The sequence below is a fragment of the Natrix helvetica genome (assembly GCF_964273705.1).
Source record: "Natrix helvetica genome assembly, chromosome: 1".
NCBI classification, from domain to species: domain Eukaryota; kingdom Metazoa; phylum Chordata; class Lepidosauria; order Squamata; family Natricidae; genus Natrix; species Natrix helvetica.
The window spans coordinates 7,178,734-7,249,661 of NC_138548.1; the positions used below are offsets into that span (position 1 = coordinate 7,178,734).

Genomic DNA, 70,928 nt, shown 5'->3' on the forward strand with positions numbered 1-70,928 from the left:
GAAATAGGTCAGAATTGGGTTTTAGTTGGTTTAATTTCTGGCCAGGGATGCTACCTACTTAATGAGCAGGTGAGAAGGATTATACATCTGAAGGAATGTCTTTTGTTTCCAACAGATAGAAGCCAAAACTCTAGAAATGTCCCGGAGCCTGACCAGCAACTTGAAGAACACCTATGAGAGCCTCTTGACCAACTTGAAAGATCTTCCCTCCAATCTCCAAAACAAGCTGTACCAAACCTGCCATGATATGAGCGAGCTCCACTCCACCTTTGCCTCTGCCCACTGTTTCAGCGACCTGTCCAGCGGCCTCTTGAACAAGAGCTTTGCCATCATGGCTGAAGCCCAAGGCTCGATGGACGAACTCATGGAATTCGCCTTGCAAAGCCCCAAGGCCCTGCTTTGGTTGAAGGACTACCTCCCTCCCATCCTGACCAAGAAGCAGGAGACCAAAGAAGATGCGGCAGAGAGTAAGGACGAAGCCGAAGAAGGGCTCCCCCCATTCGACATGAGGGATACCGAGAGTAACATCTTGAAAATCCAGAAAGCGTACGACCCAGGAGAGTGCTACAATGACACCCTTTTCGTGAAGAAGAAAGAGGAGTCTGAGGAGGTCCCATCTTCTAGTTTAAGAGAATCGGAGGACATCCTCAAAGTCCAAGAGGCGTACGACCCTCAAGGTTGTAAGGAGGACGTAACTCCTAGCAGGGATGAAAAGGAAATGACATCTCCTAGCAAGGAAGAATCAAAAAATTGGGGCATCATGAAAATGCTGGAGCCCTACGTGCCAAACATCTCCACCATCCAAGCACTGAAGAAGCACATCTCAGCTTCTTTCCAGCAGCAAGAGGAAGAAGTTCCTGCCCAGGAAGAGGAAGAGGTCATGCCCAGCAGGGATGACATCTTGAAGCTTCTCCGGGACTACGAACCCAAAGGTTGTGAAGACACGTTCGACAAAACAGAAGTCCCCGATTCTGACCAAAGAGAATTCCTTCCATCGAGCAGGGAGAACATCTTGAAACTCCTGCAGGATTATGAACCTCAAGAGTGTTTTGAAGACAGACTACCCAGTAAGGAGGAGAAAGAGGAAATGGAGGTGCCCCAAGTTTCTATGATGAAAACACCTTCCATTAAGAAGGTAGCGTTTCCACCCGCTGTGTGGAAGGAAGAAGTCATCCCACCCGCTGTCCAAGTGGGAGTAGTCCCACCAGCTGTTCAAGTGGAAGTAGTTCCATCAGCTGCCCAATTGGAAGAAGTTCCATCACGTGTCCAGGATGAAATGTCATCCCTAGAATCACTTTCGACGCTGGAAGTCCCATCTGCTATTGCGAGCGGGTTGCTTACAAGCATGGACAACATTCTAAAAGTCAAGGCCAACGAGAACAACAACAACAACGAGGTCCCCGAGGGACCTTTGACCACAGAAGAAGAGAAACAGCCACCTCCTGAGAAACCCAGGAACCTCCTGGACATCCAGAAAGCCTATGAACCCAAAGAATGTGAGGACGGGTCCACTATCAGGGGGCAGGCAGAAGAGGCTTCTTCTTCTGCTGCACGGGACCAGGTGGACATCCTCAAAATTCAGCGGGCCTATGACCTCAAAGAGTGCGAGGAGATGATTCCCAGCAGGGAGGCAGAGGAAGAAGACTCAACAGCAGCATCCCCGACCTCTGGAGGTCTAGGGTGGAGCATCTTCAAACTCGTGCAGTCCTATCTCCCGAAGAGTCTCAAGGACGATGCTTCTAGCAAGGAGGAGGAAGACAAGTAGAAAGAGGGAAGGAAGCGGGAAGGGGGGGAATGCTTCGGAAACAGGGGTGCTTAGCGGGGGCTGCAAATGACGATGGACTCACCCTGGAGAAGGTCGCAGGCGATCGGTCTCCATAAAGCCAGGCGCGCAGCATGATTCACTAAAGAACGAGATGTTGAGTCAGAAGCTCACTTGAACGGTGCTTGTGTGTTTCTGCTCCTGACTATTGCAGCCTACTTGTCACTCCCTGTCCTGACCCAGCCTTAGCAGAACCAGGAAACAGAACCCCTTGTCCAGAAAACAAAAACCCTATTGGGAATTCATGGCTTTCCCACACAGGAAAAGCCGGGCAATAATCCTTCCAAGGGTTAAGATCTTATGTCAGGTTTCCTAAAAATGGCCTAATTGATTCATGAGTATCGAGATAAGTTTCAATACATTTATTAGGAGCATCATAGGCAAGGCCTTTTTGCAGTCACATCAAAGCTTTATTTGAGTTATAGCTGAACCCTGTTCCTTCCTTCCCCTCAGTCTGTGTCATAAATCACATTCCCCAATGAGGTTCAACCATCCCAAGCCTGCTGAAGTAATCTGAGATCTGACTTTAGCTGAAAAGTATGTGTGGAATGCGCTCCCTCCCCTTCTCTCACTATGGCAACGTTAGGAGTTGACATTCGGCTCCCCTCACTTTCCAAAAGCAAAATTAAGTACTGGAGTTGTCTCCTGTGCCACCTCGAATCAAAGATTCGTTGCACCTCATAATTGGTTTGGCCCCCTATGACCACAGGGTCTGGGGGCTCCTGGGGTAGTGGTCTCAGAGTGGATACAACCATGGGTTTTAAGAGGCTACTGTGGAATACTGGGTGTATCTTCCCTAGCAGTCGGGGCAGTTTCAATTGCACTGTGACTGGGTTGATTATCTTTACTATGGGGAATGGTCCCATAAACTTTGGCCCCAGTTTCTTGCTTTTTTCTATTTTGTGGAGAGGTAAACCTTCTCTCCCATCAAGAATGGTCATTGTGGAGCTCGGTGTTTATCTGCCTGTTTCTTATAGGTTTGTACCGCTTTAGCCAGTGCTTTTTTGACATTCTCCCAGGTTGCTTTTAGCATCGACATCCAATCAGTCAAGCTGACTGAGGAGGGGAGATCCCTTGGATACTCAGGCATTGGGACGAAGTCCATGCCGCTCACTACTTTGAATGGTGTTAATCCTGTGCTACTGTGAACAGCATTATTGTACGCGACCTCAGCAAAAGACAGGTGGTCTGCCCAATTGGACTGCTCATAGTTTACTTGGCACCTCAGGTACTGCTCTACCATGGTGTTCAGTCTCTCTGCCCCTCCATTGGTGCTCAGGTGAAAAGCTGAGCTAAGGCCCTGGGATGACTCAATGGAATTCCTTCCAGAACTTAGCCGTAAACTGGACCCCTCTGTCTGAGATAATTCTTCGAGCTACTCCATGCAGGCAGTAGATGTGCTTCAGGAACAGTTGGCCAGCTGGTGAGCTGAGGGTAGTCCGCTGCAGGGTATGAAGTGTGCCTGTTTGGAGAATAGGTCTATTACAGTCCAAATCACTGTATTTTCCCTCCTCCCTTTTCGGCAACTCTACTATAAAATCCATTGAGATCTCCTCCCACGGCCTCATTGGCTCTGCTACTAGTTGCAGCAGTCTGGGGATTTTTCATGGTCTTCTCTTCATGAGGGGGAGGGGGTATAGGTTGTGTATGCACGCAGCATTGATTCCTCTAAAGTCCACACACAATCTTGTAGTTCCATCTATTTTTTTCTTTGAAGAGGACTGGCGCGGCGACCTGTGGCTTGGCTGGCTCCATGAACCACCGTGCTAGGCTTTTGTCTATGCATTTGCACATTTCTTGCATTTCCCGGGCGTCATGGCATACAGTTTGGATTTAGGTAGTTTTGCCCCGGGGATGATTTTGATGGTGCAATCTGCCTGATGGTGGTGGTGGGGGCAGAATGTTGCACTTGGTCTCACTGAATACTTCTGTGAGGTCCTAATATTCCCCTGGGATCTGTCCAGTCTCTGGGGTTTCGTCGGATGTGGCTGCCAGTTGTTCTAGTGGGCTCTTTGTGGGGGGGGGAGGTTCCCTGCTTGGGTGATGTTTCTGCTTGCTGGTGTGGAAGGGGTTGGGTCACTTTGCTATCCTAAGTCTCAGGATACCCCCTTACCACCAAATTGTCAGTCCCCACTTGTCTAGCCAGGAGACTCCCAGTATGACTGCATCTGTCATTTTGGGGGCTATTATGAATCGAATTACTTCCCAATGATCTGCTAGTTCGAGCCTCACTGGTTCAGTCAGGTGGGTGGCAGAGGCTTCCCCCATTAGGGACCAATTTTGCTGCCATAACACTCCCAGATTCCGTAGGTCAGGAACTCCAAGGTTTTCTGCTCAAACAGCTGCAATTCAGAATACAGGATAATAGAGCTGAAAGGACCTTGGAGGTTTTCTAGTCGGGCGGTCCTTTCTGGCTTTGCGGATTAGCAAAGGAGGGAGGGGATGGTTCCGTGCAAGTGAAAGGCACCAGTGGTGAAATTCATTTTTTTAAACTACCAGTTCTATGGGTGTGGCTTGGTGGGCATGGCAGGGGAAGGATACTGCAAAATCTCATTCTCTCCCCACTCCTGGGGGAAGAATACTGTAAAATCTCCATTCCCTCCCCACTCCTGGGGGAAGGATACTGCAAAATCCCTATTCCCTCCCCACTCCAGGGGGAAGGATACTGCAAAATCCCCGTTCCCTCCCCACTCCTGGGGGAAGGATACTGTAAAATCCCTATTCCCTCCCCACTCCAGGGGGAAGGATACTATAAAATCTCCATTCCCTCCCCACTCCAGGGGAAGGATACTGCAAAATCCCCATTCCCACCCCACTCCTGGGGGAAGGATACTGTAAAATCCCTATTCCCTCCCCACTCCAGGGAAAGGATACTATAAAATCTCCATTCCCTCCCCACTCCAGGGGAAGGATACTGTAAAATCCCCATTCCCTCCCCACTCCTGGGGGAAGGATACTGTAAAATCCCTATTCCCTCCCCACTCCAGGGGGAAGGATACTGCAAAATCTCCATTCCCTCCCCACTCCTGGGGGAAGGATACTGCAAAATCTCCATTCCCTCCCCACTCCTGGGGGAAGGATACTGCAAAATCCCTATTCCCTCCCCACTCCAGGGGGAAGGATACTGCAAAATCTCCATTCCCTCCCCACTCCTGGGGGAAGGATACTGCAAAATCTCCATTCCCTCCCCACTCCTGGGGGAAGAATACTGTAAAATCCCCATTCCCTCCCCACTCCTGGGGGAAGGATACTGCAAAATCCCCACTCCCTCCCCACTCAAGGGAGAAGGATACTGCAAAATCCCCATTCCCTCCTCACTCCTGGGGGAAGGATACTGCAAAATCCCTATTCCCTCCCCATCCCGCCAACCTACTTTCCAGCTCCATTCTCCTGTGCAGGGCAACAAAAGAAGACCCAGCTGATCAGCTGGTACTCGGGAGGCAGAGAATAGATGCGGGCGGGGCCAGCCAGAGGTGGTATTTGCCAGTTCTCCAAACTACTCAAAATTTCCGCTACCAGTTCTCCAGAACCTGTCAGAACCTGCTGAATTTCACCCCTGGCACGCACGGATGGAGCTTGGTGTGTCCACGCAGTTGTCTGCTCACTTCCACCAGCCGGTTTGGAATGGGCCACTGCCCGGTAGCGGGCCGCAGCTCCAGGGCTGGGGACCCCTGTTCTAGTCCAACCTCCTGCTCAAGGAGGAGAACCTTCACCATTTGAGATAAATGGCTGTCCAATGTCTTCTTGAAAGCCTCGTGATGGAGCACCCACAACGTCTGGAGGCAAGCAGTTCCACTGGTTAATTGTCTTCACCGCTGGAAGTTTGTCCTTAATTCCAGGTTGATTCTCTCCTTGATTATAGATTTCCCCCGCGGCTTCTTGTCCTGCCTTCAGGCGTTTTGAAGAATAAATTGAACCTCAAAATATTGGAAGATGCTATCATGGACACAAGGTAGTGTCCTTCCATCCAGTAATTAGGCAAACCCAATTTCTGCAACCAAACTTCATATGAACAGAACAGATGAACAGAGTTGGAAGGGACCTTGTAGGTCATCTAGTCCAACCCTCAAGCAGGAAGACCCTACGCCATTTCTGACAGATGGCAGTCCAGTCTCTTCTTGAAAGCCTCCAGGGATGAAGCTCCCACAACTTCTGAAGGCAACTTCCGTGGGTTGATTGTTCTCCCTGTCAGAAAATTTCTCCTTATTTCTAGCTTGAATCTCTCCTTGATCAGTTTCCATCCATTATTCCTTGTGTGGCCTTCGGGTGCTTTGGAAAATAGCTTGACCCCCTCCTCTCCGTGGCAGCCTCTCAAATATTGGAACACTGCTATCATGTCTCCCTTGGTCCTTCTCTCAACCTTTCATCGTATGTTTGAGCCTACGGTCCCCTCATTATCTTGGTTGCTCGTCTGAAATCGGAAGAGAATTTCTCAGCACCGGACAGCCATTTGTCTGAAATGGTACAGGGTCTCCTGCTTGAACAGGGGGCTGGACTAGAAGGCCTCCAAGGTCCCATCCAACTCTGCTATTCTGGGGACAAAGGTGGATTTTGACTTCGTGGGTGACAGGGTGGGACTGTAACTTCCAGGAGTCCCACCATTGGCCGTGGAGGCTGGGAGTTGTAGTTTGACACGTCTAAAAATGGGGTAAAGATGGAAACAGGGCAGACGGCATTCGTAAATTGTGCCAACGGGATTCCCATCCACTACTCACCGAATGTTCTTTTTCAAATACAGGGTAGTCCTCGGCTTACAACCACAATTCAGCCTAAAATTTCTATTACTAAGCGAAACAGTTACGTGAACTTTGCCCCATTTTATCAGCTTTCTTGCCACAGCCGTTAAGTGAATCACTCTGGTTGTTAAGTTAGTAGCGTGGTTGTTAAGCGAACCCGACTTCCCCGTTGACTTTGCTTGTCGGGAGGTCACAAAAGGGGATCACGTGACCGCGGGGTACTGCGACCGTCATAAGTACGAGCCACTTGCCAAGCATCTGAATTACGATAATGCAACCATGGGAATATTGCAACGGTTGTGTGAAAAACATTTGTCTGTTTTTTTCTGTGCTGTGGTTAACTTTGAATGGTCAATAAATGAAAATGGTCGTAAGTAGAGGGTTAGCTATAACTTTTCCAGACTTTTGTTCCTTCGCTGAGTGGGAGGGTATATTAGATTTTTGATACGGGGGCTTTCTACTTCTACTTCCTCCCTTTGTGTGCTCTGCACAACACTCCACAGCTTCGAAAGGAAACAAGTGTGAAGATATCCTAGAGATAGTCCTCAAGTTACAACATTTCTCTTCTAACCGAGGCTTCCCAAGAGCATGAAGCAAACTCCTCGTCCCAACAAAAACTCCTTTTATTAATTGACTCTAAATTCTTCTCATTCCCATCCAGCCAAGTCTTTCGAGGGGGGATTTACGGTCACAGACCTTCTCTGGCTTGGAGAGCTGCCAGGCCGAGAGCTGCAAAACTTGGCCAGGAGTCTCGGAGAGTCACGAACCAATTAAGTGAACTACTTGTCTCTCCTGCAAACTCCACTCCCCTTTCGCTCCTCTTTTATTTCCTCTGGCCATTCATCGTCCACCTGTGGCCTTCCTCGCAAGTCGACCCCTGTCCTATAGCTGTTCCCTTCATCTGACAACTCTGCGCATGCGCACACTGGAAACAGGCTCCAGCTGTTCTTCTGACCCATTGACTTCTGATTCTGAAGGCAGCTGATAACTGTCAGACAGCCTTGGCCCCCTCTCTGCTTCCGACAGAGCCCTCATCTGAGCCTTCCCCAGACTCCAGGACTGGCCCATCTTCCTCCCCAACCTCCTCACTGTCCGAATCTGTTGCTAGCTCCACTGGCTGCCGGCAGGCCACAACAATTTCCTTTAATGACCGTTCAAAGTTGCAATGGCACTGAAAAAAGTGACTTATGACTATTTTTCACACTTACGACCATTGCAGCATCCCCATGGACACATGAACAAAATTCAAACACTTGGCAACTGACTCACATTTGAGGGCTCTACTGTCCCAGGGTCACTGTGATCTCCTTTTGCGACCTTCTGACAAGCAACAGGGCAGCAAGATTCACTTAACAACCGGGTTACTGAATGATCAACGGTAACGATTCACTTATCACAACTGTATAGCAAGGAAGAATGTGAAACGGGGTAAAATTCACTTAACTAATGTCTCACTTAGCAACAGAAATGTTGGGCTGTATTGCCATCGCAAGTTGAGGACTACTTGTACAAATAGTCCTCGTTTGAACGACCACAATTGAGTGTAAAATCTCTGTTGCTAAGTGGGACAAGCCAAGCCAATGGAGAAGCCAGTTTCACTTGAGAACCATGTCACTCATTTAACCACTTGTTTCACTTAACAACTGTAGCCAGAAAGGTCGTAAAATGGGGCAATTTTTTAACTTAAATATCTCCCTTGGCAACAAAAGCTCCATCATTCGTCCGTTGTGGGAAGCTCGCATTAGAAAGAGAGGGATCGCTGGGTGGGGCTCTTCCCATCTCCCCAGAATTTCCAATCCAGGTAAATCCTCGAATTACGACCGTTCATAGTTAAGATGGCACTGAAGACAGCAACTGACAATGAGTCCTCACACTTACGTCCTTGCAGTCCCGCGAAACAAAATTTGGGTGTGTTCATGATAGCTGCTGCGTCTTTGTGTGATTGTCACTTATAACGTTTCCATTGGGGGGGAGGGGGTGTTTATGATAAGCCAATGGGGGAAAAGCTGGGTTCGTTTAACAACGGTGTGATTTGTGAACCAAGCTGGATTCGCTGAACAACCGAACCGTTTGTGACCAACCAGAAAAAAGGTTGTAAAATTGGACATGACTCACTTAATGATGGTATTCATGACGGAAGTGTGGTCGTAAGTCGAGGACTACCTGTACTAAGTGACAGAATGGTCTGCTCTATCAGTGGGGAGGGAGAAGGGCTGAAGTCAGAGAGGGCCATCCTCCCCTCGCTTGGGGGGTTGGGGAGAGAGAGAGGAAGGTGCAGGTCCTCGGCTGAACGTCCATCCCCAAGCTTCTTCATGTCTTCTACGCGTAGAGGAAGTTTTTGAAAAAGGAAAATAAACAAGAGATTGGGGGAAAAAAACCAAAAAAACAAAAAGCTCCTGCCCCACACGAGAGCTTGTGGGCCCAACCAGGCCTCAGGGTGGATTAGTCAGGCCTGACCCACGGCAAGACGAGCTGGATATGGTTTGGGGTTTGGTCCAAGCGTTCTTAGCAAAAAAAATAATCTTCTTTCTTCTGCCAGAGTCCAAACATTAGCAAAGAAGGTTACCTGTGCAGGTGTTCCCTGCAACCTCTTGACCTCCTGTTCTGACCTTCACATCCAGCAAAGTCTTTCAAGGGAGGATTTACAGTCACAGACCTTATCTGGCTTGGAGAGCCGCCAGCCGAGGTCTGCAGAACTTGGCCAGGAGTCTCGGAGAGTCACGAACCAATGAAGCGAACTAATTGTCTCCTGCAAACTCCACTCCCCTTTCGCTCCTCTTTTATTTCCTCTGGGAGGGGCCATTCATCGTCCACCTGTGGCCTTATTCCCAAGTCAACCCTTCTTCCTTAGCTGTTCCCTTCTCCTGGCAACTCTGCGCATGCACACACTGGGAACAGGCTCCAGCTGTTCTTCTGCCCCACTGATGTCTGACTCTGAAGGCAGCTGATAACTGTCAGACGGCCCTGGCCCCCTCTCTGCCTCTGACACAGAGCCCTCATCAGAGCCTTCCCCAGACTCCAGGACCGGCCCATCTTCCTCCCCAACCTCCTCACTGTCCGAATCTGCTACCAGTTCTGCTGGCCATTGGCGGCCCACAATACCTCTAACCTAGCCTGTTTTTAGCCATCTTGCAGGCTTCGGACACCTGCAGGGGTTCGAAAGCGTTGCGGGGAGACGTCAAAGAAAAACTGCATCATCCATAAACCAAGTGAGGGGGGTAAACTCTGCTAACGAACAAAACATCGGGGTCCAGGAGAAGCCCCCCCCCAAAAAAGGCTGGGCCCAACTCAGCCAGGAAGTTAAAACGACAGAGCATTTCTCCCCTCTGACGTTGTTTTCTAGAAGTTTTGATACCCAACTGGGTATCACCATCAGCACTAGGAGGAGGAGGGGGCGCTGGGAAGTACTTGTTCTTTATAGCCGTGATGGCGAACCTGTGGCACGCATGCCCCTGGTGGCACGTGGAGCCGTTATTTGCCGGCACAGCAGCCCTCAGCTCCAATTTTCGGCCTTCCCGAGGGCCGGGGGAGACCATTTTCGCTCTCCCCAGGCTTCAGGAAAGTCTCCGGAGCCCAGGGAGGGCAAAAAACAGGCCCAACAAGCCACAACACCAAGGACTGCTTTACCTCCTCCTCCTCCTCTTCCTCCACTATGCAAATGTCACACCCTTCTAGCACTGATGATGTTTCCTAGTTGGGTTTTGAAATGTCCGCAAAAAACCCCCACCAAGTTCAGAGAGTACCAAAGACCTCGCTGTCATTTGTCTCCTCCTCCTCCACTTCCTCCAACCCTATTTCCTTCTAGCACGGGATGATGTTACCTAGTATGGTAATGAAACATCTGCAAGAAAACAGTTCAAAACCTCAAGGACCCCACTGTCATTTTCCTCCTCCTTCTCTTCCTCCTCCAACCCCTCTCTCTTCTGCCACTGATGACGTTCCCTAGTTGGGTCATGAAATGTCCGCAAGAAAAACAAGGAAGCTCAGGGAATACCAGGCACCCCGCGGTTCAACCCCGACCTGTCACTATTCTCTTCTATGGGAAGCCCTTCGGCTTGCCCCACTGAGAATCCCCCGTCCCGGGGCGTCAGGATACGGCGGGATGCCGAAGTTTTAAGATCGGTCGCGACCCCTGCTCTTCTCGTTCCTCAACCCAGCGAGGCGGAGAAAGGGAAAAAGAAAAAAGAAAAAAAGAAGGATGGACAAAGATCGGCGGCCTTTTCTTTGCTTTTTTTCATTAAAAAACAACCCTTTATATACTCATTTCGTGTCTGTGGAAATCACAAGATTAAAGGCGGGAGAGGGCAGGAAAGGGACGCGCGGAGGAAGGGCAACGTGGGGCCAATACAAACGTACCGGGGGTGGGGGAGGGTGGGGCTGCCCCCTCCCCCCCGAAGTTCATCATTCTTGAGGGAGCGGAGGGGGGGAGAGGAGAGGAGAGAGGGGGAAGAGTTCTCGGGAAGGACATGACCTAGAACGCCGTCTACTGCGTGGCTTTTGAGAAGCATCGCGGAAACGCCGGGCGGAAGGTGCCAGCATCGCAACAATCCGGGGCCGCCACTTCCTCGCACGGGGTGGGGGGCATGGGGGGGTGCCCTGTTGTCCGCCCTCAACTCTCGTCGTCTTCGTCCGCCGAGTCTGACTCTGGCTGGACTGTGCTTCGGTCTGTCCCTGCCCGGTCCGTCTCGGGATAGTCTTGCGCTCTGAGGAGACCCCAGGAAAGAGAGAGAGAGGGAGAGAGAGAGATCAGGGCGGGAGGAAAGGCAGGGAAACGGGGATCGGAGGCCAGCTTCCTAAATTGGGAATGATCTTCTTGGAGGCCGGGGAAGGGAAGGGCGGTTTGCAAGATATTCCCTCCCTCCCTTCTTTCTCCTTCCCCCCTTCCTTCATTCCTCCCTTTCATCCCTCTGTTTTCCTTCCTTCCATTTCTTGCATTTCTCCTTCCTTTCTTCCCTCTCCTTCCTTCCTTTCCTTCCTCCCTCTCTCTCCATCTGTCCTCTCCTTCTCCTTCCACTCCTTTCCTTCTCTCTTCCATGACTCCTTCCTTTCCTCCTTTTACCTGTCCTCTCTCCTTCCTTCCCGTCCTCTATTTCCTTCCTTTTCCTCTTCCCTCCCAACCCTTCCTTCCTTCTTCCTTGCTCCCTCCCTCCCTCGTTTTCTCCTTCCTTTCTCTCCATCTGTCCTCTTTTTCTCCTTCTACTCTTCCTTCTCCCCTCCATGTCTCCTTCCTTTCCTCCTTTTACCTGTCCTCTCTCCTTCTTTCCCCCATTTTTCCTTCCTGTCCTCTATTTCTTTCCTCTCCTTCCTTCCCTCCCTCCTCCACTCCTTTTCCCCTTCCCTCCCAACCCTTCCTTCTTCCTCCTTCGTTTCCTCTTTTTCTCCTTCCTTTCTTCCTTCCTTCCTCTCTATCTGTCCTCTCCTCCTCCTTCCACTCTTCCTTCTCCCCATGTCTCCTTCCTTTCCTCCTTTTACATGTCCTCTCTCCTTCCTTCCATTTTTCCTTCCCGTCCTCTATTTCCTTCCTCTCCTTCCTTCCTTCCTTCCCCGCTTTATCTGTCCTCTCCTTTCCCCCTTCCCTCCCAACCCTTCCTTCCTTCTTCCTCTCTCCCTCCCTTCCCTTCCTATTTTTCTCCTTCCTCTCTTCCTCCCTCCCTCTCTTCCCTCCCCATTTTTCTCCTTCCTTTCTTCCTCCCTCCCTCCCCACCCCATTTTTCTCCTTCCTTTCTTCCTCCCTCCCTCCCTTTCCTTCCTATTTTTCTCCTTCCTTTCTTCCTCCCTCCCTCCCCACCCCATTTTTCTCCTTCCTTTCTTCCTCCCTCCCTCCCTTTCCTTCCTATTTTTCTCCTTCCTTTCTTCTTCCCTCCCTCCCTTTCCTTCCTATTTTTCTCCTTCCTTTCTTCCTCCCTCCCTTTCCTTCCTATTTTTCTCCTTCCTTTCTTCCTCCCTCACTTCCTATTTTTCTCCTTCCTTTCTTCCTGCCTCCCTCCCTCGGTCCCTCCCTCATGTGCCTGCCGGCCACCCAGACAGACTTACTCGTTGTGGGGGTCTTCAGGTGACGTTCCCCTCTTGCCACCTTCCGAAGTCCAGTCCTCCCCTGGGCCTTTGTCCTCTGTTCCCCCTTCGTCTTTCTGGCCGGCTGATTCCCCATTCACAGGCACTGGGAGATCTGGAAGAGGAAGAGGCCTTCTCACTCCAGGAGGAAAGGAGAAGAGCAGCAAAGGGCACAAGCAAATGGACGGATTTCTCCCCCCCCCTCGCAATCTTGGGCTGCTTGTCAGGAATGGGGTCCTCTTTGGGGGCAAGGGTAGTTGTGGGTTCCCAGCGGCTGGGATCGGCAGCGACTGAGGCCTGCCTGAACCGGTTCTCTTGGTTTTTGGCTTCTGCGCATGCACAGAATAATAGCACCCATAAGTGAACCCACCCCTGGGGGGGTGTCAAGATGAGAAGCCAGCAGCTCCAGAGAGTCTCCTCTCCCAAGGAACCGTGCAAATTCCTATCAGGGGTTTTCAAAATCTGTGGGACTGCTTAAAATTTCCTGAATATCTTGAAATCTTTGGATTTAGGAGGCCTGGTAGAATGCAGCACTGCAGGCTACTTCTGCTGGCTGCCAGCTGTTCAATCCTGATGGGCTCAAGGCTGACTCAGTCTTCCGTTGTTCTGGGGTCGGTAAAAGGAGGAACCAGATTGTTTGGGGACAAGAGGCTGACTCTCCTAGAGAGGACTGTGAAGCAGCCTATAAGTGTAAGTGCTATTTCTCTCTCTCCCTCCCTCTCTCATCTATCTATCATCTATCTATCTATCTATCTATCTATCTATCTATCTATCTATCTATCTATCTATCTATCTATCTATCTATCTATCTATCTATCTATCTACCTACCTACCTACCTACCTACCTACCTACCTACCTACCTATCTATCATCTATCTATGGAATGCGGTGACTAGAGTGGCTAAGACGCTGAGCTTGTCGATCCGAAAGGCCAGCAGTTCAGCAGTTTGAATCCCTAGTGCCGCGTAACGCAGCGAGCTCCCATTACTTGTCCCAGCTTCTGCCAACGTAACCGTTTGAAAGCATGTAAAAAATGCAAGTAGAAAAATAGGAACCACCTTTGGTGGGAAGGAAACAGTGTTCTGTTATCCTTCGATGTTTAGTCATGCCGGCCACATGACCACGGAGATGTCTTCGGACAGTGCTAGCTCTTCGGCTTTGAAACAGAGATGAGCACTGCCCCCTAGAGTCGGGAACGACTAGCACATATGTGCGAGGGGAACCTTTACCTTTATCTATCTATTTATCTACCTACCTACCAACCAACCATCCATCTCCCTCCCTCCCTATTTTTCTACTGTCTGTTTATCTACAATCTCTCCTTCTCTCTCTCTCTCTTGCTCTCAAGGCACAGTGGTTGGAATGCAGGATTGCAGGCTAATTCTGCCCACTGCCAGCAGTTCGATTCTGATCGGCTCAAGGTGGACTCAGCCTTCCACCCTTCCGAGGTGGGTAAAATGAGGACCCAGATTGTTAGGGGCAAAAGTCTGACTCTGTAAACCACTTAAGAGAGGGCTGTGAAAGTGCTGTGAAGCGGTATAGAAGTCTATTGCTAGTTTGATTCCTTCCTGGAAAGGGCCTTACCAGCGTTCTCCTCCTCTCTCCGTTCGTTCTCCGTTTCGCCTGCCGGCAACTTCTCCTTCTCTTTGTCCTCTTCCTCTTTCTCCTTCTCCACCTCAGCCCTGTGCACCTTCTGGTTGGCCCCGGTTTTGGGGCCCAGGACACGAGATTTCAGGCACGTGTAGACTTCGGCAGCTTTCCCCATCACATCCTTGTTCGCTTTGTAACGTCGAATCTGATGGTGACCCGAAAGAAAAGAAGAAAAGTTCAACCCGGGACGGTCTGGAAGGGCAGCTCCAAAGGGCTCCCATGAGGGCAGCTATCCAAACCCTTCAGGCTCCATCAACTAGGACGGTTTCTTAAGTCTGCACACCCTGGGTCAGATTGATTGTAGCTGATCTGGGCTTTGCTGGACCTAAGCCAGCGTCGCTCACCAATTACCGTATTTTTCGGAGTATAAGACGCACCAAGGTTTTGAGGAGGCAAAGTTTTTAAAAAAAGTTTTTGCACTCTGCGGACCTCCCAAAAACGGCCCATTTTTCGCAAAAACAGGCCTGTTCCCCCCCCCCCCCAAAAAGGCATGGATAGCCTTTAAGCTTATAGAGTGCTCCCGGGGGTTGGGGGCAAAATTGAGCAAAAAATGACCCGTTTTCGCTCATTTCTGCCCTCCCCAGTCCCCAGGAGCACTCTGCAAGACTCCTAAACGCTCTACATGGCCATTTTTGTGAAGTTGGCAGGGTTTCGGGAGGCAAAAAATGCTGTATTGCGTGTATAAGACGCACCCAGATTTTCAGCCTCTTTTTTAGGGAAAAAGGTGCGTCTTATACTCCAAAAAATCCGGTAACTTGACTTTCTAAGAAAAAAAAAAATCAAACCCTGAGAATCTCCACTTGATCTTTTGGAAAAAGTACCTTTGGGATGAGTCAGTCAATAAACCATGCTTATGTTATGGCCTGCCAGCATCCAGCAGAGCAGGAAGCAGATTTGGACAGTGAGGAGGTTGGGGAGGAAGATGGGCCAGTCCTGGAGTCTGGGAAGGCTCTGACAAGGGCTCTGTGTCGGAGGCAGAGAGGGGGCCAGGGCCCTCTGACAGCTATCAGCTGCCTTCAGACATCAGTGGGGCAGAAGAACAGCTGGAGCCTGTTCCCAGTGGGCGCATGCGCAGAGTTGCCAGACGAAGGGAAGAGCTAAACAACAGGGGTCGACTTGAGAGTAAGGCCACAGGTGGACGATGAATGGCCCCTCCCAGAGGAAATAAAAGAGGAGCGAAAGGGGAGTGGAGTTTGCAGGAGAGACAAGTAGTTCGCTTCATTGGTTCATGACTCTCCAAGACTCCTTGCCAAATTTTGCAGATATCAACCTGGCAGCTCTCCAAGCCAGATAAGGTCTGTGACTGTAAATCCTCCCTTGAAAGACTTTGCTGGATGTGAATGAGCAGAATTCACAGTCAATGAATAAAAGGGTTTTTTGTCAGGACCAGGAGTTGGCTTCATGCTCTCGGGAAGCCTCGGTCAGAACAGCTTAGAAAAATGTGTGTGATGTCCAAAGCCAGCCAGATTCAATTAATTACCATGTTATCAATTTAACAACTCTGTAGCGAATCGGTTAACAACTGTGGCCTTAACGAATGTTTAATGATGAACAGATGAATAAGACGCATTATCTTATTCAGCAAGCTGAAATTGTGTACGCTTAGCCTGAAGATAAATTGTACGTAGCTATGTACGATGCTCACCCACAAAGGATTTTGAACTGTGTAGTTTTCCAAAATCCACAATGGGAAGCAGGAACATAGTCCTGCACTTACGACCCACAATGGAACCCAAAATCTCTCTTGCTAAGTGAAACATGTGTTAAGCGAGTTGTCTTCCATTTTATGACCTTTCTCGCAATAGTTAAGCTATTAACACAACCGTTAAAGTGAAATCTGACTTCTCCATGGACTTTGCTTGTCAGAAGGTGACAAGGTCTCTCTCTCTCTCTGTTTCTCTCTTTCTGTTTGCCTCTGTGTCTCTCTGTTTCTGCCTTTCTCTCTCCGTTTCTCTTTGTTTGCCTCTGTCTGTTTCTCTGCCTCTCTGTTTCTCTCTTTCTGTTTGTCTGTGTCTGTCTCTGTCTGTCTCTGTTTCTCTCTCTATCTTTCTGTTTGTCTGTCTCTCTGTTTCTCTTTCTCTGTTTGCCTCTGTGTCTCTGTCTCTGTTTCTCTCTCTCTGTCTCTGTGTCTGTCTCTGTTTCTCTCTCTCTTTCTGTTTGTCTCTGTCTCTCTGTTTCTCTGCCTTTCTCTCTGTTTCTCTCTGTCTCTGTGTGTGTGTGTGTCTCTCTCTCTTTCTGTTTCTCTCGCAACTTAACCCACCTTACATGGCTGTTGTAGGGAAAGTTGGAGGAGGAGGCAAGAGTACAGGTTGTCCCCGTCTTATGAACCACAACTGAGACCAAAATTTCTGTTGCTAAGGGAGACCTTTCCTTTTGCCTCCATTTTAACGACCTTTCTTGCCACAGTTGTTCAGTGAATCGTTGCAGTTGTTAACTTAAGCCACACGGTTGTTAAGTGAATCGGATTTCCCCACTGACTTTGCTCCGCCAAAGGTTGCAAAAGGGGGTCACATGGCCCGAGGATACTGCAACTGTCGTATATACGAGTCAGTCGCCAAGCATTCAAATTTTGAACACGTGGCCATGGAGATGCTGCAATGGTCGTTACTGCGAAAAACGGTCATAAGTCCCCTTTTTCAGCGCCGTTGAAACTTTGGTCACTAAATGCGCTGTTGGAAGTTGAGGATTATCTGTACAAATGGGGGGGGGGGAGGCGAAGGGGGGAGGGAGATAAAATAGCCGCCACCAGTCGTCCTCCGTGGCACCTCATACCTTTTTCAGAGTAGCCACGACGTCGGTGTGCTTCTGCAGGATCTGTGAAGTGACTTGCAAGCTGCCCAGCTCTTCTAACGCGCTCAGACACCTCTTGATGTCCTAAAGGGAAAGGAGAGGATCAGGTGAGCTTTCGGCCCTGGTGGGTGGGGCCTGAGCTGGTTTGACAGTCCCAGGAAGAGCATTTCTGGCAGCGAATGAAGATTGCGGGGAAGGAGGTTGTGTGCAGTACTAGCTACCCTTCAGCCCTTGATTCAGAAACTCTGGCCTTCGATCAAGAGAGGGGCCGGAAGCGGAAAGATATACCTGGATGCTCAGGTGTCCTTCAAGAAGGAAGGCAATGCTTCTCAGTCCCAGCTCTTTGGAGAGGTGTGGACTTCAACTACCAGAATTCTGGGAGTTGAGGTCCACCCATCTTAAAACATTCAGGCTGGGGAATTCTGGGAGTGGAAGTCCACCCATCTTAAAGGATGCTGGCTGAGGAATTCTGGGAGTTGAAGTCCACCCATCTTAAAGGATGCTGGCTGAGGAATTCTGGGAGTTGAAGTCCCCCCATCTTAAAGGATGCTGGCTGGGGAATTCTGGGAGTGGAAGCCCACCCATCTTAAAGGATGCTGGCTGGGGAATTCTGGGAGTTGAAGTCCACCCATCTTAAAGGATGCTGGCTGGGGAATTCTGGGAGTGGAAGCCCACCCATCTTAAAGGATGCTGGCTGGGGAATTCTGGGAGTGGAAGCCCACCCATCTTAAAGGATGCTGGCTGGGGAATTCTGGGAGTGGAAGTCCACCCATCTTAAAGCATGCTGGCTGGGGAATTCTGGGAAAGGATGCTGGCTGGGGAATTCATGGAGTGGAAGTCCACCCATCTTAAAGGATGCTGGCTGGGGAATTCTAGGAGTTGAAGTCCACTCATCTTAAAGGATGCTGGCTGAGGAATTCTGGGAGTTGAAGTCCCCCCATCTTAAAGGATGCTGGCTGAGGAATTCTGGGAGTTGAAGTCCCCCCATCTTAAAGGATGCTGGCTGGGGAATTCTGGGAGTGGAAGCCCACCCATCTTAAAGCATGCTGACTGGGGAATTCTGGGAGTTGAAGTCCGCCCATCTTAAAGGATGCTGGCTGGGGAATTCTGGGAGTGGAAGCCCACCCATCTTAAAGCATGCTGACTGGGGAATTCTGGGAGTGGAAGCCCACCCATCTTAAAGCAATGCCGGCTGGGGAATTCTGGGAGTGGAAGTCTACCCATCTTAAAGCAATGCCGGCTGGGGAATTCTGGGAGTTGAAGTCCACCCATCTTAAAGGATGCTGGCTGGGGAATTCTGGGAGTGGAAGCCCACCCATCTTAAAGCATGCTGGCTGGGGAATTCTGGGAGTGGAAGCCCACCCATCTTAAAGGATGCTGGCTGGGGAATTCATGGAGTGGAAGTCCACCCATCTTAAAGGATGCTGGCTGGGGAATTCTAGGAGTTGAAGTCCACTCATCTTAAAGGATGCTGGCTGAGGAATTCTGGGAGTTGAAGTCCCCCCATCTTAAAGGATGCTGGCTGAGGAATTCTGGGAGTTGAAGTCCCCCCATCTTAAAGGATGCTGGCTGGGGAATTCTGGGAGTGGAAGCCCACCCATCTTAAAGCATGCTGACTGGGGAATTCTGGGAGTGGAAGTCCGCCCATCTTAAAGGATGCTGACTGGGGAATTCTGGGGGTTGAAGTCCACCCATTTTAATGCATGCTTTCTGTGGAATTCTGGGAGTGGAATTCCACCCATGTTAAAGCCACCACCATTGAGAAACGCTAAGTTAAAGGAACCCCGAATATCAGCTGCCCCATTTCTAACGGGAGGAAATGGGTTTGAAGCTTATGTGATTGAGCTGACTGGCTAGCCAAGTCAGATAGGAAAGGTATTTGAAGTCTGATCCAGGGAAGTGATGCTCATCCCGTGTTCCCTCTGCTGGATTGAGCGGAGCAAGAAATAATAGACCACAGAAGATGCCTTTGAAGTGGTCAGCCTCAATCCTCCTGCCCCTGGAACTGGAAGCAAAGCAAGGAAAGAGAGCTCCCAACGGTTAGGCTGAGTGTCTTTGAATTTATTAGAATTTTCTTTTTATTTCCTAACTCAAGGCAGCCAACATGTGCTGTGTTTCCCCGAAAATAAGACAGGGTCTTATGTTCTTTTGACACCCCCTCTCCGAAATAAGTGCTTGGCCTTATTTTCAGGCAGGTCTTATTATTTTGGGGGTGCAAATATTGCAATCTGTGTTGCAATATTTTCGGGGGAGGGGTTATTTGAGTGCATGAGCTCAAAAGCCCGATTGGGCTTATTTTCTGGGGAGATCTTATTTTCAGGGAAAGAGGGTATAATACTCCTTCGTCTTCTTTTCCCTGCAAACAACAACCCTGTGAGGTGGGTTGCGCTGAGAGGGAGGGACTGGGCCAAAGTCACCCAGTCGGCTTTCGACTCAAAGGTGGGACCAGAACTCCCCTCTCCTAGCAATTGTCCGAGAACTAGCTAGCTGGCTTTTCTGCCCAAGGTGGGAACCGTCTCCTCTGGTGATTTGTCCAAAATCATCCAGCATAAGGCGGGACGAGAATACTCCATCTCCTGCTGATTGGCCCAAAGTTACCCAGCTGGCTTTCCTGCATAAGGCGGGACTAGAACTCACCGTCTCCCGCTGATTGGCCCAGAGTCACCCAGCTGGCTATCATACCTAAGGCAGGGCTAGATCTCTCCATCTCCTGCCGATTGGCCCAAAGTCTGCCAGCTGGCTTTCCTGCCTAAGGCAGGACTAGAATTCTCCATCTCCTGCCGATTGGCCCAAAGTCTGCAAGCTGGCTTTCCTGCCTAAGGCGGGACTAGAATTCTCCATCTCCTGGTGATTGGCCCAAAGTCTGCAAGCTGGCTTTCCTGCCTAAGGCGGGACTAGAATTCTCCATCTCCTGCCGATTGGCCCAAAGTCTGCAAGCTGGCTTTCCTGCCTAAGGCGGGACTAGAATTCTCCATCTCCTGCCGATTGGCCCAAAGTCACCCGCTGGCTTTCCTGCCTAAGGCAAGACCTAGAACTCATTCTCTCCTGGTTTCTAGCTTGGTAACTTAACCCCTAGATCAAACTGGCTCCAAACAGCTTACCGGATTGTCCACTTTGAGGGCAAACTTGATCTCGCTGTGCAATTTTTGGAGCTTCTCTTCAACTGTGGGCTCTGCAACAGGAGGAAGGGTATTTTAAAAGTCTGCCCTGCCAGCCTGAATGGGATTCCCCCGGCAGCTGCCTCTACAGTGGCCTTTACTGGCTAGGCGTATCTCCTGCTCTAGGCCCAGGCAATCAGAGACAATGAAAAATAGGGGCTGGGCAACCATTTGTCCAGGAAGTTATAGGGTTTCCCGTGTGAGGAGGAAGTTGGGACTAGAAGACCTTAAAGTTCTCTTCCAAGTCTGTTCTTCTGTGAAGGCCCAACCTCTCTCGACATGGATGCTAGCCCCCCCCCCCCATCATCTCTACGACCTCCAACGTGCAAGCCCACCTCCCAAGGAAGTAATACTCAAGGCCCTCGGCTACCACCACCACCACTACCCTTCCTGCTATTTTCTTTTCTTTTCTTTTTTTTTTGTTACCTTTTTTCTTCTCCACTTTTCTTTCTGGCAGATCGGACTTCTTCCTGCCTCGTTCGGATTTCAGAGACCTACAGAGAGAGAGAAAGAAGGCAGCGGAGAAATATGAAAGTATTTTTCCAAGTATTTGCTCCGGTCTGGCAGGCTACCAGCTCTGCTCAGAAGTATCATTCAAGATGCCCCAAAATTGCAGGGAGCCTCAAAGACAGATGAGGGACTGAATGCAGAGAGCTCCCTGGTCATACCATATTTTTCGTAGTATAAGACCCCCTAAAAGAGGGTCAAGATTTTGGTGCATCTTATACTCTGAATCTAGCCCTGCCCACCCGCCATCCCCCATCCTTGGGCCTCTAGCTCCTAGCAATTAGCCTCCTTGCAGCAAAAAGCCTGTTTCAGTTTCAACTTCAGCACAGCCTGATTAGCACAAACAGCTGATTGTTGGTTAGATCAGCCTCCCGACTGTTCTGCCCCCCCCCCCTCCGCGTCCAACAAAGCACTCCGAGACAAGGACTCTGCAAGATGATTTATAAACACACAGACTAAACCTTGGCAGCAATCCAGCACAGACAAGACCTTGGCAGCAATCCAGCCTGCCAAGATAAGGCACAGACTTGATAGCATCTCCAGCTCTAGTAAATATGTTGATTCCTGCAAACAGTTTGCACAAAGTCGTTTCTTTTTATACAGTCTTGAGAGGAGCCTAATTGCAACCACCTGGGTCCAATTATCTCCTGTAACTGCGTAGCTGTTCTCTACATCTATTAGCTCTCGGTTGCCGGGCATCCAGAACCACCTCCCCTTGTCTCCTCCCACTGCTCCAATGCATGACGTCAGGAGCACACTCCCTGTGGCTTTCACCGCTGCTCCATGCCTCAGGCGCCTCCTGGTGGCCAACCAGCCTCTCTGATCCCTGCTCGGAGTAGGAACCCTGTTCAGGGTCCTCCACATCTTCCAGAGCCGAGTCATAAGACCCCTCACTTTCAGAGTCAGGTTGCAGCTCCAACGGCTCCTGCTGGGTCACAACACCCGCCAATCAGCTGTTTCAGGCTTCAGGGATTGCCATTGCCTATTGCTGCCTCTGCGTGCCCATTGTTGGCCTCCACACGCTCCATTTTCCACCTGTTTTGGGCGACGGGGATCGGAATAGGCAGAATATGGGGCGCACAGAGGCCAAAAACGCAGACGCCAAAAATGGAATGCAGAGGCCGAAAATGGGGCACGTGGAGGCAGCAATAGGCAATCCCTGCAGGCTGAAACAGCTGATCGTCGGGAGGCTGATCCAACTGAAAATCAGCTACTTGTACTAATCAGGCTGTGCTGAAACTGGAACAGGCAGTTTGCTACAAGGAGGCAAATTTCTGGGAGGCAGATTTTTTTTTCTTATTTTCCTTCCCAAAAGCTAGGTGCGTCTTCGGAGTGTCTTATACTACGAAAAATACGGTATTTAGTGGAGCAGCTTAAGAGAAAAACTTTCAGTGGACACCAGTTCAAAGTTTATAGAGATTCTCCAGTCATGGTTATCCCAAAGCTGCTTTTTTCTCAAGAGGAAGCTGGACTTTCTGGTTTTCTTCTTTTGAAGACATTTCACTTCTCATCGAAGAAGCTTCCTCAGCTCTGACTGGATGGAGGGGAATGGAAGGATTTATACTCCTTGCAGACAGCTGGTCATTTGCATCCTTTGAGAGAACCATTGAGGCAGCTTGGTGAATGCTCAACAGAGGGGGAGGGATACGACGTCATCTATCTCCAGTCTACAACACAGTCCTTTCAGCAGTTCCAAGAAGGTTTCACACCTATTTGCACCACTCAGGTGACCCTGAGGACACAGGTAAGCTTCCAAGTGGCCTCAACGACCCTCTCAAAGGATGCAAATGACCAGCTGTCTGCAAGGAGGATAAATCCTTCCATTCCCCTCCATTCCAGTCAGAGCTGAAGAAGCTTCTTGGATGAGAAGCGAAATGTCTTCAAAGAAAAACCAGAAAGTCCAGTTGCCTCCTAAAAAAGCGCCTTTGGGATAACCATGACCTGGATGACTGAGAATCTCCTTAGGTTGAGAGTTACCGTATTTTTTGGAGTATAAGACGCACCCTTTTCCCTCAAAAAAAGAGGCGGAAAATCCTGGTGCATCTTATACACTGAATACAGCATTTTTTTTTGCCTCCAGAAACCCACCAAATTCACCAAAATGGCCATGCGGAGCCTTTAGGAGGCTTTCAGAGTGCTCTTGGGGGCTGGGGAGGGCAGAAATGAGCAAAATGCGGGCTATTTTGCTCTTTTTTGCCCAACCCCCACGAACACTCTACAAGCCTCCTAAAGGCTATTCATGCCCTTTTTTGTGAAAAAAAACCCAGGCCCGTTTTCGCAAAAAAGGGGCGTGTTTTGGGGAGATCTGCAGAGTGTGAAAACTTGGTGCGTCTTATACTCCGAAAAACACGTAAGTAAACCTGCGTGGGCCCTCACCTATTCCGTGTCTTCTCGTCTCCTTGGCCTCTCTTCTCCTTCTGGATCGATTTCTTCGAATGGTCTACGGATGGCTGCTTTTTCTTTTTCACCTGTGGGAAAAAGAGAAAAGATGCGGTGACAAAAAAAAACCTTTCCAGCCTTTAGAGTGGAGACAGATGAGCTTGATCCCAAATTCTCAGGGGCTGAGACCCAGGCAGTCCTCGCCTCGTGACAGTTCATTTAGTGACTGTTCAAAGTTACAACGGCATTGGAAAAAAGGTGACTTAGGACCGTTTTTCACACTTACGACCATGTGCCGTGGTCACGTGATCAAAATTCGGACGCTTGGCAACATGCGCGACGGTTGCATAGAAGGCGGATCCTCTTTTGCGACCTTATGATGAGCAAAGGCCATGGGGGATCTGGATTCACTTAACCACTGTGCGACTCACTTAACAACTGCAGGGATGCACCGAACAACAGCGGCAAGAAAAGGTTGTAAAATGGGGCAAACTCACTTAACAAAGGTCACCCAGATGGCTTTCATGCGGGATTAGAACTGACTGTCTTCTGGTGATTGGCCCAAAGTCACCCCACTGGCTTTCCTGCCTAAGGATAGACTAGAACTCTCAAGCTCCTAGTGATTGGCTCAAAGTCACCCAGATAGTTTCCATTACTAAGGTGGGACTAGAACTCTCAGGCTCCTAGTGATTGGCCCAAAGTCACCCAGATAGTTTCCATTATTAATGCAGGACTAGAACTCTCAGGCTCCTAGTGATTGGCCCAAAGTCACCCAGATAGTTTCCATTACTAAGGCGGGACTAGAACTCTCAGACTCCTTGTGATTGGCCCAAAGTCACCCAGATAGTTTCCATTACTAAGGCGGGACTAGAACTCTCAGACTCCTTGTGATTGGCCCAAAGTCACCCAGATAGTTTCCATTACTAATGCAGGACTAGAACTCTCACGCTCCTAGTGATTGGCCCAAAGTCACCCAGATAGTTTCCATTACTAAGGTGGGACTAGAACTCTCACGCTCCTAGTGATTGGCCCAAAGTCACCCAGATTGTTTTCATGCCTAAGGAAAAACTAGAACTCCTGTCTCCTGGTGAAAGGCCCAAACTCACCCAGACAGTTTTCCTCCTTAATGTGATGCTAAAGCTCACAGTCTCCATGCTACTTTGTGAGTCTACTGGCCCTCAAAATACAGGCATCTGCACCAAGCAAATGGCAAATCCTTTCTGTGCTGCAGCAGCTACAGAACGGAAGCTCTGGCTAAGACCAGGACCCTGGAGACCGTCCCCTCCCAGCCCCTTCAAGCTCACCTCTTTCTCCGCCTCCGAGTCCGAGGAAGAGGGGGCTGCCTTGGGCTGGCCCTTCTTGCTCCTCCTGGGGGCTTCGCTGTCCACGCTGCTGTCGCTCTCCGCAGCCTCTGCCTCCGCCCCCTTCTCGGCTTTCTCCCGCTTCCGCTCCTTCTCCTCCCGCTCCTGTTCCCGCAACCGGCGCAGCTCCTGCTCCTGCTCGCGCTTCCGCTTCTCCTCCAGTTCTCGCCGGCGCTCCTCGTCCCGCCGTTTCCACTCGCTGATGCGGTCCACGTCGCTGTCGCTGCGGGGAGGGGGGAGAAGAGAAAGACAAGAAGGAGAGTCCAAGGCATGGGGGAGTCTCAGCTGTTTCTTTGCACGGACGCTCAGCTCGTGCCTCCCCTGTGGAAGGTGCTGTCCTAATGAAGGTCCTGGAAAGTCCAGCCGGGATGGAGGGGGGGCGTTGGGGGATGACACAAAGTCTCTGTGTCTTACCTGTCACTGCTGGAGCTGCTGGGAAGTCTCTCAAGTTTAGGTTTCCGGCCCCGGGGCTTGGGGGCAGGTTTTTCGGCAGCTGGGAAGGAGGGAGATGGTTAGTTTGGAAAGAGGCATCTTGAAGTACAGCCCCTCCTGAATCTAGGCATCCCCTTCCTCCACCCCCAGGCAAAATAGGAGGCTAGGGTGGAGAGACTTCAGACTGAAGGAGGGGGGAAGGGAGGGAGGGAGGGAAGGAAGGAAGGAAGGATGGATGGAAGAAAATGAAGGGAGGGGAAAGGAAGGTGGGAGGAGAAAAAAGAAGGGAGGGAGGGAGGGACGAAGGAAGGAAAAGGGAAGAAAGAGGGAGGGAGGGAGGATGGACAAGAAAAGGGAAAGAAGAAGGGAAGGAAATAGGAAGGAAGGAAATACAAGAGAAAGGAAGAAAGCAAAAAGGGAGGGAGGGATGAAGGAAGAAAGGAAGTGAGGGAAGGAAGAAAGGAAGGAAGTGAGGGAAGGAAGAAAGGAAGGAAGTGAGGGAAGGAAGAAAGGAAGGAAGTGGGGGAAGGAAGGAAGGAAAAAAGTAAAGGAAGAAGGGAGGGAGGAACGAAGGAAGGAAGGAAATACAAGAAGGAAGGATGGAGAAGAAAAAGGAAGGAAGAAGGGAAGGAAATAGGAAGGAAGGAAATACAAGAAAAAGGAAGGAAGATGCTCCATTGCCCAAGATAAAAACTACCCATGATCAGTTCAGCTCTGGCAGCCACCTGGGCTATTTACCTGGCTTCCTGCCACGGGGGGGCTTCTTGACGGATTCATCTGAGTTGGAGTCAGAATCAGACTTGGGAGTGAGCGGCCGGCTGCCCTCTCGGTCATTGTCCTCCTCCTCTTCCTCCTCGGACTCTGCCTTGCTCTCCGAGTCGGAGGCCGATTCGATTTTCTGCTAATAGAAAAGCAGCCTGAGCACCCCAGAGGCCTCTTATGAATTCACCTCTTATGAATTAATTGCATTCACCCACCCAAAGTCCAGGCAAGAGTCCTTCAAGGAGTTAACTGCAGCAACAGACCTTACGAGTTCCTTGTGATAATTCTTGAGCTCCCAGCCAAAAGGCTGCAAATTAAGTTCTGGCAAGGAGTCTTTGTGGCACGAAACACAATGAGCAAAATCTTCAGAAATACGAACTGTTGTCTCCTATGACCAGCACGTCCCATTCCTTCTATTTATTCCCCAGCCAGGGAGGGGCCATTCAGCGTCCACGTGTGCCTTGCTTCTCGAGTCGACTCCTTGTCCTCCGTTGTTCTTCACTCCTAACAGCTCTGCGCATATGTGCATCTGGAACAGGCCCCAGCTGTTCCTCTGCCTCACAGCTGTCTAACTCTGTAGGTACCTGATCACTCCCAGATGGCCCCAGCCCTGTCTCTACCTCCGATGCAGAGCCCGCGTCTGAGTCTTACCCAGCCTCCAGGACTAGTCCATGCTCCTCCCCAACCTCCTCACTGTCTAACACTGCTGCCAGCTCTGCTGGCGGGCCACAACAGGCAGGACAGGTATTGCCGTGTATGAAGGTTCAGGTGTAGGAGCAGCCGGATGGGTGTTGCCAGGTGTGAACGTTCAAACCCACAAGTGAAAGTCCAATTGATTTATTGATAAAATGCCTACGCATAGGAATCTTCTCAGCTCGCTATCAGCCCCTGTCTGGAATTAGAGGTGGGTCAAGGGAATTCAAGGGAGGTTGGATTTAATTCGCTTGCAGCTACGTAGGGATACGGGGCTAATACCTCTCTTGACTCCGACCCGTTTCTGCCACTCGTCCTGCAGTTTTGTTTCTTGTATTGGTTATAAAGTCACCGATTCTAAATCGACCCAACGATAAAATTGACCAATTTTTCCCCAGGAAGAGATTTGAAAATCCTCTTACCTTTTTCTTCCACCCTCCAGCAGGTGCCCTTCGTGGAGCCCTGGCAGGCGTTTTTTTCTCTGGAGTGAAGTCCTACATCGGGAGACGCGGAATTGACATTGAAGCCCCCTCAGTTCTAAAATATTTCCACCCCTCCCTCCCCAACATTAAGGATGGGCAGAGGGGAGTTTCGTTCCCTCTTTCAAGCATACAGGTAGTCCGCGGGTTACGGCAGCAATGGGGTCCAGAATTTCTGCCCTTAAGGCAAGCGGGTGGTAAGCTGCACCCGATGGTGCCACGGTTGTTTAGCAAATCGCTGCAATTGTTGAATCGTGAGGCCATTAAGCGAATCTGGCTCCCCCCATTGAGTTATAGATTATTTGGGGGCCACTGTAAGTTTGAATGATCACTACGTAGAATGGTTGTAAGTCGAGAACTACGGTGCCTCTGCCAGCCAAAATGGGCTGCATGCGGCCCACCCTGCACCTCGATTTCGCCCTCCCCAGACACTAGCAGTGCTCTGCTGGCCAAAAACGGGCCGCGTGGAGCCCTCCCGAGGCCCCCGCGCAGCCTGTTTTTGCCCTCCCTGGTTTCCTGCAGCATTCGGCCATCCAAAAATGAGCCGCAAGAGAGGGGAGGGGTACGCAGCCCGTTTTGGCTGGCAGATGTACCGCAGGCCAGCTGTTCCGCTGATTAATTGTTCTCACTGTTTGGAAATTTCTCCTTAAGAGTAGCTTCTCCTTGGAGTAGAATGACTTTTATATATGAGAGAGAATACTCCTGTTTTCCAAACATATAATGCTACAGCTGTGGTGGCAAAGTGATTAGAATGCAGAGTTGCAGGCTAATTCTGCTGACTGCCAGCAGTTCGAGTCCCACCGGATCACGGTTGACTCAGCCTTCCATCCTTCCGAGGACAGTAAAATGAGGACTCAGATAGTTGGGGGCAATAGGCTGACTCTGTAAACCGCTTAGAGAGGGCTATAAAACACTGTGAAGTGGTATATAAGTGCTCGCTCTATCTATCCATCCATCCATCCATCCATCCATCCACTCACCCACCCATCTATCCTATCTATCCATCCATCTTTGGTATCTATCATTATTTATCATTCTCTCTCTCTCATCTATCTCTCTGTCCGTCCATCCATCCATCCATCCATCCATCCATCCATCCTATCTATCCATCCATCTATCCTATCTATCTGTTCTGACCCTCCTCTCCACGCCTGTGAATAAACCAGAACACAAGCTTGGCTGTTTGCCACTATTTAATTACTGAGATAACACATCCTTTGGCTGAGGGCCCAGACAACTCATGTTCAATAAAACAACCCAGATAATTCAAATGAAGCCACGCAGATAGTCCAAACGAGCAGACACGGCTAGAATACATAGATTTTCTCAACTACCAATTCGAACGGTTGTTTCCTGCAAATGTCCCCTCCCAACGCCTCATCTATAATCTCTCTTGGGAGGGGCCAATCCACAACCACCTGTGCTTAATCATCTTCTGTGAATCTGCCTACGGAGTTGCTGCTTCCTTCCGTTTCTCAGCCCTTCTCAATCTAGCATCAGGGACAAACTGCCTTTGATACTCCCCACTTCTCCATGCCTCAGGGGCCTCCTGGTGGCCAACCAGTCTCTCTGGTCCCTGTTCTGAGTCTGAACCCTGCACAGGGTCCTCCACATCGTTCAGGACAAACTCATATGGTTCCTCGCTATCCGAGTCCATCAGCAGCTCAACCGGATCCTGCTGGGCCACAACATCTATCTATCTTTGGTATCTATCATTATTTATCATTCTCTCTCTCTCATCTATCTGTCTGTCTATCTATCTTTATCTAATCCATATCTATCTATCTATATCTCTATCTATCTATCTATCTATCTATCTATCTATCTATCTATCATCTATCATCTTATCTATTTATCTATCTATCTATCATCTATCATTATTTATCTCTCTCATCTATCATACATCTATATGTATGTATATATCTATGTATCTATATCCCCGCAGCGGTTAGAATGCCGCATTGCAGGCAAACTCTGCCCACTGCCAGGAGTTAGACCCTGACGACTCAAGCTTGACTCAGCCTTCCATTTTTAGAGGTTGGTCAAACAAGGACCCAGATTGTTGGATGGCAAGTTGCTGACTCTGTAAACCCCTTAGAGAGGGCTGTGAAGTGCTATGAAGTATCGCAGTGCCCTTGCTACTGCTTCACCTTCCCTAAAATAACTCCCGAGGTCGCAAGCGCACAAACCCCACCTGGTCACTGTTCTTCTCCGATTCAGAAGAGCTTTCCGAGTTCTCCTCCTCCGAAGGAGAGCCGCTGGCTTGCTCAAGGTCACTCGAAGATTTCCTGGGTCGTTTTGCTACCGGCATCTACAAGAATGGGAGCGAGGGAATAAAATCAAACATTGCATCAGATGGCCTAATTTCTTTCTTTCCTTTCTTTCTTTCTTTCCTTTCTTTCTTCATTTCCTCTATTTCTTTCTTTCCTTTATTTATTTATTTTCTTCCTTTCTTTCTTTCCTCTATTTCTTTATTTATTTTACTTATTTCCTCTTTTTATTCATTTCATTTATTTCCTCCATTCATTTATTTATTTCATTTATTTATGTATTTCCTTTCTTTATTTCATTTATTTCCTCTATTCATTTATTTATGTATTTCCTTTCTTTATTTCATTTATTTCCTCTATTTATTTATTTACTTTATTTATTTAATTATTTATATTACAATACAATACAATACAATAGTAGAGTTGGAAGGGACCTTGGAGGTCTTCTAGTCCAACCCCCTGCCTAGATAACCTTTATTGTCCCCTTTTTTCTGTGAATACACTGGTGCAAATTGATGAGTGGTGGGGGTGGCCTAGAGGTGGCGGCTCTCGCCTCAACAATCAGGAGGCCCTGAGATCGATCCTAGGTAGAGGCAGGATATTTCTCTCTCTCTGGGCACAATGAGAATATATCTGCTGAACAAAACTCCGCACTGGCAACAGGAAGGGCATCCGGCCACTAAACACTCTGCTAGCTCCATTCACTTGCCCAGACTCCGCCCCACAAGGGATTACGGGGTTGTTAAAAGATGAGGAGGAGGAGGAGGAGGACTGGGGCACATTAAAAAAATGAAATTCTGAGGTTTGCTCTCAAAATACACAAACGCACACGCACACGTAATCCTCGACTTACAACTTAGCCACCGTTCAAACTTACAACGGCACTGAAAAAAATGACGTGACCATTTTTCACGCTTAGGCCACCATTGCAGCATCCCCGTGATTTACACACACACCAGATCCACTTAATGACCGTGTCAGTAGCTTAAAAACCGCAGTGATTCACTTAACAGCTGTGGCAAGAGAGGTCGCAAAATGGGACAAAACTCGCTTAACAAATTCCTCTCTTAGCATACATTTTCATGACATGAAATAACATAAAATTTTGGGCTCCGTTGCGTTCGTAAATTGAGAACTGCCTGTACCAGCTGGGCCAAGACAGAAACGCTAATTATTTGGGTAGCCCTCAACTTATCACCGTAGTTAAGAGCAAAATGTCCATGTTCTAAGCAAGAGAGAAGTTAATTTTTCCCCATTTTTCTGCCCCAGTTGTTCAGGGAATCCCTGCAGCTGTTAAGTGAGCAACACGGTTGTTAAGTGAACCTAGTTTTCCCCGTGGACTTTGCTTGTCAGAAAGTCGCAAAAGGGACCTTGGGACACTGCGACCGACATAAATTTGAGCCGGTTGCCAAACGGCCGAATTTCCATCACGTGACCATGGGGATGCAGTAACAGTCGTAAGTGTGAGAAATGATCATCCGTTGTTTTTTTCCCCCCAGTAACTTCGAATGGCCGCTAAACAAATGATTGTTAAGTCAAGGTTTACCTATATATGCCAGTCAAGTCACTAACAATTCTGCGTTGCTACTTAACTCTGTGCAGGAACTGGCTGGAGACAAAGTGCGTCAGAAATACATAATTAAAATTCCCCCCAGGGCACCCCTGAGGATCCCAAGCAAATATTCCCACTGTGAGAGAATCAAAAAGGCATTGCAAAGCCCCACAGCAAAGAGACTCTTGTTTTGGAAAGCTCGGGAGCCGTGGGGCTGAGCCAATCTCCAGGGGAAGGGATTCCAGAAAAGACCATTCGGCAACAGGGGAGGCCTTACGTAGAATAGAATAACAGAGCTGGAAGGGACCTTGGAGGTCTTCTAGTCCAACCCCCTGCCTAGGCAGGAAAGCCTACACCACATCAGACAAATGGTTCTCCAACAGCTTCTTTAAAACTTCCAGTGTTTGGAGCATTTACAACTTCTGGTGGCAAGTTGTTCCACTGGTTAATTGTTCTGACTGTCAGGAAATTTCTCCTTAGTTCTAAGCAGCTTCTCTCCTTGATTAGTTTCCATCTTTGTAACAGAGTAATAAGAGTTGGAAGAGACCTTAGAAGTCTTCTAATCCAACGCCCTGCTCAAGCAGGAGACCATATAAAATGGTTATCCAACATCTTCTTAAGGACTTCCAGTGTTGGGGCATTCACAACTTCTGGAGGCAAGCTGTTCCACTGATTAATTGTTCTGTCAGGAAATATCTCCTTAGTTCCAAGTTGCTTCTCTCCTTGATTAGTTTCCACCCATTGCTTCTTGTTCTGCCCTCAGGTGCCTTGGAGAATAGTTTGACTCCCTCTTCTTTGTGGCAACCCCTGAGATATTGGAACAATGCTATCATGTCTCCCCTAGTCCTTCTTTCTATTAAGCTAAACATACCCAGTTCCTGCAACCATTCTTCATATGTTTTAGTCTCCAGTCCCCTGATCCTCTTTGTTGCTCTTCTCTGCACTCTTTCTAGAGTCTCCACATCTTTTCTACATCGTGGCGACCAAAACTGAATGCAAATATTCCAAGTGTGGCCTTACCAAGGCCTTATAAAGTGGTATTAACCCTTCACGTGATCTTGATTCTATCCCTCTGTTTATGCAGCCTAGAACTGTGTTGGCTTTTTTGGCAGCTGCTGCACACGGCTGGCTCCTATTTAAATGGTTGTCCACTAGGACTCCAAGATCCCTTTCACAGTTACTACTGTTGAGCTTGTGGGCCTAGAGGTGATGACGCTTTCCATGGGTCAAAGAAATCTCCCTTTTTCAAATTTTAACCAAAGGGCAACAGCCTTTTGGAAGGGGGAATGCCCCTAAGTGCCATGGGGCTGAAAAAGGGCATTCAAAGTGATAACCAGCATCTTGAGGCAAAATGTGCAGCAGAATTAAGCAGCTTTAAACTTCATCATCATCATCATCATCTCCTTTTAACAACCCCATTGTCAGGCCTGTAGTTATGTTCTTTTTAGGATCTTTGGCCTGCCACACTTTCTATTAATTTCCTATGCTGTTTCATTAGTGTAGTAGTTGGGAGGGGGGAATAGAAAGGAGTAGGATTGTGGAATGTATTGTTGTCATTCTTTTATAGAAGCTCAAGGTCATCTTTTGTCTCCGTACCTCGACACCTGACCGGAAGCAGAGGGGTGTAGATGCCAGCGTGGAAGATGAGGATTGGAACATGTGATGGATTTGTGGGTGTGGGGATAGATCATGAACTCCCCGAGTCCCTTCGGGGAGAGGGGGCGGTCTAGAAATCAAATAAATAAAACTGGGTGGAATTCCAGGATGCAAATCAGAGTTGGAATTCCATAGCCGTGCTAACTTGCCTGTTATGAATAAATGGGAACTTTAAGGAAGATTCTGCCTTAGACAATGATTTATTTCATACATGGTATTTAGAACGCTAACACCCATCATCCCTTGCGGGATGGAATCTGGGCAACTGAATGGAGCTAGCTGAGTGTTTTAATGGCCGGATGCCCTTCCTGTCACCAGTGCGGCGTGTTGTTTGGCAGATCTATTATTCTCCTTATTTCTCCCAGAGAGAAATATCTTGCCTCTACTTAGGATCGAACTCACAGCCTCCTGATTGTGAGGCGAGAGCTTCACCTTTAGGCCGCCGTACCACTCAAGCAGTTTTAAATGTGGTCACCGAAAAGTGACTCTTTTTATAACGGAACTGTCAAAGTCTGGAGCATCTTACCCGATTCGGTTGTCTCAGCTACTACCCTGTTTCCCTGAAAATAAGACCTCCCTGGATAATACGTCCAATTGGGCTTTTGAGCGCATGCACTAAAATAAGCCCCCCACCCCGAAAATATTGCAACACAGCACAATAGCTCCACCTCCTCAAAAATAATAAGACCTCCCGAAAATAAGGCCAAGCGCTTATTTCGGGGGGGGGGGGGGGTCAAAAAATATAAGACCCTGTCTTATTTTCGAGGGAAACACGGTAACTTCCACGGTTTTAATTCTAATTTAACTTTTGTGGGCCTCACTCCATATTTAACAGCCTCCTAAGAGTGTGTGCCTGTGTCACTCAGCCTAATATAGCACACCCAACACAAACCCTAAATAGAATTACACACTGCCTTGCATCAAGAATATCTCAGAAACCACAAATAGACTACCACAACCACATGGAATCGGCGTAGCACACAAGCCAACTAAAGCCCCTCGAAACATCTTAAGCGAAGCAAAAGATCCAGCAACCCCCTAATTTAAAAAATAAAAATAAAAAACAGGAGTCATCTATAACATACAATGTAAGGATTGCAACGGGCACTATGTAGGACAAGACTGGCAGGAGGCATCCATTAACATCAACTGGCAGTCAGGAGGCAGGACGAAAATTATTTTAAGTTCACAACAGGTAAGACTGATTTAACCCTAGTTTCAATGGGGAAAAATGTGACCAGCCTAGATCAGGCCAACTCCCCAAATGCCCGGGGATTTCTAGAAGCAAATCTGAAATCAACAGACAAACAGACGTGAATAATGTCTATAGACTAAGCAAAAGAGGCAACCAACACACCAAAAAAGGGAACAAAAAGAACTCCAGCATTTCTCCACCATCAATCAGCAACCAAGGTCAGTATAGATCAGGGGATCTCCAAGTCCTGGTCCTGACAAAACCCCTTGTATTAAACGAATGCGAATTCCTCCCATTCACCTTCAGCCAAGGCGTGGCAAACAGTCTTTCAAAGGAGTATTTATGACCACAGACCTTATCTAGCTTGGAAAGCCACCAGGTGAATATTCTCCTGTGAAAAGGAGAGACTCTGGGCACAGAGTCTCTGAGATTCACAGACAGATCTTCACACTCCTGAAATGAATCGAACGACCGAGCGAACGGTTTCCTGCAAAAGCCCCCTCCCCTTTCACTCCTCTTTTATTTTTCCCTATGGGAGGGGCCTTTCACCTGTGACTTTACTCCCAAGTCGACCCTGATGTCTGAGTTGTTCTTTTCTTCTGGCAGCTCTGCGCATGCGCACACTGGGAACAGGCTCCAGCTGTTCCTCTGCCTCACTGCTGTCTAGCTCCGTAGGCACCTGATCACTGCCAGACGGCCTCGGCCCCGTCTCTGCCTCCGATGCAGAACCCTCGTCCGAGTCTTCCCCAGCCTCCAGGACTGGCCCATGCTCCTCCCCAACCTCCTCATTGTGCTGCTCGCTGGCGGGCCACAACATTAACTAGCTTCCATGTTCTCAACCACCAATCAGGTTTGGCCTGGAGCCAAGATGTAAAAAAGGCTGAGAACCATCAGTGCCACTGCTCCCAATCGGCACCATCCAGAAATTGCTCACTTTCGTGGCTAACGATTTCCTTTTCATGCTGCTGTGATCGCTCTCTTTGTCCGACTCCTCGCTCTCTGCCTTCTCCACAGTCATCCCTGCTGCACCGACACCTGCGGCTGGGGTTGAGTCTTCCTCCCCGGGAACGTCGCTGCCGCCTCCTCCCCCTCCGACGGGGTCGATGTCGCCAACCTCACTGTCGGAAGAGCTCACTGGCTATAAGGGTAAGGAAGGAGAGAAAGGGACAAAAGGAGAGTAGTGACCTTTGGGAGGCCTCTGGATACCACTCATTTGAGGAATTCGGTCTCAAGATCCTGGCAGATGCGAAGCGGATTCATGACAGCAGCTGGAAGTCTTGTGCAATGTTTTTCAAACTTGACAACTTCAAAGTGGGCAGACCTCTACTGTCAGAATTCTTCAAGCAGTACCTGTGGACATTCAGAATTCCACAACCAGCTTGTGTGACCTTCAACTCCCAGAATTCTCTAGCTGGGATGTTTGGACTTCAACTCCCAAAATTCCCCAGATAGGAAGTGGCCTTCAACTCCCAGAATTCTCTAGCTGGGATGTTTGGACTTCAACACCCAGAATTCCCCAGATAGGAAGTGGCCTTCAACTCCCAGAATTCTCTAGCTGGGATGTTTGGACTTCAACACCCAGAATTCCCTGGCTAGGAAGTGGGCTTTGACCCCCAGAATTCTACAGCTAGGAAGTGGGCTTCAATCTCCACAATTCTATTGCTGGCATGTTTGGGCTTCAACTCCCAGAATTCCCCGGCTAAGAAGTGGGCTTCAACTCCAGAATTCTCTATCTGGGATGCCTGGACTTCAACTCCCATAATTCCCTGGCTAGGAAGTGGGCTTCAACTCCAGAATTCTCTAGCTGGGATGCCTGGACTTCAACTCCCATAATTCCCTGGCTAGGAAGTGGGCTTCAACTCCAGAATTCTCTAGCTGGGATGCCTGGACTTCAACTCCCATAATTCCCTGGCTAGGAAGTGAGCTTCAACTCCAGAATTCCCCAACCAGAATGTTCAGCCACAGTTCAGCCCTTTGCTATACAGATCTGCTGAAAGAAGAGGACACCTGATGCCAAAACAGCTGGGCAACCAAACGCATCACGTCAGACTCACCGGAGGTGCGCTGTAGCTGGCGTGAGGGTTGTTCTGGATTTCCCACAATCCTTCATTGAAACCTTTCCGTTTGTTGGACTTCCCGTATTTGTCCTTGTACTTCTCGTAAGGGAAGAGGTCCTTGGGGCCCAAAAACGCCCTGTGGGATACGGAGAGAGAGAGAGAGAGCAAACAAGAAATGGAAGGGTTTGGAGAGAAAGGGACGGCAATCCCACCCGGCTTAGGCCACGGAGTCACCTGCAGAACCTCCCAAACTTGGCACTTACGTCTCGTGGGTTCCGAAAAAGAATATGGGGTATTTGTTGGGGGGAGGCTTCACAGCCCCATCAATGATGTCATCAATCTGGAAAGAAGAGGGGAAGACAAAGTCAATAAAAATCGGAATGAAAGACGGGCCATATTTAAGCAGGGACCAGCCCAGCATCATGGCTTATGGTGTCACACAAGAATCACACAGGTCCTGTCTCTGCCTGAGAGCTGAAAAAGGGAAGTGGACGCTATGCTGGTAGTCCTTGCTTAACAACCAGTTGTCACCTGAAACTCTGACGCTAAGCAGTGTGACCTTCTCAGCTGGTTTCTGGCCACACTTGGAATATTCTGTCCAGTTACGGTCCCCGTCATATAAAAGAGATGTTGAGACTTTATGAAGAGTGAAAGGAAGAGCAACAAAGATGATCTGGAGTCTAAAACATATAAAGAACAGTTGTTGGAATTAGGAATCTCTAGTTTAATGAAAAAAAGGACTAGGGGAGACATGATAGCATTGTTCCAATATCTCAGGGGTGGCCACAAAGAAGAGGGAGTCAAACTATTCTCCAAGGCACCTGTGGACAGAACAAGAAGCAATGGGTGGAAACTAATCAAGGAGAGAAGCAACTTAGAACTGAGGAGAAATTTCCTGACAGTGAGAACAATTAATCAGTGGAACAGAAGTTGCCTCCAGAAGTTGTGAATGCCCCAACACTGGAAGCCTTTAAGAAGATGTTGGATGGCCATTTGTCTGAAACGGTATAGGGTTTCCTGCCTAGGCAGGGGGTTGGACTAGAAGACCTCCAAGGTCCCTTCCAACTCTTATAACTCTCTTACAAAGATGGAAACTAATCAAGGAGGGAAGCAACCTGGAATGAAGGAGAAATTTCCTGACTGTGAGGACAATTAACCAGTGGAACTCCTTGCCACCCAAAATTGCGAATGCTCCAACACTGGACGTTTTTAAGAAAAGACTGGACAGCCACTTGTCTGACATGGTACAGGGTCTCCTGCTGGAGCAAGGGGTTAGACTAGAAGACCTCCAAGGTCCCTTCCAATCCTGTTATTCTGTTAATCAATAGGGGAAGCCAGAAGGAAAGGTTGAAAGCTGCGGGTCACGCAGTTGTCTCGCTTAACAACTGGGTTGGTTCGCTTGTAACAAGCCCAGCAAAGAGGTAGTAAAAATGGGGGCCGCCAAGCGATATCTCGCTTAACAACCGTGCCACTTATGGGGAAAAGCTGTGATGGATTCTAGCTTCCACCAGAGCAGAAGACAGAACTGGGCCCTTCAGCTGCTTCTAAAAATGTCTCCAGAGCTTTGCTTCTTCCTCAGCCAGCCTTAAACAGAGGGAGAGAATCAAGATCACGCGAAGGGTTAATGCCACTTTATAATGCCCTGGGGCAGGGGTGTCCAAACTTGGGAACTTTAAGACTTGTGGACTTCTGCTGGCTGGGGAATTCTGGGAGTTGAAGTCCACAAGTCTTAAAGTTCCCAAGTTTGGACACCCCTGCCCTGGGGTAAGGCCACACTTGGAATATTTGCATTCCAGTTTTGGATTCACTAAACAACCCTTTTACTAATTGAACAACTGCAGTAATTCACTTAACAACAGTCGCAAGAAAGGTCGTAAAACAGGGCAAGGTTCACTGAACAACTGTCTTCCTTAAGAAAAGAAATTTTGTGCTCAATCGTGATCCTAAGTTGGGGACTATCTGTATAGCTTTTTTAAAAATAAGATTTATTGGACATCCATCTTATCATTGGCTTACAATCACGAAAGAAAGAAAGAAAGAAAGAAAGAAAGAAAGAAAGAAAGAAAGAAAGAGAAAGAAGGAAGGAAGGAAGGGTGGGAGGAGGGAGGGAGGGAGAAAGAAAGAAAGAAAGAAAGAAAGAAAGAAAGAAAGAGGGAGGAAGGAAGGAAGGAAGGAAGAAAGGAGGGAGGGAGGGAGGAAAGGAGGGAGGGATAGATAATGAGTGATAGATGACATAGGGAGATGGGTAAGATAGGACAGAGATAAGGGAAGAAGTTTTTTTAAAATAAGATTTATTGGACATCCATCTTACCATTGGCTTACAATCAAAGAAAGAAAGAAAGAAAGAAAGAAAGAAAGAAAGAAAGAAAGAAAGAGGAAGGAAGAAGGGAGGGAGGGAGGGGGGAGGGAGGGATAGATAATGAGTGACAGATGACATAGAGAGATGGGTAAGATAGGACAGAGATAAGGGAAGAAGTTTTTTTTAAAATAAATTTATTGGACATCCATCTTACCATTGGCTTACAATCAAAGAAAGAAAGAAAGAAAGAAAGAAAGAAAGAGGAAGGAAGGAAGAAGGGCGGGAGGGATAGATAATGAGTGATAGATGACATAGGGAGATGGGTAAGATAGGACAGAGATAAATAATGTCCAATAACAGTTCCAATATCCAATTATACAAGTAGGACATACAATTCTCCAGGTTGGAATCTCTAATACCGAAATGTGTGGGTTTTTTTTTACAGGATGTAGAGATAAAGAACAGGCGTGTCCGGGCAGGAATACAAAGAGTTCTGCAGCTCCTGTTTCACTGTTTAGTTTATGCAAGGAAATTATCAAATGTAGGAATGGAGCAACCTTTTCCAATTCCCCAGGAAGCTCTTTGAGGAAAAAGGGCCAGTGGGATACCATAGGCAAAGGTAAAGCTTCCCCCGCACATATGTGCTAGTCTCTAGGGGGCAATGCTCATCTCCGTTTCAAAGCCGAAGAGCCCGCGCTGTCCAAAGACGTCTCCGTGGTCATGTGGCCAGCGTGACTCAACGCCGAAGGCGCACGGTTCTACTTGCATTTTTTAACATGCTTTCGAACTGCTAGGATGGCAGAAGCTGGGACAAGGAACAGGAGCTCACTCCGTTATGCGGCGCTGGGGATTCGAACCGCCAAACGGCCGACCTTTCTGATCGACAAGCTCAGCGTCTTAGCCCCTGAGCCACCGCGGCCCTATACCATAACTGTGTGCAAATTCTGGGACAGTTTAAAAGCAAGTAGGCAGAGTTGCAAGAATGGCACTTAGTCAAATGTAGGAAAAAGGTCTTCTCCAAGCCTAACTACAGGTAGTCCTCAACATACGACCACAATGGGGACCAGAATTTGGGTTGATAAGCAAAGCAGCCATTAAGTGAGTCGCGCCTGACTGCATGACCTTTTTTTTTATCACAGTGGTTAAGTCAGGGGTGTCCAAACTTGGCAACTTTAAGACTTTTGGACTTCAACTTCCAGAATGGGGAATTCTGGGAGTTAGTTGAAGTCCACAAGTCTTAAAGTTGCCAAGTTTGGACACCCCTGGGTTAAGTGAATCACTTATTAAGTTAGTAACACAGTTGTAAAATGAATCTGGCTACCCCCGTTGACTTGGCTTGTCAGAAGGTCGCAAAAGGGGATCACGAGACCCCGGGACGCTGGAACCACCATAAATATGAGTCAGTTGCTAAGCGGTTGAATTTTGATCATATAACCACGGGAATCTACCCTGGTCGTAAAGTGTGAAAAACTTCTTTATGGCAGCCCCTGAGATATTGGAAGACACTGGTATAATATAAGGTCAATAGTAGCAACTGTGAAAGGGATCTTGGAGTCCTAGTGGACAACCATTTAAATAGGAGCCAGCCGTGTGCAGCAGCTGCCAAAAAAGCCAACACAGTTCTAGGCTGCATCAACAGAGGGAAAGAATCAAGATCACGTGAAGGGTTAATACCACTTTATAATGCCTTGGTAAGGCCACACTTGGAATACGGCATTCAGTTTTGGTCGCCACGATGTAGAAAAGATGTGGGGACTCTAGAAAGAGTGCAGAGAAGAACAAGAAAGAGGATTAGGGGACTGGAGGCTAAAACATATGAGGAACGGTTGCAGGAACTGGGTATGTCTAGTTTAATAGAAAGAAGGACTAGGGGAGACATGACAGCAGTCTTCCAATATCTCAGGGGCTGCAACAAAGACCAGGGGGTCAAGCTATTCTCCAAAGCACCTGAGGGCAGGACAAGAAGCAATGGGTGGAAACTAATCAAGGAGAGAAGCAACTTAGAACTGAGGAGAAATTTCCTGACAGTGAGAACAATGAATCAGTGGAACAGAAGTTGCCTCCAGAAGTTCTGAATGCCCCAACACTGGAAGTCTTTAGGAAGATGTTGGATAGCCATTTGTCTGGAATGGTACAGGGTCTCCTGCTTGAACAGGGGGCTGGACTAGAAGACCTCCAAGGTCCCTTCCAACTCTGTTATTCTCTTTATTCTGTTAAAACAATGATCATGTCACCCCATCCTTCTTTTCTCCTGCGTTGCTCTCAGTTTGGGTTATTCTGAGTTTGAAACACTTCCAAAATCCGACTCAGAATTCAAGAGTGTCTGCCTTAAAAGCTGGAAGAGTTTCAAATTTGAATACAGGGGCATTGCCAAAAACGTGCCCGGCTGTGCTTTGGATATCGCTGCAAATTTTTGACCGGAAATTCTTTTTGGTCAACATTCTGGCTTCAACCATCAGAGAGAGCTGTCCCCCCCCACACCCAAAAAAAAAACCCCCAACTCAAGGTTGTCAGTCACAAATGACAAATCGAGCCTGTGGTTTAAAAACCCTTACGACGTTGTAACGGCAGAGTCCTTGATTTTAAGGGAAGTCAGACTTGAACGGTAGGAAGTTATCATCCACCCCTCTCCTAGAAAAATGAAATATCCTGGGAAATATCGAAAAAAGGGAGAATGTTATATTTCCCTGGATCAGAAATGGAGAAACGTGTTTTTTAAGGCAGGAAACAGGCTCACTCTTAATAGCCCCCACCTTTGTCAATGGGACATTAGGGGCCCTGAGCTAGTTTATACTCTACATAACAAAGATGGGATTAGCCTTCTACACTACGTGGCATCTCGGGATTCAACCAAACTTGGACTCAAAACACAGCCTAGAGAGTTGCCCCTGCATGGGCCCATGGGAGTCTGGCAATCAAGCAGAATACGTTTCTTACACAGGAACAGGAAACAGAGAGTTGGGACCGAACAGAGTATAAAAGCCCAATAAATATCCTGAATTACAAAAAAGAAAAAATAAGGGGGAAAAACCCACTTCAAAAGTGAACTTTTAAATAAATCCACAGCAATGATAACCAATAAGGGTTAAGGCGTTCCAAGTCTATACAGGTAGTCCTCGACTTACGACTACAGCGGAGTCCAAAATGCCTGTTGTTAAGTGAGAAATGTGTTGAGTGAGCTTTACCTCCTCTTCTTGTCACAAATGCTAAGTGAATCACTGCAGCTGACAAGTTAGTACCCTGGTCATTAAGTGAATCGGGCTTCCACCATTGGCTTGGCAGGTCGCAAAAGGGAATCACGGGGATACGGCAACGGTCGTATGTATGAGCCCGTTGCCAAGCGTCTGCCCTTCGATCACCTGCAGCAGAGGTCGTGACTATGAAAAATGGTCACAAGTCACTTTGGCCAGTGCTGTTGTAACTTTGAATGGTCACTAAATGAGCTGTTGTAAGTGGAGGACTAGCTGCATAGCAAGTCCTTCGTCCTCTCTGATCTTAGTGGTTTTCTGGCGGACGTTTCATTACCCAACTAGGTAACATCATCCATGCCACAAATAATAATAATTAATAATTATAATAATAATTATCACACATTATTGTTATCCTCACATTACCTAGGTTTGGACAATGATGCCAAGAGACTCTCGTTTCAGCTCTGAGATACACATATTTTCCTTTCTCAGAATCTAATTTTGGGCAGTCTTAAACACCCCCAAAATAAATCTACAGCAAAAAAAAAAGTTGATAGAAATAGACAGTATGGACAGGTGGGGATTTTTTAAAGAAGACTAGCTGATAATGTGGCATTGTCCGGGTATTTATTTATAGGGGTAAAATGTCCAGACCAAACGTAATTTCTAATGTTGGATTTTCTCCCTTACCAGAGTACTGTAAAGCCGTTACCATGGCAACTCCACTGCACTGTACAGTAGAAGCCATTTTACAGCAGTACAGTAAAAGCCATTTTAAGGCACAACAGGCTGTATCTTAACTGTATCCCCTCCCCCCCCAAGGGTGTTAGGGGTGTCTTACCCCCACAATAATACAATACAATAGTAGAGTTGGAAGGGACCTTGGAGGTCTTCTAGTCCAACCCCCTGCCTAGGCAGTCAAATAGCTATCTAACATCTTCCTAAAGACTTCCAGTGTTGGGGCATTCACAACTTCTGGAGGCAACTTCTGTTCCACTGATTAATTGTTCTAACTGTCAGGAAATTTCTCCTCAGTTTTAAGTTGCTTCTCTCCTTGATTAGTTTCCACCCGTTGCTTCTTGTTCTACCCTCAGGTGCCTTGGAGAATAATAATATAATAATATAATAATAACAATATTTCTTGCCAGAGAGTAAGTCATCTTTCAATGTTTGGCAACAACCAACTTCCCTTTCTGGACGTCCTAATCTACAAAAAAAAACCAATGGCTAGGACACACCATCTACCGGAAAAAAACACACACCAACCGTTACTCAAACACACAATCCCATCACCACCCTGCACAGATCAACTCTGTAACCAAGACCCCCATCTCCAGAACCAAACGCCTAGCCGACAAAGACCACCTGAAAACTGAATTACACACTCTCACAAATGTATTAATCTCCAACGGATTCCAAAGAAAAACAATTACCAACCTAATCCAAAGGGAGACTCCCCCCAAAAACCGAGACACAGAACAGGACAACAGCATCGCCCTCCTCCCTTACATCAAAGGCACCAGAGATAAAGTCAGCAAAATTCTCCACAAACACAATATCAAGACAGCCTTCACCACTGACCCAAAAAATAGCCAGCATCTTAAGAAACCCCAAAGACAAAATCCAGCTAGAAAACCAAGGAGTCTATGAAATACCATGCAAAATCTGCCCTGCCACATACATAGGACAAACGAACAGGAGAATAAATGCACGCATCACAGAACACAAGAACGCAGTAAGAAAAAAAGAAAAAAACTTCCTCCCTTTTCCAGCACCTTAAAGCTACAGGACATGAAATTAATTTTGAAGGAACCAGATTAGTCTCCAAAACTGAACACTTCAACAAGAGAATAATTATGGAAGCAATCAAAATAGAGAAACATCCCCACAACATGAATAAACGTAACGATACCTTCCGCCTACCAAACATCTGGAAACCAGCCTTAGTCAACAAACGAGCCCCACCCACCACCCAGGCCGTTACAACACGAAACAACAACGGACACACAGCCAGCACCAATCAGCACTAATCTACCAATCATGATACAACCACACAGCCAATCAATCCACTTACTGAAACAAAGCTAGCACTCCACACACAACCCCACCATGATTTATAGACTCCGACCACGCTTTAAGCTGAAAACACCAGCCTGAAGATGGCGAGTGAGACCTTGCTGAAACGTTGCCAAGACAATCTCAATCTTACATGGGAAAAGACCTGAATACAACAAGACCAGCATATATATATTCTAAAGTGTACATTAAAAGGAGGTCCTGAAAAGGGGGGAAGGGAAGAAAAAGCGGGGGGGGGGGAGAGAAGAGGAATATGCCTTTACAAGTACTTAATCAAGATCAGAATCCAATACTTGAGGGGCTGCCACAGAGAGGAGGGGGTCAAGCTATTTTCCAAGGCACCCGAAGGCCAGACAAGGAATAAGGGATGGAAACTGATCCAGGAGAGATTCAACTTGGAAATAAGGAGACATTTTCTAACAGTGAGAACAATCAACCCATGGAACAGAAGTTGCCTTCGGAGGTTGTGGGAGCTTCATCGTTGGAAGCTTTCAAGAAGAGACTGGACTGCCATCAGTCAGAAATGGTGTAGGGTCTCCAGTTTGGGCGGGGGGTTTGGACTAGATGACCTGCAAGGTCCCTCTTCCAACTCTGTTAATATCTGATTGAACAGATCTGTTAGTCTGTTAAATCAGAATTGCCAAGAGTCCATTCACAAAAAGAGCAATGATAAGAGGAAGCCTGAACTATGGGCTAATATCATGAAGGGGAAAAAATCAGATTGAGCAAAAAGGTTTGTTAGGAGGGCTAAAAATATCAAGGCATTGCAAGGCTACGCGAAGTCCTTGACTTACAAACAGTTCATTTAGTGACCGTTAACAACTGCAGTGAGAAATGTGACTTATTACCGTTTTTCATTGTTACGACCTTTAAAGCACCTCCATCATCCATCCCATCAGAAGTCAGGTTCCTGGCAACTGGTTCCCCTTTTATGTTTTTGCCACCTTCTGACAAGCACAGCCAAATGAGAAAACCAGATTCACTTAACAACCAGGTTACTCCCTTATCGACTGCCAGTGGTTCACTTAACAGCTGCGCCAAGGAAGTTCGCAAAATGAAGCAAAATTCGTTTAACAAATGTCTCCCTTAACGACAGAACTGTCGTTAATTCGAGGACTGCCTGTAGGGAAGAAAAGAGGTGATTTGTCCAGCACAGTGTTTCTCAACCTTGAGGGCATGAAGATGGGTGGACTTCAATTCCAAGACTTGAAACTCAATTTCAATTCAAACTCAAAGCTGGCTGGAGAATGAATTCTGGGAGATGAAGTCCACCCATCTTCAAGCCATCAACACTGGTCCACCCCCTATAAAAAAGTGGTGCCAGGTGGCTGGAGATGAGCAAATATTGTCTTTATTTTCCCAAAAAGGAGGAAAGAGGGGGGAGAGAAGTCCAGAGAACTAGCTGGCAAAGATCTTTTTGGATTCCTACTGAAGAGAAGGTGATTAGGAAAAAAAATTAGAATGTGTAGAAATGAATAGACTAACACTAGCAATTAAGGAGCAGGAACAAACTGATTGCTATATTGAGATGGGAGGCTTTTTATCAATGGTTAGAGAATAAATTGGAAATGAATGAAGAAGACAACAAGAATAGAAGATGCATTAAGACAGAGACAAGAATAACATGGCAACTGATAACAGGAGTACGATGAGAATAATTACGTTTAAGGTTATTATTGTATTTTTATTAGAAGATATGTTATGAAGGAAATGAAGAGTTACCGTATATATGGTATAATTGTTCAATGTATATAATTTGTGGAAGGATGTTACATAGACATATTTGTACCCAGACGACACACTGCTTAAGGCAGGGGTGTCCAAACTTGAGAACTTTAAGACTTGTGGACTTCAATTCCCAGAATTCCCCAGCTGGCTGGGGAATTCTGGGAGTTGAAGTCCACAAGTCTTAAAGTTCTCAAGTTTGGACACCCCTTGCTTAAGGGGAGATGAAATGTTTATAAAGTGGAAAATAAAAAAGTTTTTTTAAAAAAAAGGGAGATTCCAGAGCATAAATCCTAATAAGGACCCCCCCACCCAAGCCAGCCCAAATTTCCAAGAATTAATCTTGTTTTCTCGCCACTGCGATCCGGTTCACTCCCTTCGGACTCAGGGAAGTGCTGTAAAAACCCTTAAAGTAAATTTAGCTTGCAGGCGGGAGCATTTGAAATGGTAAGGAAATGTGTGCTTAAAGGCTGCTCATTCAAAGCATAGAGGTAGCAAACAGAGCCACCCGCAAAGGACCGGTCCTGGGTTAATTACAAGGTGTGTGAGATGGGTTTAATTTGAAAAGCTATTGATGTTATCAATCAATCATTCAATTAATCAATGGACCAATTTGCCTCCAGAAGTTGTGAGTGCTTCTGGAGGTTTTGAAGAGATTGGAACAATTATTTGTCCAGAGTCTCCTGCTTGAGCAGGGGGTCAGACTACAACAGGGGTCACCAACCTTTCGGACTTCAAGGACCACTAAATTCCTAATTTTAAATCCTGCGGACCTCTAATATGATCTGCCTAATGACCGGCTGGGTGGGCATGGCCAGGTGGTCACATGACTGGGTGGGCGCGGCCAACTTGATGTCATTCACGTCGAGGGGCCCTTCGCCGACCTCTATTCGCCCCTCCCCTCCCAGCCACTCCTCGCCTGTCCGCCCGGGCTCCTTAGGGCCCCAACAGGAAGCAGTTGCTGGAGTAAGCAGCCACCAGGAGAAAGAGTTGGCAAAACAGCTCAGCTTAAATTGGATCTGACCGAGAAGGAGGCTCAGCAGAAGCACCTCACTGAGGACTAGGAGCATGGGCTTTCCAAGCAGAGGGAAGACCTGCGGGAGTGCAAGGCCAGGTAACGGCGCCTGGAGGCTCAGTGGGCTGAGATGGTCAACCAGTTCCAGGCCATGATGCAGTCCCACTGGAACGAGGCCCTCCAGCTCTTTGCCACCAGCGGTGCTTCCCTCCAGCCTTCGCCCAAAGCCCCCCACCAGGAGGCTGAAGCAGACCCCAAGTCGGAATTTCTGCCCCCTTCCGACCCGCACAAAAAGACCCTGAAGGGGCAGACCCTCTGCAGCAACGCAAGCATTCATTGCACGTATCCATCCCATCGGCCGTAGTTTGAGGACCCCTGATTTAGTGCAATATAACAAATGCAAATAATTTTTCTGCAGACCACCAAAATTTTCGAGGGCCACCCATTGGTGACCGCTGGACTAGAAGACCCCTAAGGTCCCTTCCAACTCTGTTATTCTATATTCTGAATACTAGCCTAAGGCTGTCTCAATGCTACGTCTTATATAGAGACGTAAAAAGAACTTATAACGCTGTAGGATCATTGGTGTTCTCTGGGCTTCGGGGTTTTCTTGCAGACATTTCATAACCCAACTAGGTAATACCATCAGTGCTAGGAGGAGTGGGAATTTAAAATAAGCAAACTTAAAATAATAACCAATCTACACAGGGCTAACTTTATACAAAACTGGGGATGCAAGACAACATAATTTTTTTTCCTAATGCTATTTCTTTCCCATCAAATGGCAAATCTTTAAACTCAGAAAACTGTCTCACTTAACAACAGAAATTTTGGATTCCATTGTGGTCGTAGGTCAAGAGAACTACCTCTATGTGTGCGCATTAAAGCCAACTTGGTGTAGCGATTGGTGATGATGGATGGATAGATGATATAGATAAATGAGAGACGGAGGGAGAGAGAGATACCATAGATAGATAGATAGATGGATGGATGGATGGATGGATGGATGGATGGATGGATGATTGGATGGATGATGGATGGATAGATGATAAAGATAAATGAGGGAGGGAGGGAGGGAGGGAGGGAGGGAGGGAGAGATACCATAGATAGATAGATAGATAGATAGATAGATAGATAGATAGATAGATAGATAGATGATTGGATGGATGGATGGATGGATGGATGGATAGGATATAGATAAATGAGAGAGGGAGTGAGGGAGAGAGAGATACCATAGATAGATAGATGGATGGATGGATGGATGGATGGATGGATGGATGATGGGTGGATAGATGATATAGATAAATGAGAGAGGGAGGGAGGGAGAGATACGATAGATAGATAGATAGATAGATAGATAGATAGATGATAGATAGATAGATAGATAGATAGATAGATAGATAGATAGATAGATAGATAGGAGAGAATTCTTTACTGGCCAAGTGTGATTGGACACACAAAGAATTTGGTGTATATGCTCTCAGTGTACATTGTGTCACGAATCACAAGGTACAACACTTAATGATAGTCATAGGGTACAAATAAGCAATCGAATCATACTAGGAAACAATCAATATAAACCGTAAGGACACAAGCCACAAAGTTACTGTCCTGCAGTCATAAGTGGGAGGAGATGGATGAGAAGACTAATAGTAATAATAAGTGAATAGTTTGACAGTGTTGAGGGAATTATTTGTTTAGCAGAGTGATGGCGTTCATGGCATAAAACTGTTCTTCTGTTTAGTTGTTCTGTGACACGCGGAGCCATATCAGCGGGCACACGAGCCATTGCCCTAGCTCAGCTCCAGCGTGCATGCGCGTGCTGGCCAGCTGATTTCTGGCTGCCACTCCCTTCCCAGGAGTCTCCATGCGATGCCAGGTAAATTACAGGGCTCGCATGGAACCCCCGGGAAGACGTTTACAGCCTCGGGACGGCCTCCAGGGTGGGGGGGACCTGCACGACCTCTGACAAGCAGCTGGGCATCGCAGGGGAGGTGGAGGGCACACGCAGGCACGGCACACGTGCCCGGCCCAGTGAGCAGTGTACCGGTAGTGATGGGGAGAGGAACCCACCACTCCTTTTACTCCAACCTATTGAAGCAGGAAACCTTATACCCCTTTAGACAAACTATTTTCACCCTCCCCAAGCTCTAAAAAAAGCCGTGCGCACATGCACGGGTGGGTCATGCATGCATGCACATGGGCACAGCGTGGGAGGGCATTACATTATGGGTGTGGGCACACATGGGCATGCAATAGCGCTCATGTGCATGCTTTTGGCACCCAAGGCGAAAAACGTTCGCCATCCCTGTTCTAGGGTGCAGTGCGCTAGAGCAGTGGGTCTCAACCTTCCCAATGCCACCACCATTTAATACAGTTCCTCAAGTTGTGGTGACTCCCAACCATACAATTGGTGTCTCGGTTCCTAAGACCATCGAAAATATGTGTTTTCCCATGGTCTTCATCGACCCCTGTGAAAGGGTCAGAGTGTCCATAGTGTGTTTGTGTATGCAAAGCATATATTTTGCATGTGTGTGTGTGTGTATGTATATATGTATGTATATATGTATATATGTTTGTGTATATATATGAAGGGCTTATATATATGCCAGTCTTATATTCAGGTCTTTTCCCATGTCAATCTTACATGGGAAAAGACCCGAATACAACAAGACCAGCAAACCTACACCCGTGAAAATCTACGTACATACATAGATATACATATATATACACACATATACATACATATATACATACATATACATATATATACATACACATACTTGTAGTTTATAGGTAGTTTGCATATACACACACACTACACAAAATATGCACCCAATGGCCAGGAAAAGTCGAAGAGGTATCTTGCAGCTACAGAAGAGCCAGCCACCGTATCCTTGCACCTGCATGCACAACCACGGGGGCGGGGGCTCTTTGTTTTTTTCCCCCTATCCTTGCACGAAAACACGACCCAGGCGCAGGCCGAAAGGAGGCAGGGATGCGTTTGCACGCCTTCCCCTGTAATTGCACCCCGTGCCTGCTAAGCAGGGGATTTACCCAAGAGCCTGCAGATTTGCAAAATATTTAGCACAATATTTGCAAGGGGGGGCGACCCCCGCGAACCCCCTCACCTCCTGCTACCAAGTCTCCTGATTTGGGGGGGGCATTAGCAAAGACGTGGTGGGGGGGGTGCAGAGCCCCAAAGCTTCCCCCCTCCCCCCCTTTTATAAGAGCCCCCCCAGGATGAGCCTCCCCCATGGAGCAGAGGGGGCTGCCCCCCCACCGTGAGTGAGTCACGTGGAGGGCGCGCTCCGAGGGAGGCGAGGGGAGACGCCCCCCGCCACGAGGGAGGGGGAGGGCGCGGTTGCTAGGCGACGGCTCTTCCCATGCCACCCCCGCCCGTCTCCCCGCGCCTTTCTCACTCACCCGGGCCGGCCAGTGCGGGTAGCCCTTCATCTTGGCGAACACCAAGTCTCCGGCTTTGAAGCCGTGCGGCATCGCGGCGACGGGCGAGCAGGCCCCGGCCAGGCCTCAGGCTTCGCCAGGCAACCGGGAGGGGCGTGGCCGCCGGCCTGGAGGGGAAGGAAGGCGGGACACGCGCTTGGCGGCGCCTCATTGGCCCGCCCCGGTGTCGTTTCGGCGCCGTCTCCGCCCGGCCGGAACGGCTGATTGGCCGGCGGGGTGGCGGCACGCGCGCCTCGCGCTCCCTGGCCGCTGACCAATCGGAGCTCGCGAAGGGAAGGAAAAAGGCGGGGTGGGAGCAGCTGCGGGGAACGAAGACGGGATTGGCTGGAAGTGGCGGGGGAGAGCGGTAGGGCGGGCAAAGGGCGGGACTTAAGGAGGCACGGAGTGGGCGGGGCGTCTTTATTTTATTTTATTTACTTATTCATTCATTCATTGATTCATTCATTTAGTTTGTCAAACATTTACGAGATAACAGGTATAAGTATAATAAGTTATATAATAAGAGTATAATATATAATAATATATATGTATAACAAGTTATATTATAATAAGTCTTGAGAGGAACTCTGCACATGCTTTGGAGCCCTCCTTTTGCAAGGAGCTTTTTCAAATGGCAACTAATTCTATAGGTGGTCCCCGACTACAACAGTTCGTTTAGTGACTGCTCAAAGTTGCGATGGCACTGAAAAAAGTGACTTAGGACCATTTTTTTCACGCTTAATGACCGTCGCAACATCCTATTGGATCACATGATCAAAATGCTGCCTGACTCCTATTTATGATGGTTGCAGTGTCCAGGGGGTCGTGTGACCCCTTTCGTGACCTTCACCAAAGTCGTAAAATGGGGCAAAGCTCACTTAACAAATATCTCACTTAGCAGCGTACATTCTGGGCCCCATTCTGGTCATAAGTTGAGGACTGCCTTTATCTGAGCGGCTGGTAAGGGTTGACTCCAAACTCATGGCACACTAATGGACACAATCGGTTGTAAGGAAGGGACATATTATCCCACGCAGGCAGGAGGGCAGGCATCTTCTGCTCCTTTTGTGCATAACACCCCTGCAAGGGAGGCCAGTCTGAGAAGTGGGGCGTGTAAGGCCTTTGCCTTCCACAACCTGGTAACTTCAGGAAGTGTGGATCAGACTGAATAGCCAAGAAGCAGACGTAGAAAGAGAGAAAGATCCTAGAGAGGAATACAGGAAGCAAGTGATAGAGAAACAAGTTAAAGTATTGAAGCGGGCAAGAGATAATGGATAGATGATTTCTCTTTTTTGTGTGTGTATTGATTTGCTTTGCTTTTCCTCTCTCTTTTTTTGTAGGTAGGTGACATGATTAGAAGTTAGGATAAAAAGAAAATCTTTTTAAACAAAGAGTGACATGATTAAAAGTTATAATAAGAGAAATAAGAGAAAAAGGGAACATTAGTGTATACACTTTTATATAATAAAATAGGAGCAATAATAAGAAAAAACATGGAATAAATTGAATAATGAGACTGCAACTTCATATAAATATGTATTAGTATTAGAAATATATGTTGGTTGAAAGTAATAATTATGACTAATGCTATTAGTTTTATTTGTAGAATGTATGACACCCAGGTGCCACTCTGTTCACGAATGGATATGTTTGTAAACAAATTAAAAACTTAAAAAGGAAGTGTGGATCCAAACTCCACTAGTGCTTAGGTTGAATCTGGCAGGGGATTATGAGAGGTGTAGTCCAGCCTCCCTGTAATCCTGACCCCTGGGCAGTGGTGAAATTCAATTTTTTTACTACTGGTTCTGTGGGCGTGGTGTGGCTTGGTGGGCATGGCTTGGTGGGGTGTGGCAGGGGAAGGATACTGCAATATCTCCATTCCCACCCCATTCTGGAGCCGGCCAGAGATGGCATTTGCTGGTTCTCCAAACTACTCAATTTCCACGACTGCTTCTCCAGAACCTGTCAGAACCTGATGGATTTTACCCCTGCCCGTGGAAGAGCTGGCTTGCTGCTCATGGATCCCGAGGGTTCAAAGTTGATCATGGCTTCTCCTGGTGGCCTCCACACCCACAGCAAACTTGCTCTGGGCTGTCAAAAGAACATTTTCCTTTATTTACCCAGGAGGTGACAAAAGGAGACGAAAAACAAAGCCCAGCAAAGCCCGGGAAATAATTGACTGGCATTCCCCACCGGTTTCTCGGCTTCCTCTTCCCTCCAGATGAAAACAGCCTAATTAAATAAACTGCAGCTTGCAGGCTGAACTCGTCTCCTTGGCACACGAATGGCAACAACAGCCAAGCACGGATCTCATGCCAAGTGGGCACCAAACAAGCCCCCCTGGGAGACCTTGGCACATAGCCTCCTGCAGTCCCTCTTCCTATTTGTGCCTCTTTAAAACTAAGCTCTGGTTTTCCCAGTTGCAATGGATGGCTGTGAAAGTTCGACCATAAGGGAGGCTGAGCGCCAAAGAATGGAGGCCTTTGAACTCTGGTGCTGGAGAAGACTCCTGCGAATCCCTTGGACTGCAAGGCCATCCAACCTGTCAGTCCTAGAGGAGATCAACCCTGAGAGCTCTTTAGAAGGCCAGATCCTAAAGATGAAACTCAGACACTTTGGCCACCAAATGAGAAGGAAGGATTCCCTGGAGAAGAGCCTCATGCTGGGAAATTTGAAGGGCAAAAGAAGAAGGGGACAACAGAGAATGAGGGGGCTGGATGGAGTCACCGAAGCAGTCGACCTAAGCTTAAATGGACTCCAGAGGATGGGAGAGGACCAGAAGGCCTGGAGGAACATTGTTGATGGTTCCTGCCAGCATTACTACCGGTTTGGTGCCCGAAAAATTTTGCATGAGAATGGTCACGTCATGGCTGCTGCTGTGCTGCAATATATTTGGGGAGGCCTTAATTTCGGGGGAGGGATTATTTTAGTGCATGCGCTCAAAAGCCCGATTGGGCTTATTATCCAGGGAGGTCTTATTTTCTGGGTGTTGGAAGAAATGTCCTTCTGGGTTCGGCTCCAAGTGGGGAAAAAGACACTGGAGACATGGAGGCTGCTTGGAAAGATAGTTTTAATGGTGGACAAGACCACATGGCTTGAGTCCTGAACAGAAAAGGTGATCACATGCTTCAATGTTGGGTGCAGACTCCCATGGGCCCATGCAGGTTGAGTTTTCAGATGCCATGTGGCAAGTTGGGTAAAGGCTAATCATGCCTTAATCCCATCCCCCTGGAGCTGAAGGGGAGAACTCTTTATTATGTAGAATAGACTGGCTTGGCCACCTTAATGGCCCATTGACAAAGAGGGTGGAGGCAGGAAGCTACAGGGAGCTATTTTCAATTTAAAACATGTTTCTTCCTTTTCACATCCAGGGAAATATAATATTCTGCCTTTTCAATATTTCCTAGGATATTTCATTTTTCTGGGAGAGGGCTGGGTGATAACTACCTGCAGGGGCAACAGAGTATGAGAAGAAATTATCCAGTTGTGATGTACAGATCGTTCTTGACTTACGAACACAATGGAGTCCAAAAGTTATGCTCAGTAAAACACTTCTTAGGGAGTTTTGCCCCATTTTACAACCTTTCAGGCCACAGTTGTTAAATGAATCATTGCAGTTGTTGAGTGAGTTCACATGGCTTGCCAGGAGGTCGCAAAAGGGCATCGCATGACCTTGGGACACAGCAACGGTCATAAGTATGAACCAGTTGCCAAGCGTCTCAAATTTGATCACGGGACTCAGGGGATGCTACCAACAGTCGTAAGTGTGAAAAGCGTTCATGAGTCTATTTTTTCAATGCCGTTGTAACTTTGAACCAGTGATGGGTTCCACTTGGATGCGGACAGCGCAGGGATGCGTCTTACCGCCTCCGTGAGCCTCCGCGACGTTCCAGCTGCTCAGTGGAGTGTCGCACAGGTGCTGTACGTGCCATGCGCTTGTGCGGAAGCACCGAAGACTTAAAAGACCAGTAACGAGGGCGGGCGGGCCTTCCGGAGCACCGTACTGGAACGGTATCCGGTGCTCCGGGCAGGCTCCGGTAGGCCCATCCCGGGGTGTACTGCCTGCAACCCACCACTGCTTTGAACGGTCACTAAATGAACTGTTGTAAGTCGAGGACTGTGTGTAGTGATTAAGATACTGGCCTGGAAAGTAGGATTCTAGTCCTGCTTGAGGCCTGAAAGCCAGCTGGGTGACTTAGGACTAGTCTCTCTCTCTCTCTCTCTCTCTCAGCCTGTCCTACCACACAGGATTGTCGTTATGGGAGAAAATAGGAGGAAGGAGGGATATTATGTATATTGACCGTCTTGGATTACATTTCACCAAATAAAAGTAAAACGAGAAAAGAAAGGAGTGGAGAAAAAAAATGCCCTCTAAAAATACGCGCTTTAATGAGCTTTTTGGGGGAACCCATAGAGAAGGATCTCCTACTGCCTAGAGCGTTGGTTGGTTGACTGTTGTGCGATCGGCCGCGAAATTGCCCCTTGAGCCACCCAATCAGCGCAGCTTCCGGTCCATCGGCGACCCCCCTCCCTCCCTCCTCAGGGCTTCAGGGCAGAGGTGATTTCCGCCCACGCTCCGCGACGCATCCCTTCCGCCCCTTCGCCTCTCGGAGTCAAGATGGCGTCAGAAGCGGCGTCGGCAGGTGACCGGAAGCTGGATTGGCTTCCGTTTCCTGTTTTTTTCCTCTGCGGCTTGTTATTTATCCGCCCAGCTGCCCCCGCTTAGCGTTTCGAGGCCGGCTGCGCTTCTTTCGGGTGGGCTTCGGGGGCGGGGAGGCGGCCATGAAGAAGTTCTTCCAGGAAATCAAAGGGGAGTTGAAGTTCAAGACGGCCGGGCCGGGCCAGAAACTCAACGAGTCTCCTAGGTAACCGCCCCCTCCCCATTCTAAACAGTGGGAAGGTCCCCCAACCTGGCGCCCGCGAATGAATTGGGGGCTACTGCGACTCCCCACCTCTTTTCCCAGCCCTGGCAGTAGCAGTGGGGACGGAATAAATAAGATTTGGGGAGGGGAAGGATGGTTATAGGAAAGAGCGGAGGACCCCTTAATACAGGGGTGTCCAAACTTGGGAACTTTACTACTTGTGGACTTCAACTCCTAGAATTCCCCAGCCAGCAGAACTGGCTGGGGAATTCTGGGAGTTGAAGTCCACAAGTCTTAAAGTTCCCAAGTTTGGACACCCCTGCCTTAATATATAGTATAATATAGTATAATATAATATATACAATTAATATTATATATACAGTACTGTGCAAAAGTTTTAGGCAGGTGTGGAAAATGCTGTAATCAAAGAATGCTTCCAGAAATCTAAATAATGATTGTTTATTTCTTGTCAATTTTCAAAATGCAAAGTGAGCGAACAAAAGAAAAATCTAAATCAAATCAATATTTGGTGTGACCACCCTTTGCCTTCAAAACAGCAGCAATTCTCCTAGGTACACTTGCACAAAGTCAGGGATTTTACAGGATTATAGGCAGGTGTGTGATCAACCAATTATACCAAACAGGTGCTAATGATCATCAATGTCACAGGTAGGTTGAAACCCAGTCATGAACTGAAACAGAAACAGCTGTGTAGGAGGCTTAAAACTGGGTGAGGAACAGCCAAACTGCCACCAAGGTGAGGTTGTGAAAGACAGTTTCCTGTCATGGCAAGATTGAGCACAGCAACAAGACACAAGGTAGTTGTACTGCATCAACAAGGTCTCTCCCAGACAAAGATTTCAAAGCAGACTGGGGTTTCAAGATGTGTTGTTCAAGCTCTTTTGAAAAAGCACAAAGAAACGGGCAACGTTGAGGATCGTAGACGCAGTGGTCGGCCAAGGAAACTTAGTGCAGCAGATGAAAGACACATCAATCTTATTACTCTTTGAAATCGGAAGATGTCCAGCAGTGCCATCAGCTCAGAATTGGCAGAAATCGGTGGGACCCAGGTACACCCATTTACTATCTGGAGAAATCTGGCCAGAAGTGGTCTTCATGGAAGAGTTGCAGCCAAAAAGCCATACCTCCGATGTGGGAACAAGGCCAAGCGACTAAAGCATGCACGAAAACATAGGAACTGGGGTGCAGAAAAATGGCAGTAGGTGCTCTGGACTGATGAGTCAAAATGTGAAATATTTGGCTGTAGCAGAAGGCAGTTTGTTCGTCGAAGGGCTGGAGAGCGGTTCAATAATGAGTGTCTGCAGACAACAGTGAAGCATGGTGGAGGTTCCTTGAACGTTTGGGGCTGCATTTCTGCAAATGGAGTTGGAGATTTGGTCAGGATTAATGGTGTTCTCAATGCTGAGAAATACAGGCAGATACTTATCCATCATGCAATACCATCAGGGAGGCGTATGGTTGGCCCCAATTAAACATACGGCCAAAGTCATTAAGAACTGTCTTCAGCGTAAAGAAGAACAAGAAGTCCTGGAAGTGATGGCACGGCCACCACAGAGCCCTGATCTCAACATCATCGAGTGTGTCTGGGATTACATGAAGAGACAGAAGGATGTGAGAAAGCCTACATCCACAGATGATCTGTGGTTAGTTCTCCAAGATGTTTGAAACAACCTACCAGCCGAGTTCCTTCAAAAACTGTGTGCGAGTGTACCTAGGAGAATTGCTGCTGTTTTGAAGGCAAAGGGTGGTCACACCAAATATTGATTTGATTTAGATTTTTCTTTTGTTCGCTCACTTTGCATTTTGAAAATTGACAAGAAATAAACAATCATTATTTATATTTCTGAAAGCATTCTTTGTTTACAGCATTTTTTCACACCTGCCTAAAACTTTTGCATAGTACTGTATATACATATATATTATACATACATATATGTTTGTGTGTGTGTATATGTATGTATGTATATATGTATGTTTTCGTAGATTTTCACGGGTGTAGGTATGCTGGCCTTGTTGTATTCAGGTCTTTTCCCATGTAAGATTTATTTATTTTATATATATATATATATATTCGTAGTGAGCAGTAGTGAACCAGCATATATATATATGTGTGTGTGTGTGTGTGTGTGTGTGTGTGTGTTGTATTTGTGCTATATGAATGAGTTGGAAGGGACCTTAGAGGTCTCCTGGTCCAACCCCTTGCTCGAACAGGAGACCCTTCAGACAAATAGTTATCCAACATAAAAAAACCAGTGTTAGCATTCACAATTTCTGGAGGCAAGTCGTTCCACTGATTAATTGTTCTCACTGTCAGGAAATTTCTCAGTTCTAAGTTGCTTCTCTTCTTTAGTTTTCACCCATTGCTTCTTGTTCTGCCCTCAGGTTCCTTGGAGAATAGCTTGGCTCCCTCTTCTTTGGGGCAACCCCTGAGATATTGGAACACTGTAACATGTATCTCCCCTGGTCCTTCTTTTCATCAGACTAAACATACCCAGTTCCTGCAACCGTTCTTCATATGTTTTAGTCTCCAGTCCACTAATCATCTTCGTTGCTCTTCTCTGCACTCTTTCTAGAGTCTCCACATCTTTTCTACATCGTGGTGACCAAAACTGAATGCCGTATTCCAAGTGTGGCCTTACCAAGGCATTATAAAGTGGTATTAAGACTTCACGTGATCTTGATTCTATCCCTCTGTTGATGCAGCCTAGAACTGTGTTGGCTTTTTTGGCGGCTGCTGCACACGGCTGGCTCCTATTTAAATGGTTGTCCACTAGGACTCCAAGATCCCTTTCACAGTTACTACTATTGAGGAAGGTACCACCTATACTGTACCTGTGCATTTCGTTTTTGTTGCCTAAATGTAGAACCTTACTCTTTTCACCATTGAATTTCATTTTATTAGATAGTGCCCAATGTTCAATTCTGTCAAGATTCTTCTGTATCTTGAGCCTATCTTCTGGAGTGTTGGCTATTCCTGCCAGCTTGGTGTTATCTACAAATTTGATGAGTTCCCCATTTATCTCCTCATCCAAATCATTGATGAAGATGTTGAAGAGTACTGGGCCTAAAACAGAGCCTTGGGGTACTCCACTGCATACTTCCCTCCATGTAGATGCAGTTCCATTGAGAACTACACGTTGAGTGCGGTTGGTCAGCCAGTTACGAATCCATCTGGTGGTGATGCTGTCTAACCCACATTCTTCTACTTTATCTAGTAGTAGGTTATGGTCTACTTTATCAAATGGGTGACTTTGGGCCAATCATCAGGAGGTGATGAGTTGTAGTCTCAGTTTAGTCATGAAAATTAGCTGAGTGACTGGGCCAGTCACCAGGAGACTGGGAATTCTAGTACCACTGTAAGGAATGAAAGCCACTTGGGTGACTTTGGGCCAATCACCAAGAGCCGGTGAGTTCTAGTTCTTGTCTTAGGCACCAAAGCCGGTTGGGTTACTCTCGGTCTGTTACTCTGTCTCACTTCCCACAATTGTTATTGTTGGGGAGGGGAAGAAGAGTGTTATGTACGTTCTCCTTGCACTTCTTTTTTTCTTTTTAGGTTTCTCCTTAGTTTGCATTGATTTTTTATCTTTCTACACTTTAATCCAATCGTTTAAAAAGAGGGAGAGAGAGAAATGACTATCTGTCAGGCCTGCAGCCATTTTTTTCTTGTGGATCTTTGGCCTGCCACACTTTTCTGTTATTCTACTATGCCTTTTCTATTGTGGGAAAATGGGAAGGGCGAATTGTATGGAGTTAGATGCTATGTAGCCAAAACAAAATAGCTTTCTAGAAAGCCAAGGGCATCCTTTGTCTCTGCACCTCTGCACCTGACTGGGACTGGATGGGTGGAACTGCCAGCATGGCAGGGGAAGATTGGACCATGGGATGGACTTGTGGGTGTGTGGGGGCAAGATCTTGAACTTTCAACTGGGTGGGGAAAACCGGGAAGCTTTCAGATTCAGCTTTTCCCAGATGTGCCAACAGGGCTCTCTTAATAAATTGGAACTTTGAGCAATGCTTTGCCTTAGACTCTGATTCAATTTTGGATGCTGTTTGGAACCCTGACACTATCTTCTCTTCCTCTTTGGGACGCAGGACCCCCAAATATGCTGATGAGCGACATCTCCTTATGAAGGAAAAGAGACGTCTTAACCTCGGTGCTTTGTAGAGCTTTAATCCAGCTGGCGTGCTGGGTTGCTAGGAATTTAAAACTAGACTGCACAGGGTGAGCCCCTGGCCCTTTATGATGCTGCTGGGAGAGGTGTGACACTGGGAGGAGACACATTGCATTGGCTTGTTTGCTGAGCCTGGGTATGTCAGAATGAGCCACAGGCCCCAATGTGTTATTCAGTTCATTTCTTTGCATTTGCTGCTGGAAAGTGTCCTGTGATTTGCCTGCGACTACCCCCTCTATATGAATAGGTTCGTATCTTTGGGATAGAATAATAGGCTGAGCTGGAAGGGACTTTGGAGGTCTTCTACTCCAACCCCCTGCTCGAGCAGGAAACCCTACACCATTCCAGCTAAATGGTTGTCCAATCTCTTCTTTAAAAACTTCCAGTGTTGGAGCATTCACAACTTCTGGAGGCAAGTGGTTCCATTGGTTAATTGTTCTCACTGTCAGCAAATTTCTCCTTAATTCTAAGTTGCTTCTCTCTTTCTTTAGTTTTCACCCATTGCTGCTTGTTCTACCCTGAGGTGCTTTGGAGAATAGATTGACTCCCTCTTCTTTGGGGCAGCCCCTTAGATACTGGAACCCTGCTATTATGTCTCTTCTGTTCCTTCTTTTCCTTAAACTAGACATACCCAGTTCCTGCAACCGTTCTTCATATGTTTTAGTCTCCAGTCCCCTAATCCTCTTTGTTGCTCTTCTCTTCACTCTTTCTAGAGTCTCCACGTCTTTTCTACATCGTGGCAACCAAAACTGGATGCAGAATTCCAAGTGTAGCCTTACCAAGGCCTTGTAAAGTGGTATTAACCCTTCACGTGATCTCAGATAAACGATTGTCCAATCTCTTCATAAAAACCTCCAACTTCTGGAGGCAAACTGTTCCACTGGTGAATTGTTCTCACTGTTAGGGAGTTTCTCCTCAATTCCAGGTTGCTTCTCTCTTCAATGAGTTTCCATCCGTTGCTTCTTGTCCTTCTGGTGCTTTGGAGAATAGTTTGACCCCCTCCTCTTTGTAGGAGCCCCTCAGTTATGGGAAGGCTGATATCATGTCTCCCCTAATCCTTCTTTTCATTAAACTAGAGATATCCAATTCCTGTAACCGTTTCTTTGTATGTTTTAGCCTCCAGTCCCCTAATCCTCTTTGTTGCTCTTCTCTGCACTCTTTCCAGAGTCTCAATATATATATATTTTATATGGTGGTGACCAGAACTGGATGCAGTATCCCAAGTGGGGGGGGGGTGTAGCTCAGGGTTGAACTCAGGATCCTTGGTTCTCTCTGAGCTTGGTTGTTTCCTTGCAGACGTTTCGTGACCCAACTAGTGGACATCATCAGTGCTAGAAAAGGGTGGGGTTTACAGAGAGGAGGATGAAGAAAAAGGAAGGAGGAGGGGGCGAGGAGGAGGGTGACTATGGCAGTGGCCCCTGTTGGGCGTATACTCCTAATGTTGGGCAGGCAATATATATATATATCTACAATGACAAAAGGTTGCTGTTACTTTAAATGAGTGGATGTACTTAACAGATGTAATTATCTAGCTATGGGTATGTCTAGCTTAAGAGAAAGAAGGAACCAGGGGAGACATGATAGCAGTCTTCCAATATCTCAGGGGTTGCCACAAAGAAGAGGGAGTCAAGCTATTCTCCAAGGCATCTGAGGGCAGAACAAGAAGCAATGGGTGGAAACTAATCAAGGAGAGAAGCAACTTAGTACTGAGGAGAAATTTCCTGACAGTGAGAACAATTAATCAGTGGAACAGAAGTTGCCTCCAGAAGTTGTGAATGCCCCAACACTGGAAGTCTTTAAGAAGATGTTGGATAGCCATTTGTCTAAAATGGTATAGGGTTTCCTGCCTAGGCAGGGGGTTGGACTAGAAGGCCTCCAAGGTCCCTTCCAACTCTACTATTGTATTATTGTATTATCTTTGCTATAAGAGGAAATCGGGAGAGCTCATTCTCTCTCTCTGCTTGTCCTATGCTTGATGACTTGATGACTGGAACATGAACCGCGACTGTAAGCAATTGTTTGTTCTTTGAACTATATTTGGACTAATATCTACTATCACTGCTTGTGAAGCAAATTTAGTAGTAAAGCTGCTTGTTTTTACTCGCAGTGTCTGTGACTCTATTCGTGTGTTTCTACTAGCAATGTTTTTCTCTCCGGCTCCACATTCCCCTGCGCTACTCTCTGTCTCCCAACGGAGATACCCCCTAACAGCCCCCACCCTTCAGGGCAATAGGGACTGGTTCCATGCAGAGAGGGTTTTTTTCTGTGGACTGGGTGTGTGTGTGTGTTTTCAAGTGCTGCCTGCATCCCCTGGATGGGCCTTCACTTATTTGTGCGGTCCATTTTCTGGCATGCCACAGACCGGTGCCGCTCCAGGGACCAGAGGTTGGGGAACCCTGGACTATGAGATCCTTCGTGTGCTCTCTGAGCTTGGAAGTTTTATTGCAGACGTTTCATGACCCAACTAGGCAACAATATGCGTGCTGAGAGAGAGAGGGGTTTGCTCTCTGTTTATATACTAGTGTCTTGCTTTATCAATGTTGGTGGCACTGTTCTTGGCGGTTCCTTGGCGAGGCTGTTGTTTACTGTTTGATTGTCTCAGTTGGTAGTTTTTTGAGGTGTTACTTACTGCTTGATTGTTGGTCCGGCATTCATCTTGATGTTGCTTATTCAGGTGTTGATTGCTGGCCAGACGGTGCCTTGTTTCCTTTTTAGCTCTTTGACTATCTCTTTCAAACGGTGTGTAGATGTTGCTTATCTCTCTGTGTCTGTGGATGGCTGATTTGTCTGAGTGCCAGGGCACCCCGGAATTCGGTAGTGCTTTTGAACTCAACTTGGCCTAGGTCAAGATAGTTTTTAAGCTCTGGTTTCTGTTTAATTTTGGGCAAAAGAAATAATCCATGAGTGGGAGGCCAGTAAGCAACAACATTGGCCAGCTTAGTTGTTGTCTTCTGGATTGGTGGAGGGCTTTGAAACCTGTTGGGGCTCTGAGCCCTGTCAAGGATTTTCCTTCTGGTGGATCTGCTTGTTCTTACCTAGGTCTCCCAAGATCATGAAGTTGACTCCTCATCCCGATAAAACCCCTTTAATTTAGTTTAAAGTGAATTCCTCTCCAGGAAAGTCCCAGCCAACAAGAGATTCCACAACTACAGACCTTGATCAGGCTTGGAGAGCTGCCAGGCTGATTATCTTCCAAACGCCACTCAGTAGCAGACAATACTTGGCAAGAGGTCAGGAACAGATCTTTACCTAAATGAATTGAACTAATTGCCTCCTGCAAACTCCACTCCCCTTTCGCTCCCCTTTTACTTCCTCTGGGAGGGGCCATTCACCGTCCACCTGTGGCCTTACTCCCAAGTCGACCCCTGTTCTTTAGCTGTTCCCTTCTCCTGGCAGATCTGCGCATGCGCACATTGGGAACAGACTCCAGCTGTTCTTCTGCCCCACTGATGTCTGACTCCGAAGGCAGCTGATAACTGTCAGATGTCCCTGGCGCCATCTCTGCCTCCGACACAGAGCCCTCATCAGAGCCTCCCCCAGACTCCAGGACTGTTTGTTCCTCCCCAACCTCCTCACTGTCCCAGTCTGCTGCCAGCTCCACTAGCTGCTGATCTGCCACAACACTGCTGAACATCCACTCTTCTTCGCTGAAGGAAGAGGATATGTTGTTCTGCATTAGCTGAGCTACAATGGGACATACTTTTTCTTTATTTTTAATTATTCCCTTGATGGATGTAGAGCGAGGATCTTTTCTCAGTGCTGTAGAAAGGAGAGGGGTGGAGAAGAATGAAAATTGGCATACAGGTAGTCCCAGATTTACAGCAGTTCATTTAGTGACCGTTTAAAGTTACAATGACCCCGAAAAAGGGACTTATTGTCAGATCTGGAAGCCATCTTTTACATTGGGCCTTCGCGCCTGCCACATTTTCTACTGTGGGAAAATGGGAGGGGGGATTATATAGAGTGTGGGTGATAGCTAGCCATAATAACATTCTTTCTCAGAAAGTCAAGGTCATCTGGCCCTGGAGCTGCGATAGGTGATGGGGAGGCATCTCCAGATTTGGACAGTGCCTGATTGGACCATGTGACGGACATGTGGGTGCTGGGCAGGGACTTGGACTTTCCTTTGGGTGGGGAAAACTTTCAGATTCGGGTTTTCCCATATGTGCCATTATGATATCCCTAATAAAATGGAACTTTGAGGAAACTCAAGCCTTGGAGTCTTCTGTCGTTCGGGGTGTTACTTGGAATTCTGACACTTACGTCCATTTTTTTTCACACTCACAACCATTGCAGCATCCTCACGATCACAAGATCAAAATTCGGACGCTTAGCAACTGATTCATACTTATGCCAGTTGAGTCCCCCAGGGGACCTCTTATGCCATCTTCTTATGCCATCTTCTGACAAGACAAGTTAACAGCTAAGCCAGATGTCAGGGTTCCAAATAGCATCCAAAATTAAATCAGAGTCCGAGGCAAAGTATTGCTCAAAGTTCCAATTTATTAAGAGATCCATGTTGGCGCATCTGAGAAAAACCCGAATCTGAAAGCTTCCCGGTTTCCCCCACCCAGTTGAAAGTTCAAGATCTTGCCCCCACACCCCCACAAGTCCATCCCATGGTCCAATCTTCCCATGCCATGAAGACAGATTCCACACATCCAGTTCCGGCCAGGTGCAGAGGTGCAAAGACAAAGGATGACCTTGGCTTTCTAGAAAGAATGTTGTTATGGCTACATCTCATCTAACGCCATACAATCCACCTTCCCATTTTCCCACCATAGAAAAATGCATAGTAGAATAATAGAAAGTGGCAGGCCAAAGACCCAAAAGAAAAGATGGCTGAAGGCCTGACACCAGATTCACTTAACCAACATGTCGCTAATTTAACCGCTGCAGTGCTTCACTTAAGAACCGTGGCACGGAAGGGTCATAAAGCGGAGCAAAATCCACATCAAATTTCTCAGTAACAGGAATTTTGGGGGTCAGCCGTGGACGTAAGCCGAGGACTGGCTGTGATCTAAGAACAGGGACAACCGTTGTGGGTTGCCCTTAAGCTTCTGACTTTTGCCATCCCCTTGTTTTCCAACAGGGAAAAATCCACCAAGGAGAAACCCAAACCGGACACTGCCAAATGTCGCCAAGGGCCCACCAACGAAGCTCAGATGGCTGCAGCCGCCGCCTTGGCCCGGCTGGAGCAGAAGCCCAAGCCTCGCCCTCCCTCATCGCAAGACGCCATCCGGAATCAGGGTAAAAGTGTTCGGAGGAGCTTTATAAGAAGGGGCCAGCGGTGTTTGGAACGCCACAGAAGGATTGCAGCCGCTGGGCAGGAGGACAGAGGCTGAAATCTTTCCTGAAATCTTGAGGTCCTGAAGCGGTTGGCAAAACCTTGGCCTGTTTCTCGCCCGGGTTGATGGAATCAGTCGGCAGGCATTTTTCTGCAGGGATGGGGAGCTGTATTAGGAAATAAAATTGGTCCTTGACTAACCAACCGTAGGTAGGTAGGTAGATATAGAGAAAAAAATGGTAGGTAGGTAGATAGATGATAGATAGATAGATAGATAGATAGATAGATAGATAGATAGATAGATAGATAGATAGATAGATAGATAGATGATAGATAGATAGATAGATAGATGATGATAGATAGATAGATGATAGATAGATGATAGATAGATGATAGATAGATAGATGATAGATAGATAGATAGATAGATAGATAGATAGATAGATAGATAGATAGATGATGGAAGATAGATAGATAGATAGATAGATAGATAGATAGAAGATAGATAGATGATAGATAGATGATAGATAGATAGATAGATAGATAGATAGATAGATAGATAGATAGATAGATAGATAGATAGATAGAAGATGATAGATAGAAGATGATAGATAGATAGAGATAGATAGAGATAGATAGATAGATAGATAGATAGATAGATAGATAGATAGATAAATAGATAAAGAGCAATAGCACTTAGACTTATATACCTCTCCATAGTGCTTTAAAGCCCTAAGCAGTTTGTAAAGTCAGAGTCAGCCTGTGGCTCGCGACAATCTGATGAAGCAACCAGAGGAAGAGAAGATAGATAGATTGATAGATGATTAATAGATGATAGATAGATAGACAGACAGACAGATAAATATGAATGGGGAGAGATGGAGATGATGATAGATAGATAGATAGATGATAGATAGATAGATAGATAGATAGATAGATAGATGATAGATAGATAGATAGATAGATAGATAGATAGATAGATAGATAGATAGATAGATGATAGACAGACAGACAGACAGACAGACAGACAGACAGACAGAGTTGGAAGGGGCCTTGTGGATCATCTAGTCCAAACCCCCACCCAATCAGGAGATGCTACACCATTTCTGACAAATGGCAGAGATAATAAAGATAGATAGATAAAGAGGGAGAGAGATTGTAGATAAACAGAAGAGAGAGAGAGAGAGAGAGAGGCAGATGATAGGAATAGCACTTTGACTTATATACCGCTTCACAGTGCTTTTACCGCCCTCTCTAAGCGGTTTACAGAGTCAGCCTCTTGCCCCCAACAATCGGGGTCCTCATTTACCAACCTTGGAAGGATGAGTCAACTTTGAGCTGGTCAGAATTGAACTGGTGGCAATGGGCAGAATTAGCCTTCAATGCTATATTCTAACCACTGCGCCACCACAGCACCGAAAAAGTAACTTTATGACCAGTTTTCACACTTAACGACCATTGATGAGGCGATCAAGATTTGGATGCTTGGCAACTGATTCCTATTTATGACGGTTGCAGTGTCCCGGGGTCATGTGATCCCCTTTCACAAACATCTGACAAGCAAGGTCAATGGGGAAGCCAGATTCACTTAACAACCGTGTTACTAACTTAACAACACTGAGGCAAGAGAGGTCGTAAAGTGGAGCAAAACTCACTTAACTAATGTTTCACTTAGCAACAAAAATTTTGAACTCCATTGTCGTAAGCCGAGAACTACCTATATAGATAGTCTTGGACTTAAAACCGTTCCCTTAGTGACCGTTCAAACCTACAGTGGTACTGAAAAAGGGGATCAGTCCTCACACTTGCGACCGTCGCAGCATGCCCATGATTGCCTTCCCAGCTGGCTTCCGACAAGCCAAATCAATGAGGGAAGCCGGATTTGCCTAACAACCATGTGATTCACTTAACAATGGCAGTGATTCGTTTAACAACTGCATTTCCCCTCCCCCCCAACAGGTGGCAAAATCAGGCCTTGGCTCGCCCAACGATTGCCTCACTTAGCAATGGAAATTCTGCTCCCCGTTGTGGTCGTAACTCAAGGACTTCCTGTCCTTTTCTTCCCCCGTTTTAAATCTTGTTATTCATCGGCTTATTTCCTTTTTTTTTCTTTTTAATGCTTCAGTGAAAAAGGAGCTTATGGCTGAAGCAGCTGCGAGCGATAAGGGGCTACCTGTGGATCAGAAGGTACGAAAAGGGAAATGTTTATTTAATTCTACCTGTCTTGACAGCCGCGAGAATGGTATTTGCACAACACTGAAAAAATGAGGTAACCCCTTCAGATGGAAATATACCATATTTTTTGAAGTATAAGACACACATTTCCCCTCCCCAAAAGTGGGTGGAAATGGCTGGGCATCTTATCGTGCTGATCAGCTGTTTTAGAATGGGCCCCGGTGGTGGGCAATGGGCTGCGGAAGTGGTGAACGTGCTGCAGTGAACCGGCGGGGCGAACGAGGGGTGGCAAACGGGCCGCGCCGAACAGGCCGCGCCGAACTGACGACGGTAGCTGCGAAGGGGTTGTCGCGAACGGGCTGTGGCAGCAAACATCCAGATGAATACTGGATGGATGCTGGGAGGCATAGGCAGATTTCCCCCCCCCCTTTGTTTTCCTCCCCAAAAGTTAGGATTGTCTTATAGTCTGGAGCGTCTTATAGTCCAAAAAATACATTAATCCAAAAAATATTCAGATTGTGTGGAAATGGATAGGTTAAAGATAAAGATAAAGGATAAAGAAGACGCAGCATTTTTTTTAAACTTGGAATTTGTTTTATCAATGGTTAGATAATAAAGGTGGAAATTAGAAGCTGGAAGGATATTATTACCGTGTTTCCCCGGAAATACGACAGGGGCTTATTTTCTTTTGCCCCACGAAATATGGCCTTGGGCTTATTATCAGGGAGGGCTTATTGTTTTGGGGCCGCCGGGTGGCTGCTCCCTTGTGAACTGGCTCCTGAAGAGCCGGGCACAGCCTCAGGGGCGAAGCAGCCATGAGGTAACCATGCTCACGAGCAGCCGCCCGGCAAATCCCCTCTCCAGCCGGGAAGAGCGCCATTCACTGACCTAGGGGGTAATCCCTAAGGTGCCAAGCCATGTGGTGCTCTGCCCGCCCCCCAGCTCCTGCGGCTTGGCACATTCGGGATACCCCCTAGGTCAGTGCATGGAGCTCTGCCCGGCTGGAGAAGGGGGTTGCGCGAGCGCCTGTTCCGCCCGCAGCTTCACCAAGCCCTTGCGCAGCTCTCCCAGGCCACCGCCACTGGCCGCCGCTGCCCACCGCCGCCCCGCTCCGAGCATAACTTCCAAATTCCAAAACTCGGGTTCGAGTCTTCCAGCATCGGCCGCTCTAGGAGTGCTCTCTATGGTGGGCCGGCTGCTGGAAGACACTCTGTCCGGAAGACTCTCTGTCTGGGCGGCTGCTCGTGAGCATGGTTACCTAACAAGGGAGCAGCCACCCGGCAACTCTCCCCTCTGGCGAGGCAGAACACTACTCCCCAACCTAGCGGTATCCCGAAGGCGGCAAGCAACATGAGCTCTCCCCCCCCCCCCCGCTCCTGTGACTTGGTGCATTCGGGATAACGCTAGGTCGGCGAGCGGTGCTCTGCCTGGCCGGGGGGGTGGGGTTGTCCAGGGGGGTTATTTTCGGGGGTGGGCTTATATTTTTGCCCACACGAAAAATGTGGCAAGGCTTTAGTTTCGGGACAGGTTGTATTTTCGGGGAAACACGGTATATACAAGTGAAGAATATTATTATTATTATGTGGTTAATCTTTGGTGAGATTCACAGCCTTTGGGGCTGGTTGGTAGCTCAACAGCTCAAGTCCTAACCAAGGACCTAGGAACTGTTAAGGTAACGTCGGGGGATATAAGTTGTTCCAAATAGTTGTTGTTGTTGTTATTATTATGTAAAATGACCCAGACAATATGCTGTTTATTAAATACTTACATATGCTAAAGAAAAATGTATAATTATATACATATATACATATATACATCATATATACATCTATACATCTATACATCTATACATCATCTATACATCTATACATCTATACATCTATACATATATACATCATATATACGCGTATATATATATATATATATATATATATATATATATATATATATATATATATATATATATATATAATATATATATATATATTTTAAAAATGGTACGGAAAGAGAGAGAAGGGGCGCCATTCCAGATGATTGTTGGAGAGATGCCTTGTTTTAATGGGCATTAGAAATTCTATTCACTTACTATCCCTACCAGGTCACAAATGTGAGCGCTTGCGCATTCGTGCATTTCAAGCTTTGGCTTGAAAACGTGCCTAAATAGGACAGCATAGAGCTGGGGTGGGTGGATAACATTTCGCACCCGCAATTTCCACTACTGCTTCGGGTGAACTGCTCCGAACCGGCTGAATTCCACCTCTGAATGCCATACTTGGTTGAGTAGGAGGGATTCACGTCTTTTAGTTTAGTGTGCCGTATTTTCCAGAGTATAAGACGCACCTTCCCCCCCAAAAGAAGAGGGTGAAAATCTGGGTGCGTCTTATACACTGAATGCAGCATTTTTTGGTCTTCAAAAACCCCACCTCTGTTCACAAAAATGGACATCCAGAGGGTTTGGGAGATTTGTAGAGTGCTCCTGGGGGCTGGGGAGGGCAGAAACGAGCAAAAAACGAGCCTTTTTTGCTCATTTTTGTCCCCTCCTCCAGGCCCCAGGAGCACACTACAAATCTCCCAAAGCGTATCCATGCCCTGTTTTTTGCAAAAAAAATTGGCTGTTCTTTGCTCATTTTTGCCCTCTCCTTCCCCCCCAGCACTTTGCAGGCCTCTCAAACTCACAAAAAATGAGCCGTGCAGTGGGTTTGGGAGGCCTGCAGAGTGCAAAAACTTTTTTTTTTAAAAAAAATTACCTCTTCAAACTCTTGGTGCGTCTTATACTCCCAAAAATATGGTGCCTTATTGTCATTGCACCTCGTATAACGAAATTAAAGGCCCTCTTCAGTGTACATTATAATTATAATCCTCTTTGTTGCTCTTCTCTGCACACTTTCTAGAATCTCAATGTCTTTTTTACATCATGGCGGCCAAAACTGGATGCAGGATTCCAAGTGTGGCCTTACCAAGGCCTTATAAAGTGGTACTGACCCTTCGTGTGTGGCATTCATTCGTTTAGTGCAGGGGTCGGCAACCTTAAAACACTCCAAGAGCCGTTAAGACCTGTCTCCCACAAAAAAGAAAACACCGGGAGCACAAAATCCTTTTGACATCTAAAATGAAGTTTTCGTAGATTTTCACGGGTATAGGTCTTTTCCCGTGTAAGGTTGAGATTGTCTTTGCAACGTTTCGGCAGGATCTCACCTGCCATCTTCAAGCCTGGGCTCAAAAAAAAAAAAAAAGCCCAGGCTTGAAGATGGCAGGTGAGATCCTGCCGAAACGTTGCAAAGACAATCTCAATCTCAACCTTACATGGGAAAAGACCCGAATACAACAAAACCAGCATATGCTATGTATAAAAAAATCTATGGTATGCTGGATTTATGAAACCAATGAACTGCTACAGAGAAGACAATTTTTTTTTAATTTCTCGTGCAGCAAAAAACATTTTGAACTCCGAAAAAAAAAAGATGGGTCGAAAACCTCAGTAAATCACCTGCTGGCGGGTATTGGATATTGGTAGTTGTGACGTATATTTTGAGCGACAGGGAGCCGCAGCAGAGAGATGTGGCTCCAGACCCCTGGTTCAGTGAGTGAAGTTACCACGGCACTGAAAAAAGTGACTTATGACCGCTTTTCACGCTTACGACCGTCGCAACGTCCCCAGGGTCACATTGGGGAAAAGAGTCAAGCGTTCCTCTCCGTGGTCTTGGTTTCTAATTCTCTTAGCTAGGAATCCTTCACTCTCTTTGGCATAGCTGGCTGGGGAATTCTGGGAGTCCATCCGTCTTGAAGTCTCCCCAGTCAAGAAATCCTTGCTCTAATTTTATTTCCTTTTTGTTTTGTTTAGAATTCCTTGCTTGATGTCGAAGAAGACGCTTCCACTCTGTCCGTCTCGGGCGTCTACTTCACTTGCCCCTTGACCGGCGTCACCGTCCGAAAAGACAAAAGGGAGGCACAGATCAAAACCGCCATCCTTGAGGTGAAACTTTGTCCTCCTGAGGGTTGTGGGAGAATCTCTGCCGGTCAATCTCTGCCGGTCCCTTGTCTCACCGGCTCTTCCTCTTCCTCCTCCAGCATGCTTCCAGAGATCCCGTGGCTGCCTCCGTCATGCAGATCCACACATTCAACAGGGACCGGGAGAAGGTCAGACTCGGAGTGGAGACCATCGCTAAGTAGGTGGTGTGGTCTGTTGGCTTCAGAAATCCTTCCTTCCTTCCTTCCTTCCTTCCTTCCTTCCTTCCTTCCTTCCTTCCTTCCTTCCTTCTTTCTTTCTTTCTTTCTTTCTTTCTTTCTGTGTTCTGGCTCTTAATTGTGGTTTAATTCCAGGGTTTGCTGAAAGGTGGGAAACGGCAGTCCATATCTATGGGATGTCAAGATCATTATCCTCTTTTAACGACCCCATAATCCCTTTTATGTTGGAGTCTGGTCAACTGAATGGAGCTGAGGATTTACTGGCCAGATGCTCTTCCTGACGCCAGTGCGGAGTTATATTCAGCAGATATATTCTCATAGAGAGAAATATCTGCCTCAACCTAGGATCGATTGTGAGGCGAGAGCTCCACCTCTAGGCCACTGTACCACTCTATGGGTGGGTGTGGGTGGGTGCGTCATGATCTCAACGGGGCAAATAAGCCGTTGATAGTGAAGGTTTTACTGCAATGGTCAGTTGCAGGAAACACCGATAGTCCACCTTTCATTTAGTGGCCGTTCAAAGCTTTCAACGGCATTGAAAAAAGTGACTTATGACCGCTTTTCAGACTTATGACCGTTGCAGTATCCCTGTAGTCACGGGACCCAAATTCAGACGCTCGGCAACTGAATCACATTGATGACGGTCACAGCGTCCCAAGGTCACGTGATCCCCTTTTGCGACCTTTTGACAAGCAAAGTCCAGGGGGGAAGAAGCTGGTAACAACCTTGTTACTAACAGAACCACTGAAGAGCGATTCGCTGAACAGCTATAAGGTCATAAAATGAAGCAAAACTAACTTAACAACAACTGTCTTGCTTTAGCAAGAGACATTCTGGGCTCCATTGTCATAAGTTGAGGGTTATCTGCATTTGTATATTATCCCAGTCACCTGGCAGTTCTCAACGCCGTAACGGAGGCAGCCCATT

General features: G+C 47.3%; 2 protein-coding genes across 3 annotated transcripts in view; one reads left to right on the forward strand and one right to left on the reverse strand.

The window, feature by feature from the left end:
- Positions 1-10,757: 10,757 nt before the first annotated feature.
- HDGFL2 (HDGF like 2) lies at positions 10,758-49,483 on the reverse strand. 2 transcript variants are annotated; one of them, XM_081941339.1, is made up of 16 exons: positions 49,283-49,483; positions 35,814-35,890; positions 35,548-35,686; positions 34,428-34,631; positions 29,015-29,131; positions 26,764-26,835; positions 25,625-25,787; positions 24,869-24,947; positions 24,398-24,677; positions 23,091-23,182; positions 20,634-20,701; positions 20,151-20,221; positions 17,032-17,133; positions 14,194-14,404; positions 12,592-12,724; positions 10,758-11,261 (listed from the first exon to the last, which is right to left on the reverse strand). In XM_081941339.1, the coding sequence occupies exons 1-16, from the start codon at positions 49,352-49,354 to the stop codon at positions 11,168-11,170; spliced, it is 1,974 nt and encodes a 657-aa protein (XP_081797465.1). In that variant the 5' UTR covers positions 49,355-49,483; the 3' UTR covers positions 10,758-11,167. The 2 variants fall into 2 exon arrangements, with proteins under 2 accessions (XP_081797465.1, XP_081797466.1); XM_081941340.1 differs by having other exon boundaries at positions 25,625-25,784; positions 49,283-49,482.
- Positions 49,484-53,970: 4,487 nt separating this feature from the next.
- The window catches only part of UBXN6 (UBX domain protein 6), a 28,720-nt gene continuing 11,762 nt past the window's right edge, over positions 53,971-70,928 (forward strand). The window contains exons 1-5 of the mRNA XM_081941528.1: positions 53,971-54,165; positions 63,448-63,605; positions 65,767-65,828; positions 69,658-69,789; positions 69,885-69,982. Of these exons, the coding sequence (XP_081797654.1) occupies positions 54,083-54,165; positions 63,448-63,605; positions 65,767-65,828; positions 69,658-69,789; positions 69,885-69,982 (533 nt within the window). The 5' untranslated portion in view covers positions 53,971-54,082. The remainder of the gene's footprint in view (positions 54,166-63,447; positions 63,606-65,766; positions 65,829-69,657; positions 69,790-69,884; positions 69,983-70,928) is intronic.

Excerpts from the sequence above, each read along its gene's own strand:
- HDGFL2 (XM_081941339.1), bottom strand. The coding sequence starts at position 49,354 with ATGCCGCACGGCTTCAAAGCCGGAGACTTGGTGTTCGCCAAGATGAAG. Across the intron at positions 34,632-35,547 it reads CCAGCTACAGCGCACCTCCG|CCAGTGAGCTCTTCCGACAG; the intron begins GTGAGTCTGACG and ends TTACCCTTATAG. Across the intron at positions 29,132-34,427 it reads GGAAATCGTTAGCCACGAAA|ATGCCGGTAGCAAAACGACC; the intron begins GTGAGCAATTTC and ends CCATTCTTGTAG.